General features: G+C 39.0%; 1 long non-coding RNA gene across 1 annotated transcript; it reads right to left on the bottom strand.

The window, feature by feature from the left end:
- Positions 1 to 25,989: 25,989 nt before the first annotated feature.
- Positions 25,990 to 33,277, bottom strand: LOC143723524 (uncharacterized). Its single transcript, XR_013197139.1, has 3 exons — positions 32,904 to 33,277; positions 32,207 to 32,337; positions 25,990 to 27,900 (listed from the first exon to the last, which is right to left on the bottom strand). It is a non-coding gene; the product is annotated as an uncharacterized LOC143723524 (long non-coding RNA).
- Positions 33,278 to 70,306: the final 37,029 nt, after the last annotated feature.

The following is a 70,306-nucleotide window of genomic DNA, read 5'->3' as shown; positions in this document are numbered from 1 at the left end:
TATACTTAAATAAATTAATAGCTGCCTTTGATTTGATAATCACACCATGCTATACAGCAATTTTGGTTCTATTTCGATTGAATGAGCAGCCACATTTATTTATTGTCATTTTACATTTTACTTAATTATTAGTTTTTCATTAACTCATGAACCCCCTGCAGTTCCCCAGTACTATAAAATTAAGTATGAGAATAGAGTCATCTGTATTTCACAACATTAGTATAGTCTTTGTTTTAGGGTCAGGGTTCCTTTCTCTGCTCAAGTGCTCAAACATTGTGTTTACCGATGAAAGAATGAGACGACTCCACTCACGATGCAAGGCTGTCAGGCACTGCAATTGGATGAAAGAGAAAGATTAAAGAACACTGGGCCCGGCAGCATGGATAATGAATTCATAATGGATTACCGAGACTACAGAGGCAATGACTAGGGAAGGAGGTGGGAAAGACCGGGAAAAGCCGAGAGATGGAATTTAACAAGTGTGGCGATTTCTCTCCAGGGTAGCCGTGCGGAGGCCAGTGGGTAATGTCGCTACGAGCCCAGAATCTTACTCAAACCTGCAATAATTAAATGTTTAATATAGAAAAAAGTAAATTAATAACACAATTAGTTACTTTTGTCCGGACTAACGCATTACTTGAAAAATGTAATTGAAAGCCAGTAATTCACAGCACAAAATACATTTTGCTGTATTTAGCTTGCTTATACCAAATGACAGATGATTTTACATCAAAATACTGTTTATTTGATTGGATGACTTTGACATCAGCAACAAAACACATGGGAAGCATTTTCTCAACCCTTTTAAAAGAGTATTTGTTTTGCCATCATAACAATTCACAATTATATAATTAGCTGCATTTTATTATTAACATTTAGAATTGCTTTATCCTGCTGTCTATGATCCTAAACAAGCCAGAAACTCAGAAACTCAGCCTGATGAAGACAAATTTAGATGAATAGACAACAATACTGTGACACTATTGAAAAATGTTTAGTGGTCCAAAAAATCTGACACTATTGAATCTAGTGAAAATGCTTCCATTTCAAATTACATTATCAGACAATGTGAGTATATAGTTAAACTATTAACTTGAGCTGATGACCATGTTCTCCAGCATGACTTGAGATGTTTCAATTAGCATCTTGTGCTTCAATTCAAAGTGCAAAGTCACATGATCGCTGCCACTAATTTACTACGGGGTGGTGATGGCGCAGTGGATAAGACACATGCCTTTGGTGTGAGAGATCCGTGTCCGAATCCACTGTGAGACACCAGTGTGTCCCTGAGCAAGACACTTAACTCCTAGTTGCTCCAGAGGCGTGCGACCTCTGACATATATAGCAATTGTAAGTCGCTTTGGATAAAAGCGTCAGCTTAATGAATAAATGTAAATGTACTTAGTGACCTAGAAATTGCACCTTAATTTTGTGTTTATTTTATTAACGTTTTACTCATTTAATAGTTTTTTTCAAAATCTTGGACTGTATACACTTGGACTGTAAACTGTATACAATTTTGCAACTGCATTGCAACACACTGTGTTTCATACAAGGAGCTGTAGACAGAAATGGCATTTAAGAAGGGACAGAGGGTACATGAAGTTGAACAGAGTGGAAGTGTATTTTTTAAATTAAATGTTAAAATTCCTAAGTTCTTGTAGGGGCATAGTAAGCCTCTTCATATAAACGTTAGTGTCTTCATACACAATCAGCTGTTTTCAGCTGGATTCTAGCATTATCTATTTAAGAATGGTTAGTAAACATTTCATTCAACCTGTACTTGCATAACTTCATAATTTAACCATAGCATGAGTATGACGTGTTTTACATTTGATTTAGGGAGAAAAATATCAATTATGCATTCGTAAAGGATGACTTCCTCTCGTTTTCATGTGCCTTTGTTGCTCCCTGCTTCTCAATGTCGTCTCAATCAATCAAGAGCTTTCTCATGTCAGAATCCTAATTTTCCAGGTTCTGCTTTTCAACAGGCGGACAATGGAGCTTTGCCTTACCAATCCACCTTGAACGCAGGTGAAACCTCCGTGGGATCGAGTGACACTTTCTGCCGTCTTTCGTGTCTCTCACTGTCCAAGCTGTCTGCTGAGACACATGATACGTCTTTTGGAGATTCTGAGTGGTTTAGTGAATTGGTTTAGTCCTGCACGCAGAGATCACATGAAGCATTGAATTTCACGAGGAGACAGAGATTGACCAGATTGTGACAACATCAGCAGCTCCTTTAGTCAGCACAGTTGATGTACAATAACCATTCGATAGCCTGAATTACTATTGATAAACAGATCTGCGGCGTGGGTTAGTATTTTTGGTGGCCTGTTTTATAATCTTTGTGGCTACCCAGCAAGCAATGGCCGCCGTTTCACCATTTAGGTTAACTATAGACCCGATACAGTTCGGCTATGGGAAAACCAACTTCTAGCCAAAATAACCTTGAATTTGGTTACGTCGGTTTTGCCAAAATAACTTGTGAGATGTATGATATTTCCTCATGTAAGCAAAGTCAACAGTGATTACAAGATGTTTGGTTTCATGTCTTTGACACGTTCTATGCGTTGATGAACAGTCTATTCCTGGGCTATGGTTAGACGTATTAAATTTTCATAGGGTGGCTTGGGTATACACTTGCATCAATGTTAATGTATTATATACAACAGTTCGTTCTGGTTCTTGATTCTGATTGACTGTGAGCCTTTTCCCGCCATGCGATATTCTACCGGGATCGGCCCTGGTGTCTAAGTCGCAACATCTCCTGACTCCTGTAGCTACTGGGGTGCCTCAGGGCTCAGTGCGTGGACCACTTCTCTTCTTCATCTACATGTCATCACTAGGATCCGTCATTCAGAAACATGGTTTTTCCTATCACTGCTATGCTGATGACACACAACTCTATCTGTCATTCCAACCAGATCTAGAACTGCCCGATCCTGCAGATTTGTCATATAACATTAGGAGGATCACCCTTCCAATAGGAGTATGCTACACAACTCCTTGTCTAAGCTCTTGTTCTACCCAGACTGGACTATTGCAATGCTCTCTTGACAGGCCTTCCAGCATGCACTGTCAAACCTCTACAACTGATATAGAATGCGGCAGTGGGAGTGGTATTTAACAAGTCGAAGCGAGCACACGTCACACCTCTCCTCATAAACTTGCACTGGTTTCCAATCGCTGCTTTCATCAAATTGATGTTTTGATGCAAATTGTAGGCACTGATGTTTGCCTACAGGACAACACTGGCTCTGCACCCCTATACCTAAACTCGATACTTCAGACCTATGTGCCTTCCAGAAGCTTGCGTTCTGCAAGTGAATGGTGTCTTGTGGTGCCATCTCAAAGAGTCACAAAATCACTTACCTTTATGGACCTTTACATGGACTGTTCCCTGCTGGTGGAATGCCCTGAAATTGTGAAAAACCTTCTGGCAGGGCTGGCACAGTGGGCACAACTGGCACAAACTTGTCTCCCCTTCAACTTCACTTACACTACAAACTGTCACAAAGCAGGTAAACAACAAGACTCAAAGTGGCAATATGCAACTCCATAAACACTCCTTTTCTGCCTTCAACAAAGCTGCCGAAACGTCTGACTTACATGCAGGGAACCATTCAAAAACATCTCATTGTGGCAAGTGCGACTGAGATCTGTCAGCGATGATGCCAATGTAAAGAGAGAGAGAGAGAGAGAGAGAGAGAGAGAGAGAGAGAGAGAGAGAGAGAGAGGGAGAGAGAGAGAGAGAGAGAGAGAGAGAGAGAGAGCAGTATTGTGAAGAACCCCTGGTGAAGAAAACAAATAATGGGGCTTTTGAGACATTGCCCGTTGGGCAAAAAATAAATAAATTGTCAAATATTTTTGTATATATATAAAAAATAATTAAAGTCAAACAATTTAGCCTAGCCTGAAGCTGTGAAAAGAATGTGGTTGCTCACCCTCATGTTCTCGTACTAATTAACTGCTTTCTCAATGTGTTTCACAGAACATGGTGCTGCAGGCTGGGTGTTTCCAAGGATAGAAGAATACCGTTAAACAATGAATAATGCTGTTTTACAAGCAGTGAGGCAGAAAATACTGAGACCTGCGTTTTGTCAGCTTAATTAGTCAGAATAAGTGAGAATTCAACACTTCTTCGTGCAGACATCCTGACATATGCAAATCTCTGTAGTGTGTAAAGTTTGTATAGTCTTAAAGGAGCAGGTCACCTGAAAATAAAAATTCTGTCATCATACACACCCTCAAGTTGATCCAAAGCTCTGCTTTTTTCTTTCACAAAGAGAAATGTTGGGCAACTAAAATGGATAGTGATTTATACTGTCAAGCTCTGAAAAGGACAAAAAAGCATAATAAAACTGTCATAAAAACAGACCATAATTATTCTGAAGCCATATTTGTGTGAGAAAAAAAGACAAATTTCTACCTGTGCTTTTCAAATTTGCCATAGTAAGAGGTTATGTGGCATGCAAGAACCAATTCCATTTGGTATCAATGATGTCATACTTGTTGCCATTTTTAAATACAAAATTGCACAAAATGCCAATTTAACAAGCATGAATGAGTTTTGAAAGTTCTGACAAGGGGTTTCTAGCAAATACCAGCGTAAATTCCAGTCATATTACTTCTGAAAACTGTGCAATATAGTGCATACATCAATTGGACTACTGTACTTGTTTGATCGAATTTTTATTGGACGGAAAAGAGCAGCCCTTTTTTTTTAAGGAAGAAAGAAAATAATAAAATGATGTCATGAAAAAGTGTTTCATTTTACACGATCTATTCCTTTCAAGATGTTTTTTTTGATAAAAAAAAATGCCGGTCTATATTCATGTACTAACTTCATAGACACTTTAAATGGCACCAGGACCAAATAGGGATTTTAGGGAGAAAACAGGCAATTAATCATTTGGGGATTTTTTTAACTTGTATTTGACAAGACATAAAATAGTCTTGAAATAACCTAAGAAAAATGTTTGAGTAAATTACAACCATCCAGCATGATGCCATTATTGGCTGTAAACAAAACACAGACTTAGACTCAGCATTCTGTAAAAAAAACATCTGACCGTAATCATGTCATTTGGGAGAATTTAATTAATTCCTGCAGTTGAGACCAACCCCTGTGTCTTTTCTTAATTAGATTTCTACATGAAGTGCTTGTGAAGGTAATGTCCTCCGTTGTGTAATTCCTCCAATTTCTCCTTTATCATATAACAATAACTACATGAATGATAAATAATCAATTTCACATTTGACATTCATCATTTTCGTAACATGTGGAGTCTGTTCTCAGCGCAGAATTGATTTCTAATAAATACCATACCATGCACTGCAAAAAGTGCCAATACAGAGAGTGGGATGATTCAGACAAAGACATTCCCTAGTGTACAACCCCAAAACCTTCTTTCGTTTCTTAAGAGCTTTCAGATGGTCCCATAAAACCATAAGGATAGTAAATGTTCATGCACTATCAATACACTCTTGGGCACCCAAAATGGCTAAACACTAAGCTTGTCTTAGCCACAAATTATTGGTCAGGAAATTAGCAACATTTAAGCAAATGCACAACTTGATTGCGCCGTCAGAATAACATCAAAGACAGAATGAAGGTTTTGGCAGAATATTTTGGCTCAGAGTGGTTCAGCAGAGTTGTGTGGAGTGATGAATCACAATGCAACTGCACGGTGATGCTCCAGAGCATTGTCTTCGAAAATCTGCTGAGACATATAATCATAAATGCATCTCTACCACAGTTAAGCATGTCATTGTGTGGGGAGCCTTTTTAGCTGCTTGTTTTGGTGAGCTACTTCACTGTGAAAAGTCATTTAATGCTTTGGAGTGCAGGAGAATATTGCAGAATGAAAAATGTATATCTAATGATCAGATTTTATTTTATAACAAGACAATGCTTCAGTCCAAATTGCAAAGACATGTAAGAAATGGCTTGAGAACAAGTTCATCAGGCTCATGTTTTGTCCTGGACTGGTTAGAGACCAGATTTGAACCCTATAGTGAATATTTGGTCTGGGAGACATTTGTCAATTACTCATTAACTGCTTGAAGCCATTAAAAGGTTAGTTCACCCAAAAATGAAAATTCTGTCATGAATTACTCACCCTCATGTCATTCCAAACCTGTAAGACTTTTGTTCATCTTTGGAACACAAATTAAGATTTTTTTGATGAAATCTGAAAGCTTTCTGTCCCTTTCTGTCGACGATGTGAACTGACCCCAATACCTTTAAAGAAGAGATTTATCTCACGACATGAATGTATCATTAGGCCAGAATCACACTTCATGCAAGTACACCAAACCAAACATCAATGCTTAGATATTGAAGTTACGATTGCAAAGACTTCATCATAACACAGAAGCAAGCACCATTATTCCTTTCAGGAAAGTTAATTTAGAGCCACATGTCATCATATGAAGATCTGTTGTGAAATCCTACTGTCAATACGTTCATCCATGTCTTGACAGATTGAGGAAGTTGATATCCATCCGACATTGTTTAATCAGAACACCAAGAGCTTGAGGGTACAGCCATAAACAACCCAACCGGCGAGTGAATGTCGTAAATGAGCTGTTATTTGGGGTTTTTTTTATAAGGAAAACAGAACATTGGGTGTGCCTGTTCATGCCAGGTGCCGTGCAAGTCATGCTACAATGCCTTTATTTGGATAAGAGCTGCTGCAGCGTGTCTCTGAGGTTCATATCAGGATTCATAGCTACCACTGGAAAACAACAACATTTCATGGTTGTTGCTATGGAAGTGACTTCAAAGTAATGTTTAGTCTTTTTAGCAAGTGAGCATGTATATGTACGTATATACATACAGTATATCAGCTCATGGTTATTTTGCTATTTAAGTGCACGATTACAGGAATTATGAATACCCTCTCTAGCTCTGTTCTGTTGCCTTTTAAGGTCTGTAATGTCTAATAGCTTATGCAACACATCAGACCTGTAGAACCAGAGCAAAAGCGTAGCAAACTTTTTCCCCCCTCAGCTTCCTTTCAAAACCCACCGACGGGACCGATTTCCTCCGGAGAGAAAAGCTAAGACCGAGGATTTTTCAATAATGGCTCCTTAAACACAACAGAGACGCCAACAGAAGCAAATGATATCATTATTCCCCATGAGCGAATCGTGCACACACACACATTTGCCAGTTTGTTTGTTTAGTCTACTCCAACTCATCTATATTGGCCGCGTCCTACTTAACCTGGGGAAATGCAATCCCTCATCAGGCTTGCAGTCAATCTAGCTGCAGAAAGCTGACCTCGGCAGTCAAACCGAGTGTTTATCAATGACTCCCACAGGTTCTGTGCCCAAAGGCAAAGAAGAAGCCGCCTCCGTCACCTGTCAATCAACTGCTTTATGAGGATAATGTGGCCCAGAACGCTGCTGGAAAAGTAAGAATGACACTCCAGCGCAGATTGTTGATCGACACAGAGTGTTCCTGCGCTCATTATTTCCAATCGTTAAAACATGGAAATTCATGCCTGTGAATTTTACGACCCAAACCGCACCTCTTCTGCACAAACAAATACGTTTTCAGGTGTAGAATTGATGCACAGAGACCAGATGCACCATGCTTAAAATTAAAAACTCAAAATTGCTAAAGAGTTCTGTATCTGAACTTTTTCACTTAGATATCTTTGAAATTTTAAGAGCGAATGAAGACTTATCAGAAGATGTTTCTCCTGAAAAAACACCACTGTACTTTTTACGAGGATATCTCAAACTGTGCTAAAATTCATCCAGATACTAAAGATCTTGATATGAACTCCAGTATTTCTCATTCATTTTATAACACTTACTGCAAGTCAACAATTGTCTCATTTGTGTCTATTTTTATTCCTCCTGAGGAATTTCAGGAGACACATCTGAGACAAAGCAATAACATTTTGCTCTTGGAAGGCAATCTGTATGACAGACTAACCTCAGGAATGAGAAAAATCACGGTAATATTCTAGTGAAGAAACTTCACTTTTCTTTTAAAGGCAACTAATTACAGAGGACGTTTTGCATCAATGGCCATACATCACTTTTCCACATTTTTTTTTCTTTTGTTTACTGCAACACAACCTAGTACTAATTAGAGGTCCAGATCCAGACCCATGATTGGTTCCATGTGGACCACAAATCATTTCTCATAGATTCTCATAACTGTGAACATAATGTATTATCTTCAATAGAGAATAGGTAGTATTGAAGTGGCAGCCCTCCACTTTCATATATAAAGACAAAAAGAAAATAAATAAATAAAAGTTCAAGAATTTGGATTCAGTAAGATTTGTTTGCAACACTTTACAATAAGGTTTCATTTGCTTACATTAATAACTCCATTGGTTAACATGAATTAACAATGAAAAATATTTCTAAAGCATTTATTAATCTCAGTTAATGTTAATCTCAACATTTACTAATACATGATCAAAAGTTGTATCTGATAACATTAGTAAATTAACTAACAGTTTGTAAGAAAATGTATTGCTCATTATTAGTGTATATATTCTTTAATGCTTTAACTAACCTCAACTAATGGAACCTTATTGTAAAGTGTTACCGATTTCTAAAAATGTTTTTGAAAGAAGTCTCTTATGGCTCCCCAAGGCTGCATTTATTTGATCAAAAATACAGTAATACTGCATATACAGTAATATTGTGAAATATTATTAAAATTTTATTTTATTTAATATTATTAAAACTGTTTTGTGTTTAAACATTTTTTAAAAATTAATTTATTACTATGATGGCAAAGCAGAATTTTACTCCAGTCCATGTTGAAAACATTTGTGCTGCTTTATATTTTGTGGAAACATTTTCAGTGATTTTTTTGTGTAACAATGTAAAAGTCTCTTGTCACTTTTAATCAATTTAATTTGTCCTTGCTGAATAATAATAATAATAATAATAATAATAATAATAATAATAATAATAATAATAATAATAATAATAATAAACATTGTACTGAGCGCAAACATTTGAACGGTAGGGTTAGTCAATAAGTATACAAATCCTGAAACTGTTATGATGAAATATATGAAGTTCTGGACCTTTGCTGGAAAGGAAATTTAGAAACTAGAACTCTTGGAACTTTAATATAACACCCATATTCTTGAATCCTGAAAAATTCATGGATTTCAGTCAGTACATTTATGGAACAACAATATGGAACCAAATACAAATGTAATCACCTCATGACCTGTCTTTATAAAAAAGTCATGAAGGTCATGAAGAAAGCTTTCAACCACTGTGCTCATTCTCTTCCAAAAGCAAAAACGTGCTGTCTGTACTACAGTGTTTTCTGCTGTATCCTTGGAGACAGACGTAAACCGGTTTGAGAGTGTATTTATGTTGACTGTTGAATGTAAGGGGGTACAAACAGAGGTGTAAAATATCTCAACCGCATACTTTCTCAGTTGTTTCCCAGATACACAGACAATTAGGTGCACTAATTCAGCCTAATCTCTTGTTTAATGGAACAGTTCACCAAAAAATGAAAATTCTATCATTATTTACTCACTCTCTTGTTGTTCTAAATTTATAGGCTGTTATTTTGTCTTGGAACACCAAAGGAGAAATTCTGAAGAAACTTCACGCAGCTCTTCTCTATAAAACAACAGAAAAGGGAAAATACACCATAAAAGTATCATTAAAATAGTCAACATTACTATGCAAGGCTTCTAAAGCAATACGAGGGGTTTATGTAAGGACCACAGGTTTGTTTAGGCTATTTTTCAATGACATTGATGTAGTCACTATTAAAGAGGCAATGTGATGCTATTTAAAAGTTCATTATTTAGTTTATTGGGTGTTCTACAATAGGATAGAATGTTTAAAGGGGTGGTAAAACATGATTTCACTTTTCTAACTTTAGCTAGTGTGTAATGTTGCTGTTTGAGCATAAAAAACATCTGCAAAGTTACAGCGCTCAAAGTTCAAAGCAAAGGGAGATATTTGCTTTAAAAAAAATCAATTTCTAAGGACTACAGCAAACAGCCGGTTTTGGACTACACGACATTCCTCGGGAGTTGCTGACATCAGCATACCCCATTATTTACATAAACCCCTCCTCCGAGAATACTTAATAAGCGGGGCGAGGCCATTTTATATTGCAGTTTTGGAGACGAATTGTCGCAATGCCGTCGAAACGCTGCTGTTATTTTCATCCCGGTTTCAGGTCCACTTTGTTCAGCCTTCCTAGGGACGAGGGAGTTAGGGATCAATGGTTAAAATTTATTTTTAACTCGGTCCCTCATAATTATGTGGTGAATTATGAGCTCTGTGCTGAACATTTTACGGAGGAAAGCTTCCACTATCGTGGCGAGTTCAATGCAGGATTCGCACATCGGCTTGTCCTGAAAGATGGAGCAGTTCGAAATTTAAAAACAGAAGCTTTTGTTTACGGGCCACAACCTGTAAGTATGATTTATTTTTCGCCGATGTGTTTTCCTGTAATAGTTCATATTGTTAATTGTACGTTGTAGCAAGGAAGTAAACAAATGACAACGCTGTTTGGCTCTGCTGGTTTGTTAAATGCTCATTCACACTTAACGTTATCCGACGAACACCTAACGCTAAAAACTTTTTTTTTATCTCAACAGCGAACTTGGAATTAGTGTAAATTATTCTTTGATTAGAGCTTTTATGTTTATCTACATGCTTGTTTATCTACAGGCATGCTAAACATGGTTCTGTGTTTGATTAGGCAGCCGATGTTTAGTGTTCGTTTTGGGTTAATAGTTCTGTCGATAGATATTTGGCTACAATCGTTCTAAAAATACAAAAGTAACGGTGGCATACAGTCAGAAACGATCACTATAGATCCGCAGTCTTTACTAAAAAAAAATCCCTTTGAGGACTGTAGTATAATTTGTTAAAACGATTATATGAAATTCTTGTTTATGAAGCTTATTTTTTTTTTATTCTATAATAATTAGTACAATTAAATAACAGCGTATCTAAAAAGTAATGAGAGAACAAAAAAAAAAAAACCTTTCTGAAACGTCGTTTAACAGCCGTTCTTGAACAGGTTCTGCTCGATCATCTTCACTAACGTTTCCCCGGGTCCGATTGGTTTTATTGATGCCATTGTTTATAATACACCAAAGCACAAAGTACCGGTAAAGGTAGGGGGCGTGACGTTTCCGGAAAACATGCACTAGACGGTTAGCGAATCACAACACACCGGGCCAGCTAACCAATCTGAGCCAATTGCGTAGTTTTCAGGGACTGGCTTCATAGAACCAGGAAACCATCAGACCGTTTTTACAAGGAGGGGAAGAGCAGTGTAGAATAAAGGTAAAATATATGAAAAATAATGCAATTTTTAAAAAACGAAGCATGAACACGTTACAGTGCACCCCACAAACAAAATCAAGCCTTCGGAAAAATGCGTTTTACCACCCCTTTAAATGTAAAAAAAAAAAATGTCCCTACATATTGTACATTATTGCAGTACCTCTATTTCCAATCTGTCTTCCGAAAAGCCCAGAGTGCTTTGATTGGCCAGCTGAGCTGGCCCAGTGCGTTGTGATAGGTCAAACACCTCAAACGTGTGTCGAAAATGTAACGCCCCTTACTATAATCGTGAGCTTTTGCATCGAATGCTTCTCAAGCAATTGTAAAGACAAAGAGTTAATAATGGCTACAGTTTTAGCCCATCAGTTAAAGCCCGTGTAAGATTCTAAAAATGCAGATGATCAAGCAGATCGATCAGAACGCCACAACATGACGACAACACTACAGTTCACTGAAGCCTCGTCTTCTTTCTTTGCGTATGCATACGCAAATGCTTATAGGCATTATGCTAATATTTTAAATTGTGGCAAAGACTTTTGCGGAAGTAATATCTGGACTTCAATCTGTGTTTTAGGCAGGCCTAGAGCAGTGCTCTCTGTTCGAATATATCCCTTTATAGGAGACTATGAGCTTTGTAACTTTGCAGATCTTATGCAAAAACAGATACATTACACACTAAAGGAAAATTAAAACACTAAAAAGCATATCTTTAACTTTCCTTATATGGAAAAAAAAATTGTTGAAAAATCATTAATTCAAAAGTTAATAATGAAAAAAAGGGAGAAAATAATGACATTTTTGGGTGAACTTTCCCTTTAAAAGTCACCATGCCGACCCTAGTGAAAAATAAGTATATCAAAATGTATTTGAAACACATTTATTTTATGCTAAGTATACAACAAACACATTTGCATATGTATGTTCTTAATATAAATACCCTGCAATTTTACTTTTAGCATACTAAATTGATATGCTTAAAGTCTGCTAAATTGGAACAGATACAAAGTTCTGTGGCAAAACCCTAGCTGGCGCAGGCTGATAGGTCCTTAACTAAATCTGCTTGCAATCACATCATTATATTTAGGGCACAACTGATTGGCTCCTGTTGTATCAGTAGCCAATGAGCTCGCTGCTCAATCTTCATATACTTGGTCAGCGTTGCTGTAGCAGTTGCAACACACTTTTAGAAACCCTCACCTTCCCTAGCTCCATCTGTATACAGGTAATTAATTCATGTATGCTATATTGTGCAGCAGCAGCATTATGTCTTACTTGCTTACAGCAGCGTGTCATGTTGGCAGTAGCAAGTCTTGCTCTGCGAAAGCAAGCAGCAATAACAACAGCAGCAGCGTAGCAGATCTATTCCGCTAAGGCCAAACATATCAACATTGTCATACTCATTACCATGCAAAACACTCAGAAAGTTGACATGACAGAACTAATTTTGTACTTAAGTAAACTTTAGGTACACTTTAAAAATCTTGCATTTAAAGACTGATACTATACAGTGATCATACTATTCTTACTAATAGTAATATTAAAACACATCACATTTTAGCCTTAATATTAAGAACTGTGTGTGCATTATGTAATAAAGAAGTAGGCCTACTCCAAGTAAAGTATAATTATAATATTTATACCTGTAAGTCTCAAGATATGCAGTAAATATGTTAATGGATTTGTAGTATGCTTAGAATGAAATAAATGTATTTTAAATACTTTTTGGCACAGGTTGTTTGTTTTCACGAGGGTATGCAAAACTGCAGCACATGATCTTTAGAACTCAATGTTTTACAAGAGGCTTGCAGTCTCAACACAGCAGAGATCTATGTTAGCTACCCAGACAGCATTTCTTTCGTTGCCCTCCCGTTTCCCTGGAGAGACGAGAGCAAAGTCCACTTTATCAGTGTCAACCTCACTGCAGCAAACAGAGGAAGAACACCAGCAATCTCTGCACCAACCACCACAGACACGAACAAGACCGAATACTCTGTTTCTCCTCGCTCAATTTCCAGGCCGTTGCACTGAATGCCAAAGTTTAGATGCCAGAAGGCAAAACAGCATGTTAGTCCTGATTCAGGCGTTGCAGATCACTTGTCTGACGGAGGCTATCATCTGCTGAATTTACATCGGGACAGGGAGGTTCTAGCTGTTTACATATGTCTCAGGTGATTTGATCACCGGCTGAGACACCTTACTGTTTAAACTTGGTATTAACGTGTCTCAAATGCATGTCCTGTGATCAGATTTTGTTGAGTGTAGGGCTCAATTCACGCAAAAATATTGAGGGGAAATGCAGAATAATGAAAAATAATTTGTCACTTCAAGGGAAATTGGAGCAAACTAGAAATGATTAGCTAATCATTTGAGTCAATGACTCAGTCACATGGCGTCTTGAAGAAAATAAACAATTTGTCTGGTAAATGTGTTTCTGTCATAGTTTATGAGATGAAAATGTAGGCTATTCACCACAAATGAGCTTTTGAAAAAAGTCTCACCAAGGCTGTAAAATACAAAAATCAAAGATACAGTAAAATATTGTGAAATATTATTACAATTAAATATTTTTAAATATGTAATTTATTTCTGTGATGACAATGTTGAATCTTCAGGATCATTACTCTAGTCTTCAGTGTCACATGAAATCATTCTAATATGCTTATTTGCTGCTTAAGAAACATTTCTTATTAGCAATGTTGAAAACAGTTGTGCCGCTTAATATTTTTGTGGAAACAGTGATTTTCAAAAAAGATTTTCAGCATTCTTTGATGAAAAAAAGTTAAAATCAACAGCATATATTTAAAATAGAATAGAAATTGCATAGGTCTGTGTGTACCGTACTACCACCAACCTCAACACAAAGTTCCCTCCAAGAGCAGCTCTCTGAAGAGGTGAAGAGGTGACTCTGTAGAAGAGGTAGAGTTCAGAATCATAGAAGCCCGGTATTGATCAATCTTGCAGCTGTAAAGCTCTGGGACATGTGGATCAGCGCTGAACTGGCAGTGAATCTGTAGCTGGGAGGGACGGGGCTTTGATATAGGGTCCAAAGTGAAAGCACTAATCTTCTCACAGCCGGCCATTCCCCTCAAGGTCTGGCACCCTACAGTCAGGGAAGAAGCTCCTTTTCGCAGCACAGAGAAACCCCTTTTGGCCAAAATGCACTCTAGCCGGGAGACTTATATACCTCTCTCAAAACCGGCAAACGGTTCCAAATCATCCGGCCCTGAACCACCTTTTCTTCTGTGGAAAATAGTAGATCTGTCAAAACTGTGGTTATAATATCCATTATGCAATGGAGAAAGTGCGTCTCAAAATTTGGATTTTATATTGACACGTTTACATTGTGTTCACAGTCCACTTTTAGCCACACCTGCCAATCAATCCTGACAGAAGTGCAAAAATAATTGAAGAAACTGATGGAAAAAGTGGACAGCCATTTCTATTTTTGTCCATTTTGCCTAATGACCCGCTCCCTTTGAGTCTGTAATGGGACAGTCTTACAGAGCTGTGTGTGACGATTCCTCTGGTTTCTGTTTAAGAAACTCATACTGGGCAACAGACATAAAAAAAAAAGACGGCTGATATAGGAGCATCTGGATGCATGATCACGTATATGCATAATCCAAAAGAGTTATCCTCAAAACATGCTGACTTTTTTAACTCAGTTCAGTTCTCATAAAAGAAGAATTATAACATATTTAGGGACAACTAGTATTTTAATATTTTAATTCTATTTTTTACTTTTGTCAAGATCAATGGCATGAAATAAAGGGATACACATTGTTTTTACATTTTTTGTATTCTTTTGGTTTGCTTTTCTGCACAATTTTTAAACTCTTTCCACTAACACTTAACATAAAAACATGACAATAAATAAATAAATCGATAAAAAAATTGTAAATCAATAGAGTCAAATATTTCATTAAATATGAGGTTATATAATTCTGTTATTTGTATTATTATGTTTCTTCTTTGAAGTAGGTAGGGAAGAAAATACAGTAGGTTAAAAAAGTCAAACTATTTAATATTTATTAGAATATTAGGCTATAAATTGTCCTTTTTTTCTTCTTTTTTTGTTGCTGAAAATTCTAAACCCTTTCATGTCTGAAAATTCAAGGACATATCTTGAGAAAGAGACAGAATTTTCAATTCTCTAGTTCTTTAGAAAACCAATATCTTCTCTGATCTAAAGAACTCTTAATATACTTTCAATATAACTTTTTAATTCCCAAAGAATCATAGAGCAACATAAGAATGATAAACAGTGGAGTGGATAAAGTTGCTTTGCTGTTGGTTCATTGCTTTGAATTCTTCATAAAGAAGTTTCTGTCATTGCACTTGGAAAACTCCAATAAAAGAATATTCATAATGCATATTCAAGTCAAATCAAACAGAGCAGCATGTCTGTCTGAATGACCTTCAGTCACAGTACAATCAAAGATGCATGCTGCAAAACAAGCTCATAAAAAATATTTCATCCTGTTATTGCGATGCAGAAACCTTCTATAAAAGTCACTCTCAGTCTCACACACACCAACAGAAGCACACACCTTTTGGCTGGTCTGTTTCTTTCTTCTGAAGTGACAAACAGGCATTGTGCAAGATGTGTTTTTCTCTGGCATGTTCAAACACACACACACGCTTCGCCCCAGTGTGAGTCACAGCGGGGCACGCGGGAGGCGCTGGCGGAGCAGTCAAGCGTGTGGTGGCTGCTGCCCCAGATAGTGACGACAAAAGCACCCTGAGTATTGGGCTGCAACGCTGCTCATTTGGAGACAAGCGATTAATTCAGTTCCAGCACAAAGGGAAAAACGTCCTCAATTTGTCTCCAGTGCCTCTGTATGAACACACATCATCGTCCTCTGGCAGTGCCTGCACTGAGGATCTGCAGTGGAGAGGGTTGCTGTCCTACAAGCATTAATCTCTCAGATTTGTCTATATCAGCGGTTGAAATTTCCTTTGAACTACTTAAAGAGATAGTTCACCCAAAAATGAAAGTTCTGTCATCATTTAATCACTCTCGTGTAGATGCAAAAGAAAAAGTGAAGATTCTTTTATCTCTGCAATAACAATGAACGAGTGAGCTTTCAAGCTTCAAAAGGGACTACAAAAGTATCATAAAAGATATGACTTTAGCACAATATTTAAAGTCGTCAGAGCCATACTATAGACCTTATGCGCCAGAGAAACGAGGGCGCAGCCATCTTTAGAATATCTTTGAACTTCCGTTTTTGCGGTCGCTCTGTATATTTCTATGTCATTGCTGTCCAGGAGAAAATAGCTTTTGAAGTGGATTTATTTAATTTAAAGTTAACGAAAGTTATCATGAGGATTGTAATGTTTAAAGCAGATGTCTTAACAAATGTCAGTAGACCGGGAAGATTTTAAAACCAGCCGTTCATTCATAATACCAAAGTTCGTCTACGGAAAGCCTGGCCACTATTGTACCGAATTTTGGTTGTAGTTCCACCAGAGTTTCACTGGCGATCGTCCGAGTGCAAAATGAATGGGAGTCTATGGGGCTAGACGGCTAAATTTGTCTCTTTCACCCGATTGCCGTTGAGAAATCTCAGATTTGAATGGTTTTGCAAGTTCAACATGGGTTATAGGTTGAAAGTTGAATGAACGAGTACTTATGTCCTTTTGATTTCTTACAGGTTGAGTTGTTGTTAACCATAACATGCTAGCATTCTGCTAATGGACACTGATTGGTCAGTGAAGGACTGATTACGACCAGACATACCGCCTGATGGCATCGTCACATCCGAAGCGGGACCAGAATGTTAAGGCGGACTTAACTCTTCTAGCACATGTATTTACCTGTGTCAACTGTGTTGTCGATGCCTCGAGAGAAAAGAAAGTGCAGATCGTGAAAGCACCAAAGTGACTTAAGGATTGCCGTAAAGCAGTTCTCTGGTCGTACGATGTGTATGACGTCATTGACATTTTAAAAGACTTTAAAGTGACTCTAAAAAAATCTAACACCCAGTAATCTGTAATTTCTTTGCATCTCCTTTCGAAAACAAAATTCAAATTACTAGACAAAATATTATATCCTGAGAAAAGTTGATTTTTAGGGGTATATCTCCATAGACCTCCATTCATTCTGCACTCGTCCTGTGAGCGCCCTCACAAGGAACCAGAGTGGAACTGCAACCAGTTCAGAACCCGGAAGTTTACTGAGAGTGAAACTTCTCCCCATATTAGACATTCTCTGATGATACGCAGGATCGCTGTGAAAACACAGACCGGAAGACAAAAGACAACAAGCGCAGTGCTGAAAAGGGGCGGGGCTACATATTAAGGTCTATAGTTTTGTGTAAAGCCGAGCGCACATTACAGGAGTTTCAGGCTGATTTATTCCCGATTTACCCCTCCAGACATTCAGAGAAAAAAAATGGTGCATCGGTCGCTTCTGATGTTCGACCCAGATTATCTGAAAATGTGAGGCGTTTACAGATCAAATCTTAAACCTCACGATCTGCTCACAAACACATTGGGGCCGCCCCGACAATTTCAAACATGTTTGATAATTATGCTGGGGCCACACCAAAAGATATTTAAAATCTTATAAGATTTTCAAAATGTGAGAGACCACAAACATGTGGACAAAAAAGGCTAGATTTAACAGTTTTGCTCTTTTAGTTTGTGGTGTTCCACGATGTGAAGAAAACAACACACCACAAATAAACAGATTTTCAACCAGAGTCCCGACTGTGAACACGGGAAATCTCGCAAAATCTCTCGAGAATTCAGAATAAACATGGCGGACGATAGGCAGGAAGAAGTTGATAGTGTTTGGAATGATTTTGACAAAACATTCCCGGAAAAAAAAAGAAAAGGGCTTGGGTCGTGGAGACGGCGGGAGCATGGACTTTACATTGCTTTCTGATTGGGTATCGTTTCGTTCCACCTGACAATAACAGAGTACATGCGTGTTTGTCCTCGGGGTTCCCCCCCCCCACACATCAGGATTTCTGATCGTAAATATTCAGGATCGGGCCGGCTCCGATGTTCTTCCGAGCAGGTTCGGTCACTCTTAAAGAACAGGTTCGGTATTTTACACTTAAAGCCCTGTTTTAAGATCGTTTCTGATGAAATAGAACGGTTAAGATTGAAATTTGGACAAATGCTGCTGTCCCGAGAATTTTCGGTTTCTGTGTTAGCACCCCCCCCCCCCCACCTCCACAATGGTTTCATATGGGCACTGGAACAATCATTCATAAAACACATTAAACTTTAGTTTACAAAGACGTGAAACTCACCGAGTGGTCTGGGGTGTTCACTGATTTGTTCACACACAAATCGCTGCAAAAGATGCTTTCCAACAGGTTTTATCGTAGTTTTTGTCCTGACTTAAGTCAATGGAGTTGGACAAAAACTACGATAAAACCTGTTGGAAAGCATCTTTTGCAGCGATTTTGGGTGCTAACACAGAAACCGAAAATTCTTGGGACAGCAGCATTTGTCCAAATTTCAATCTTAACCGTTCTATTTCATCAGAAACGATCTTAAAACAGGGCTTTAAGTGTCAAACACCGAACTTTTCCTTTAATACACCTAACACCACAGGAAAATCTGATGAGATCATCTGTAGAACCATCCAGATAACAGGGACTTCACCTAGGATGTGGTGTGGCCCCAGCATTAGGATTTTAAATTGGGATGATTACGACTATGATTAGACTATGTCAGTACTTCCACAATAGCCAATGAGAGACAAGTCTACAAGGAGATGGAAGTGACGGAATCAGACTCGCCCCTTTCACACATACAGTCTTTACTGGTAAATTACCGTTAAGAGATCATGTGTGAACAGGACCTTTTCAACAATACTAGTACATTGGTTCTGGCAATTTACCCGTTTGAGAAGTTGTGATATTACCAGTAAATAACAATGCTGTGTGTGAACAAAAAATGAAGATTACCGGTTTGAGCATGTACGAGGTCAGAGAGCGCTGACGTAAGAAGTCTGCTTTGGGCCAATCATAAAGTTCTTATGGAGATGACGCGATTACTCTCCACAGTTTACAGTAGGCTCAGCTGCTTTTTAAATAATTTTTATATGTAAATATGCACTAGATGGACATCTTTGACCATTGCACCGCATCCCGCAACTTTTTAGCCGAACAGGTAGTGAATCTAAAGCGCTTCTCCTTATGCGAGCGAATGATTCATTACTGTAAATTATCGTAAAAGTACCAGAATGACTCATTCATTCGGAACAAATTAGTCATTTTGGTCATTTTACGGTAATTTACTGGGATTACTGTGTGAAGGTGGATAGATATTCAGTTGAACTTGAGAGTCAAATCAGACATTGAACGAATCAATAATTTTGTGGAAACATGTGGAACAAAGTGGAAATTGCTACTCTCATAAACTCTCAAGAACATGGCAGATGTTATGGCAGATGTTGAGGGTTTCAGCTAATATTAACTAAAAATTCAATATGAACAAGTGTTATTCTATCATTGATCTAGTGTTATAGTTTTTGTTAATGTTTGAATTAGATTTGGTATGTTTTCTGTTTAATTTTAATTTTATTTCAAGAAGTAACTTTGTTATGAGTTTTCTCTTTTTTCTCAGTTTTTATTACATTTTAGTTTAAGTTAATTTAGTTTCAGTTGTTTTAATAGTTAAAGAAAATGGGCAATGATGCCTTAGCTGAAATAAAATTAGTTTTTATTTTATTTTATTTCATTTAAGTTCATGCCTATTTTTTTTTTTTCAAGTAATTTTAGTTTTTAATGATAATAACCCTGGGCCCGGTTCCCCGATAACGCTCACTGTTAGCGCACTAAGAAGACTCGAAAGATATATCTTACCAAAGTTGTTTAGGTTCCTAAGTGTGTTCCCCGAAGTGTCCCTTAGGAAGTTTCTTAGCACGCTGCCTCTTACGTTCAACGTTACAAAGGCGCTGTCCCAAGTGAAGGTGCTGAATTAGTTGGCATCGATTGCTCAGGAATCGATTTTCCACTTCATGCGAAGGTGCATTACGGTGTTAAGAAAGACAACACGTTCTATGCAAATGAAACATTCCTCAAATTATTCCAGTAACATTTATTTTAACATAGTTTAAGTTATCAGTAAAATATAGACTACTGATTAAATGATCAAATTGTCAGTAATATGTTCACACGATATGTTGTGACGGGTAGACGAACCAGGTATCCCTCGCTAATCATCCACCCTCCTTATCCCGTTGTGCCACTTGTGCTGCATCTTGACATGGGTTTAACGACTTCTAAAAATGATGTAATACACTTTTATATTAATGGTAAGGTACTTTACAATCAGAATTGATTGGCAAGCAGCTGCAGTTACTTCTGTTTAATGCGGTATTGATTGGCATTGGTTAATGTTTTCAATAAAAAGCAACCTATCTACAATGAACAGAGTGAGAGAGTTAAATAAAGAATTTGTCGGGGAAGTAACATAAAAAAGGGCACCAAGCTTCTCATCAGAGGAACTTGAAGTTTTGCTGGACGAGGTGAGCTTGCACAAGGTGACACTGTTTTCCAGCTTTCGGAATAACTTGTGCAACAGCAACATAAAAAGAGCTATGGAGCGACATAGCAAGGAAGTTGGCTGCCTCTGGATCAGGCACACCAAGGTCCTGGCAGGACGTCAGGCAAAATGTCAAAAGGGCTTTGAAAAAATTGACATTTTTTTATTCGGCTCCGCGGCCGGCGCCGTCTTTGATTCAATACAAGTACACGTTGGATCGCTTCCATAGTTGGTCGCTTACTGGACACACAAACGCTTACCCATTTATAGATCTTAGCCATTTAGAGCCAAATTAATTGCCAGATTTTAATTATCAAAAGTGATTGCCAATTTAAACGCTTTAATGACATTACGAAATAGGCTAGGCTAATTACCACCATATTAGTTCTGATACCAAATAAAGTCAACTTAATAAATAGGCCTGTATCCATTGCGAACATATTTTATTATTAGTCTTAAAATGTTCATAACATAAAATCATTGTTGAGCCACAACATTGTCAACATACCATAGTTTGACTTGTACTGCTCTGCGCTGATTTCTAAAGACTGCTGCATAGTGGCAGCAACTAGCGTCTTGAGCTCAAACAATGCTAATAGAGAGCTTACCAATGGTCCAGACCAACCTTACGAAAGTGTGACTTACAGAAGATATACTTAGCGTACGAACGTGTCGGGAATCGTGCCATCACGTTAAGAGAGAGGTTAAGGAATAGGTTAAGAACTACTTAGCGGTAAGAACGTTTTGGGGAACCTGGCCCTGATCTGTAAAACAAACAAAGCTATCATATTTTATAGGCACTAGAATAGAGGATGGACAAATATTTTGATATAAACAAATTTTATGATAATTTTATAGTGCTTTTTGGAGTTTTTGAAGCTTGACAACACTAGGCCTCATTTACTTTCAATAAATTTAAAAGAATGACCAGAATATTCTTAAAAATGTACTTTAAGAGCTCCATAGAAGAAAATAAAGTCCTATGGGTTTGGAACGACACTTTGTTTTTTCAGAAACAAGTCTGCTTGCTCGCATCTGTCGAAAAATGTATAGTGTGCACATGTGAACTAAGTTGTACACTAAATGTACAACTGTGGCACTATCTGAATATAAATATGTGGTGGTAAAAAGCCTTGTAATTGGTGAAGCTGTTCATCAACAACTGACTAATGGTCCTCGGGTAATTTGAGCTTGAGGACCCTGCTTTTAAATCAAGGAGTGTAAAATGATAGTTCACTCCATAATGAGTTGTCATTATGTGAAATTGTCATAATAATTTACTCACCATCATGTTTTTCCAAACCTGTATGCTGTCATTTATTTCTGCAGAACACAAAAGGAGAATTTTGAAAGATTAAATAATAAGTAAATAAAGACCGAATTAATTCAAATATTAAATTTATTTATTATTTGAATTATAAATATTACATTTATTTTAATGAAGACATTGCAATTTTAAATTAAATACATGTATTTTTGGGGGGGAATTACACCTTTAAACTCAGCATGTGTTCCATCTTGACGACTTCCACCCTATCAAAAGAGTAAAAGTTTTTCCTAAGAGTGGCCGCACAAACAGTACATTGTGATTAACACTCATAATGCTTATATGATTATGCAAGTAGCTTAAGCTCATAAGTAACAAGACACAGGCATTAGTGGGTAACTCCTTAAGAGCATAAATAAGACATGCATTATACAAAAGCATTACTTTGATTTCTATTGTATAGATGAGTCACAGAATATCTTCAGTGGAGGTATGAGTGACTCATGGTCATTTCTCTCTCACAGCAACACCTCAATTAGGGAGCGTATGTATCATTTGTAAGATTTAATTGACTGAAACAGATTTGGCCTTTCCCTCATTCAATTCAGTTCTGTTCTCTGGAAAAAAAAATCATTTGTGAGATCTGTCGATGGTTATGCTGTGACACATTTTCTGATTGCGTCGGTCGCCAACCTCAATCAGTCTCAATAGAGAGACCAATACACACCACCCACACAGGAAACCACATACGTGTGAACTCCCCTGGACCGACCTTTTAAAGAGACAGACCCCACATCACCTTGAGCCACCATCAAATCTGAGTGAAATCTCACCAGCTTTGTAGGTAACTGTAGGGAGAGAATCTAATTAACGTATATTCAGTAATGAGAAGCCTGACTGTGAGTAAAGTGATGTTTCATCAGTTATCAACTCCCCTGAAAGACTCAAATGAGAATATGCTTGAGAATTATCCTCAATCAAAACTATCACTTAGCCAAGTCAGACAGACAGACAGATTCTGCTGAATGAATAAATGAATGAATGACAGTTAGATTAAGAGGACATGTAATAATTATGCAATAAAAAAACACATGAAATCTGTATTATACTACTTTAGTTGCTGACATGGGATCAGAAAGCAGTAATTTCGAGCAATTTTCTTCTTTAATGGACTGTTTTTATTAACAGTTCTTCCCATTAACTCATTCTACGCAGACTGCTATGTTGTTCGAAAATGTCACCAAAGTTAGATTGTTTGTCAGAACATGTTAATTGTGTTTACAGCCAAAAAAATATACAAGTTAGAGCATTTAAACGGTGTTGTGGCTTCATCCCAGCAGATATACCTTCTCTTATTTTCCCAAAACTCTTCACTAAAAGCTTTAATTTGGCCATGCTATTGGATGTAATTGATGTAATATGGCTTAAATGGTGAGTCATTTTAGAATAATTGAGACATTGTTAAGAGTTAAAATGAGGATCCATTTCTTGTATCTCCGTAATAGTTTGTTTTGGGTCTGTGTGTACTAAGAGCTAAACACAGCAGCTCAAAAACCTTTCAGATTATATTTTGATGCAGCTAAAGCCAACATTCACACTTGTGCTGCACACTGAATCTTTAACAGATCTATCCAGAGGATTCTAAGAGCATTAATGTGGTTTTATCTTAAATATTTGACTTTTTCACTACAGAATGCCATCTCAAATCATGCGGCTTGTTGGTGAGAGGTGTGATTATTTTTCTAGGTGAATGATTTTAGCCTGACACTTACAATTTACAGACTACTTACACTGAAGGAGGGACCTGAACCACAGACCAGAATATGTTCTGAACTTTTTTAACAAATACCCAGAACACCTTAGCTATGGCAAAGCAACCATTTACAGCCTAACATAGCAAGTTTTGCACTGGAAAATTCACCACTAATTTTTCTTTGAAATGCAAAAAAAAAAAAAAAAAATCTAGTTGCATAAATATTATGTATTTATTTCATGTATTGTACATGTGTCTCTTAGAACTTTTCCATTTAAAAGAGTTTTTTTATCTCCATGTAGAGTTTTTTTTATCTACTGGAGAGCTTGGCCTCTATGTTGACCCTCACTGTTAGGATTCTGGTAAGATGAATGTGACTTTGATAGCTTTTATTCTTTATTATCAAAGCAATGACCTTTTTCCTTAATCCGTTCCATGACACAAGATATGAATTTCAATATCAGTCCCATTATGTTTTGCTTCATTAATGCATTTGCCGTGGATAACTGCAAAAACGTTTTTTTTAATGGCTTCACACAGATTTGCAGCTAAACTAACTTCCTTAACTTTCATCTACTAATGCGACAGAATATGAGAGAGAGAGAGAGAGAGAGAGAGAGAGAGAGAGAGAGAGAGAGAGAGAAAATAAACAAACATTAAATTCTTATCAATGTTGAAAACATTTTTTGTAAAAATTTAAAAATCTTTACTGTCACTTTTTTTTAATTAAATCCTTGCTGAATAAAAATATTAGTTTGTAAAAAAAAAAATATATATATATATATATATATATATATATATATCTCACTGACCCCAAATTTTTAAACAGTATATTGTATAGCAGAGAGTTAGAAATAAGCATGTGTTTGGTGCAAAAATTCCACCAAAAGCCACAAATATTCCCTATTTAAAATGTAGTGTAAAAATATCTTGTGCATTTCATTTTTTAATTTACAGTCGTAACTGTCAAGCTGTGATTTAACATAAATGTGTGGCATGCTTTGTTTTTTATATAGTTAGAAAAAAAATTCCTTCGTAAAAGTTCATAAAACTCTTCCACTCACAAAAGTGGAAAATCACTTCCAATTAATAAAAGCTAATTTAACACTGAATTTTGTCAATACAGAAAACTGCACTCGTCGAGAGCTTTCATATGGTCTCTAAATGGAATTGGAATCAGAGTTAGTTAAATTCCATAAAATTCCCATCCACAGTGAAGACCTAAGCACCCATAATCCCCTCTTCATTTTTACCTCTTCTGTTCTGATACGCCTTTCTGAAACCCATGTATACTCTGAGCTTCCACTATGAGAAAAGGGTGTCAGAGCCCTAGGTAAATTTCATTCTTTTACGATGATTTTTGGCCTGCTGCAACAAGAGTTTTAAAGCAGAATCTGTAAAACGGATCAGGGTCAGTTCATCTATCAGCCTGCTGTAATCAGCTGCTGGGATGATATGGGCCTCTGCGGTTTATTTGCGAGGCATGGTACAATTAGTCATGTTGACGATTATGTACGGTGTGTTCTTAGGGACATTAACTTGCAATGGATTAAATTATAGCCCCGCATGGTTTTAATGTAATAGGGAGGAGATCGATACAGGTCTTAATTGCAGCAGGAGTAATGATATGCCTGCTATGTGGCTTTATTTCTATTTAGAGATTCAATAAGCGCCACAGGCCACATGGCGTTACTCATTTTCTTTTTGTTTATCATTATATCACGGGGTATGGATCTGAAATACTTCTTTTGTGCAATTAAATTTTAATGGATATCCTAATTGTGCCATATCACATTATAAAAACCCAATTTAGGTCTAAAATTGCACAACACTGCTAGATTGTTTATAAAATAGTGCTAATTTACAGTGCTGCCACAAATCAATCATGAGCCACAATGAATGAGAAGTATCTCGACATTCTGCAGCAAACTATCTATCCATCTGTCTATAAATGTACAGAATTAAGAACATCATTTATTTGAAAGAGAAATCTTTTGTAACACTGTACAGTTGTAATCAAAATGTTTCAACCCCCATTGCAAATCAGGCTTATTGGCAAAATTGACAGACTTTCAGCTGTTTGCAATGAAAAAATCAAACAAAAATAATTGAAATAGCTCAACACAACAAACGTCTCAAGTGGTTTCACCAAATTTAACTTTTAATGACTTCTGCAGTCTCAAAAATATTCAACCCCCTGAATAGAATTCCTCACAACAGCACAAATCTGCAAAACAGGTGTTGTCTGAAGCACACCTGATGCAGCTAATCAAGGGCTTTATTAGTTGCACAAGGTGTGCTTGAGCTAGAACACACGTACTATCTGAACTGGCTTTAAGTGTCAAGTTTGACTGCATGTAAGAAATATCATAAATATCAAATAAGTCAAAAGAATGGTCCAAAAAATTAAGAGATGATATCATCGCCCTTCACAAACAAGGAACACCTTGTGCAACTGATGCACGATCAGTCTTTTTACAATTTTGCATGTATTCAATTATTGTCTAAAAAAAAAACGGATACAAAAAGATAGCGAAGGCACTAAAAGGTTTCTAGAGACACCGTTAGAAGCAGTTCAAAAGTTCAAAGTTGGTTACAGTGGTTACACTACCTGGACGGGGCAGACAAAGGAAGCTATCAGCAGCTGGAACCAGATTTCTGAGAAGGCATGTTCAGAAAAACCCTTGAGTGACTGCAAAAGATCTGCAGCAAGACTTGGACAGCAATACTGAGGTTTTAGTTTGCACAGTAAGGCGTGTACTAAACGCATGCAGTTTCCATGTCAGAACTGCAAGACATACACCCCTACTGACCCAAAAGCACAAGAAAAATAGTCTTCAATTTGCTCAAAATCATATAAATGAGCCACAGAGGTTTTCAGATTCTGTTCTGTGGAGCGATGAAACAAAACTGTAACTTTTCGGCCTTATGGATCAGCGGTATGTCTAGAGGAAGAATAGTGAATCATATGTCTTCACATTTTTCAATCATCAAAGAATCCTGAGAAAAACAAGAACCATTATTAATAATTGAGGACCAATAATGACTGATAATAACTTAGCAGCAAATCAGCATATTAGAATAATTTCTGTAAGGATCATGTACTGATGCCTGGAGAAAAGATGCTGAAAATTCAGCTTTGTCATCACATGAATAAATAACGTTTTTAAGTATATTCAAATAATATAGTTAAATATATTAAAATTGTAATAGTATTTGACAATATTACTGGGGGTTTTTTCAATTCAATTTACATTTATTTGTATAGCGCTTTTCGGAGTACATATCGTTTCAAAGCATGCTTTACAGAAAATGCATTTTACAATTTAAAGTGACCTGTTATAAGAGGTGACTGTGTCCATGTAATGTATTTTCAGAAATGTACATATACAAATCACGCAGTTAGCTAACAATGTATTAATTTATGGCAGAAACAATGAGCTCATTGAAGTAATTATTACTTTTTCAGTATTTAAAATAAAAAAAAAATCAGCCTTGGTGAGCACAAGAGACTTCTTTTTAAAAAAATCTTAAAAAATTCCAAACTGTTTATAATAAAATATAATGAATAATACAGTATATAGTAAATAAAAAAGGTTTGCAATTTTGTCAGGAAAGATAGTGGGGGTAGTTGGAGTGTGGGGGAGGGGGGGAGTTGGATAAAATTTTATTGTTTGCCAAATTATTTACAGCATTTCTAATCCTGCAAAAAACCCTTAAGTACTCCAGGAATATTTGTGCTTGCAGGGTTAAATTAATTTACAGTTCATCCTCCCCCTGCATCGTTCCTAACCTTGTTGTTTCTCTGTCTAGTGCACTCTCCTCCAAAGGCAAGGTGAATCCAGCCCGCTGCACAGCATGAGGCTCTGACGACACCTGCGTGAGGGGCCTGCTAATGGGCCCCCGCCATCTCTGTCTTACCCAGAGGAAGTCCAGTCCACGGAGCTGAGAAACCGCAGGGCAAGGGATGACTTCTGCGGTGAGAGGGAGGTTATCAATCAACCTTGCCGGCACGCTCTCTGCGCCTGGGCGGGGAACACACCTCAGGGTTCTACCAAGAAAGCCAGAGAAGGAAATAATTGATCTCACATAATATATTAAGTCCAGATCTAGCATTGATTTTCCAAGGTTGAAATAAATGCAAATTAAGAGATGCAATTGTGACGTATTGTTTTGACCTTCCGTATTATGTGGACAGACCTTAGCTGTTCTGAAACCTTGTGAGCTGCCAACATAGACAGGATATTAACGCATCACAAAGGTGGTTTCAAATGGTAGGCAGCAACCTTATATTGTGTCAAATTCTAAGTCAACATCATGTATTCTTCATGAATAAGGCAATGCCAGAATGGATGGCAATAAGCTCATTGAAAACATTTCAGCCTAATAGAAAAAAAAACTATTTTCCCCAATATCTTTTATGCGCATAAGATTACTGGCATGACAAGGTCCTGCATACATTGTAAAGAATGTTTTGTCAGTTAACCTAAACTACTAGTTTGTAATAAATAAATACATATTCATAAAAACGGTTTAACATACCTGAATAAGCCTGAACATATTGAGCTACATCAATGAAATTAAAGTCACGTAGAAATAGCTCTTTCAAGACCACATTGATCAAACAAACTTGATAAAATAGACTTTTTTCAAATATAACTACAGTTAAAAATGTCAGTAAGATTACACATTTTTTAATTAATAAGAAATTAATACTTTTTGTTTCGCACGAATGCATTCAATTGATCAAAAGTGACAGAAAATATGTTTATAATGTCAAATAAAATTCTATTTTGAGATATTTCTTGAGCACACAATCAGGTGGATATTTCAGAAGGATCATGTGACCCTGAAGACTGGAGGATTAATGCTGAAAATTCAGCTTTGGCATCTCATGAATTAATTGCATTTTAAAATATATAAAACAGAAAAATGTTTTTTTTTAATTGTAAAAAAAAATGCCTTGGAGAGCATAATAGATTTATTTAATAAATATTAAAAAATCTTGCTGATTAGTTTGTAGTCTATCTCTTCCAGAAAAACAGATACAACGTTGGACACATTGTTGCAAATAGTTTTAACATCAACACTATTGGAAAAGGGAATTCTTTGATAGGTCCAATCCAAACAAACTTCCTGTTTCAAAAAGAAATACATCAACAGTGACACTGGAAAAACTGCACCCATCAAGCAATTTTTATGTATACAAATGCCTCCATTCAAATTTCACAGTGAATGTTCCAAATCAGTCACTTATGAGGGTTCATTTCAGTTAACATGCTGCCTTAGAATGAAAACCGCAAGGTAGCTTGCTAGATTCTGAAACCGAGCTAAATGGAATGAACTCAAGTCATTTATTGTATTCATTGGGCTGCAGGCTGGAGGTGCACATTTGCATTGGCCGAGGCCCTAAGGGGGAATGGCAGGAAAGAGGAAGGTGAGCTTTGGCATCCTGTGTCTCTGACATACAAGAGCTCCTTTCTGCTGGGTCAGCCTCTGCCTCAGCCTTTAAACAAACAACACACTGCCCCTGCGAATGCTGTCCACCCCTCTATACAGCCATATAATAGAGGGCTCTCCCTGACAGCCAAAGAGAAGAAACAAGAGAGAAATGACCCCTGTTCTCCTGAGATAGCGCTGAATCCCACTGCACTGACAGCTATGTCAGGGATGTTTAAATGCACAGTTGCACAACAAAAGCAAAGGACAAAATGAAGGTCATGGTAAAACCAAGGACAAAATGTTGAGGCACGCTGGGGCACAATGCCATGCCTGGAGCAAATTTGCTGGTCTCTTTGAATATGTAATTAACTACAACTAAAATTAGCATAAATATATATACAAACAGCAATTCAGCAGGAAACTGTTCTAAATAAGCAGATAAAATGGGCTTAGAATAATATATACAGAATCTATACTAGTAATATATACTAGAATAATGTATACTGCCTCCAGCGTACTGTTCTATAGACATTCAAAAGTAATCATGCATTCTGAGTAATAAAAAATACATTTATTGTTAATATTTTGCTGTAGTATAAAACCCTCCCGGGTTTATGTCAGGTTGTTGACCCGCCGGGACCTGATTGGAGATCCAACGATCAGAGAGGTTCCCGAATCACAATCGAAACTTAACAAATCTATTGCATTATTGTCTTTGTTACACTATTATTATACATTTAGGTACTGAGTAATATTAAGTAACTACATGTACTTACTATAGGGTTAGGATAATGGTTTGGTTTGGTTTGGTTCAGAGTGAGTTGCATGTAATTATGCATAATTTATAGTTATTACTATAGTAACTACATGTTACATATGTAGCAATGACACTGTAAAATAAAGTGTTACCAAAATCTCAGATCAACTGATCCTCGAGGCAAACTGGATCCTCATGAGGAGACGAACTCTGTAGTTTGTTTTTAGACTCTAGACGTTTTGAATATTGAAAATGTAAGCGCTAGTTGCTAGGCAACAATAAATCCCATACATCCCAAAATTACCAAAATAACTTGAATTTCAGTTTGTTCCTCACATAATGATGTTGTGTATTTAGTCTTTTATGATGTTTTTGGAGCTTGACAGCTGTGGTGGTATGAAAAGCAAATAAGTAAAGAAAAGCAAAACATCTTCTTTAGTGTTTCATGGACATCATATGGGTTTGGAACATCAATGGAATTTTTGTTTTTGGGTGAACAATTCCATTAAAATTTAAAAGAATACATTATGTAAGCTGTTTATTGAATGCATGACCAGAGATAATATATTTTCCCTTCATTGATTTCTGAGATAAGAATAAAAGGGACTTTCTGGGCTGCACTTAAAACGGCTTCTTGTACATCGATGAGTAATGCCTTGCTTTAACTAAAAACAAGTGTCAAATATACACCATATCGGTAACACTTTATTTTGATGGTCCCTTTTTGAATGTGCTGTTGACTATAAGTAACTTTGCAACTATATGTCAACTAACTCTCATTAGAGTATTAATAAACTGTCTGCTGAATATCTGCAAACTCTTTATTGTGATGGTCCTCCTAGAGACATTCTACTATAAGTAACTTTGCAACATGTCAACTTACTCTTACTCTACCAGTCAACTAATACTCTACAGACACTTTAATGAGAGTTAGTAGACATGAAGGTGCAACGTTACTTATAGTCAACAGAATCAGTTAAAGTTCCAAAATAATTCGCAAGACATCTGTTGAAAGATCCCTCCTTCACAGTAAGATTTTTTGTCTCTTTTTTCATCCGTCAGGCAACAGTCGTAAGTCTGTTGAAAATAATAGAGTATCGTCTCCTGAACAATTGTGCAGTTTCATTCAAGTCTGTAGCACAAATGGAGCCAAATCTGGATACTTAAAGTTGAGGTTTGTTCAAATCCATAAATCTAAGGGAGATAAATATGGTGTGAGGGAACAGCAGGCTGATGCTCACAGTAAAATCCTATCAAGTACTGACAGAACACTTGACCTTGAAGTACACGACCGTCCTTGACCGAAGTTTGTTGGAGGCCTTTCAAGAGGCAGTTTACTTGATTGTGCTTCAGATGTTATATAACAGCGCAATTTAGTTCAGACGTCTGATTTTCGGTCCCCCGTTAGCACTACAGGATGACAGCAGACAGTGCCACTTGATATACTGTCATGCTTCGATAACATTTAATAGCATTAGTGTGTTGATAAGATGATAAATCAACTCCTGGCGCAGTGGGTGGAACTCAATGAAAATCTAATGTGACTCATAAAAGATGAATTTCTGAATTGCACACAACCTGCCCAGGTCCAAAAAAAGTACACATACTACCATGTACCTTACAGTGTAAATAAGATTTTTGTTTTGTTTTGCATAACAGTAATGAGAATGTGGATGATAATGTGCTTATTTGTCATGAAAATAATGTCACAATGCAAGCGTATATGTTTGTGTAGGTGTAAAGTTTAGGATAAAATATGGTCAGAATTTGTTCTTGACATGTCACAAGATTCCCTCATGATAATTAAGGAAATGTATTAACATAAAATAATAATTTCATAATTGAATATAATAAATGTCAATCAAGAAACCATTTACACACATACCGTGTCTGATGTGGGTCACTACATAGAAAAAAAGTCAATCACGACAGAACATACAGTGGGAAATACACGTTCAGTCCTTCTCATTTGTCACTCAAGCATATCTTTGTGGCGTCGTATTAGACATCTTATAAAGTGCATTTGCTCAACCCCTCCAGCTGTTTGCCCATCATACTGATGAGAGGATACACCAGAAGGAACAGACAGCTCTTTGAAAGATACTGAGAGTATAACAGAGCCAAATAAAGACAGACATATGGATCAAAACTCAATTACCTTCAAAGATGGAAGAGGCATGTTTGCAGGTGAGAGCCATCACACATTCCAGTTTTTCACTGCTTTATGTTGAAGTGTCAGAGCCTATGAAAGGCTGAAGTTCTTTGACGACTCCTGATGACGGATCATACCTTTAACCAGACACAGAGAGAATGGTGAGTGTCAGTCATCACTTATTCTTCAGCAGCCTGGGATCATCACAGGGGATTCAAAAAGAAAATGAACACCTTTCAACAAACGACAAACAACAGATTGAGAAACCACAGAGCTTCACATCTCATTGACCTTCTATCAAAATGGTGCAAGCATCTCCAGCTTAGACTAAACACTAAATCTAAAAATGACTCGACCTTACTTTTTTTAATAATACATGCTTCCATCTTATTGTGCATGATTCATCTGTGCAAGTTATTCCAAAAAAAGTAACCTTTTTTCAAAATAACTTCTGCCTCTGTACAACATAAAATTTCAACTGTTATCACAAATCCCTCTTACTTTACTTAGTATTTTACCATCGAACAACTAATGCAATTAATAACAATGTTTTCAAGAAAACATTTAGGCTAGCAGCTTCAAGCTTCAAGCAAATGTTGTCTCTCAAACTTGTGTAATCAAGTTAATGATGTTGTCTGTATTTCTTTTGTGTAAAGAAATTAATTTTACAATGCTAATGTATAGACAATGCACAGGGTCATACCCACAAAGACCAAACACCATCAGAGTAACACCTGGTAGAATGAGTGTCTGAAACGAAACGCCCCTGTCAAACAGCATGATATGTGCGAGAAAAGCCGGATTCCTCATGAGGGTGAAATGCTGTTAGCTTCCTTTCTGAAAACAAGGCTCTGTCTTCACTCTGTGGTTTACTGAAGTCCTTCTCTCAAGGTCTCTGGATTAAATCATATGGGCGTGATATCATTTCGCTGAGCTATCACCCAAAGCAAGTGCATATTAGAGGAACTTGAGTCTTTTGTATTTCAGAAAAGAAGCAAACAGCACTTCACCCCCATGAGGAATCCGGCTTTTCTCGCACATATCATGCTGTTTGACAGCCCTGCTGTGTCTGAGCTCTATATATATGGCATATGCTGGCAGTTTCGTCTTCTGGCTTTCCCCCTTCTCTGTCACCCCTCCCAGGTGCATCACTACAACTATTTCTGCATGCCATCTGCTAATTTGTTTGCTATTTCCTGAGAGACTCTGACAATACGATTCCGTTTTCTTTCCCAGCTGAGTATGTTCCATGTTCCCGTGTTGTTTTTAATCAGGCACAAGCAACGCTGCTAAAGTGAAGGACTGAAAGGGAACGTGACGCCCTGTGGCATTAACCTGCATGCAATTAAAGAAGTGTGTTAGGGCATGCCAACTTAGTCATAGACGGAGATACCTTCTTTCCACCCACTCATCTTATTTCTTTACTGTACACCTCTTCTGCTTGAGGGTGCATATTAGTTAAAGGAATAATTCACCCAAAAATGAAAATGTCATTTTTTAAACACAAAAAATTTTTAATATCCTGAACACATTTGTATAATGAATGTTAATAAAGAGTATAAAATGACAAGAAAGCACCATTAAATCAAAATGGACGATTCCTGATTTTTAATGGTATATTGCAGTATTCTTATAAATGATTTATCTGTGCACATAATTGTCTTTTTAAAATTCATGTCCCCTCATTTTCTTTAATCAAATGAACTCCCCCTCTCTGTTGCAGCGACATCTCTTCTCTGATAACATTTACTAGCGCGAGGACGGGGCAACCTGTCGCTCACATGAGATCGACCAATAGCAAATCACAACCATCCATCCGTCCAATTCCTTATGGACAAAAGTCCCATCCTACATTTTTTCTTGGTCAAGAAGCCATTTCACTCAGATATACATCACAATAGGGAAGAAAATACTACCGCAACTTTTCAGAATTTTCGAAACGACAGAATTTTGATTTTTGGGTTAACTATTGCTTAAACGCCAGAGACAATATTTTCCAGAAATAAAGATCAAAGAGGGACACAGTCAGTCATGATTTGTATGTGTGTGTGTGTGTGTGTGTGTGTGTGTGTGTGTGTGTGTGTGTGTGTGTGTGTGTGTGTGTGTGTTACAGACAGGTAATGATGTAAGAAAATGCAAACAGCACTCAGAAGGCAGCTGTCCCAGAATTTCCACACTGATTTGATGGATTATTGCTGTTGGCTGTCTGAGAACTTGGATTGAATGTGGACGGTTTGCAAGCAAAGTTAGTTTGCTCAGTCCCTGAAAGTTTAGGTATATAAAGTAGAGGAGGATGCAGGGACAGTGTGCCATTTCTACAGCATGAGTCACATCTTGTTAAGTGAGATATGTCTAGGTGTTTAGGGATTCAATTACAGAGGCTCTCTGCTGTTTGGATCAAGAGTAAATTACCTGTGAATAAAAGGGACAGTTCTGAGAAAATTCTGTCATCATTCACTCACCTTCATGTTCATCCATCCAAACCATATGCATTTCCTTTTATGGGGAAATGCATTTCAACTGAGGTGGCAAACAAGATGCAGAATTGCAATCCAGAATTAAAATGGAATAACAATTCAAAGACATTATTATTCAGAGAAATTCATAGCTACTGTAAATATATATACAGTATATATATTTGTTCGTTTGTTTGTTTGTTTTTAAAAAATATATAAATTTTACCTAAAGTTAATGGTAACACATTATTTAAAGGGATAGTTCACCAAAAATGAAAATTCTGCCATCATTTTCTCATCCTCAAGTTGTTCCAAACCTGTATGAATTTCTTTATTTTGCTGATCACAAAACAATACATTTTGAAGAATGTCGGTAACCAAACAGTTGATGGATCCTATTGACTTCCGTATTATGGAAAATATTATAATACTATGGAAGTCAACTCTTTGTTTACCAACATTCTTCAAAATATCTTCTTTTGTGTTCAGCAGAAGAGAGTCATTTTAAAATTTCACAATTTTACAGAATATATACTTTATATATTACAGTGTATTATAGCTGTGGTTACAATTATCCATGAGATCATTCAATGCATTATAAGGTGCATTGCAAGGCATAATTAATGCATTAAAAATAATTGTATAATGCTAAATATATAAAGGCTTTAAGTAAAGTTTTACCTTAATGTGCAGACCTGAGGAATGAATGAATGAATGAATGAATGAATGAATGAATGAATGAATGAATGAATGAATGAATGAATGAATGAATGAATGAATGAATGAATGAATGAATGGACATTGCTATTATTCAAAGAAATTCATAGCTGGAGTAAATGTCCTGTTTAATACATTTAACATAGCCTTCATAATATAACATATATTGTTATATAGTCTCTCAATGGACTGCTTACTGAGGACTCCAGCTTGATGAATTATAGAAGCACAGAGCTATTCTACTCTGACCTTTTAATAAACACTCGCACAGACATGCACAAGCCAATAAAAAATTAAATCGACCATAGTGACTCACACCCAACCCTGCAAGCCCAACCAAAACATGATAAACACAGTAAGTCACGACATCAAACAAACCCGACGGCTAACATATGGGGAAGCTCATGGGAAAGACTTTGTTTGGCAGTTTTGGTGTGCTCACTGGGACCTGAGGCAGAAGACTTCTGTCGGTAACACTTTATTTTGATGGTCCACTCATTCTATTAACTATAGCCTAACTTCGCAACTACTGTCAACTTATTCTAACCCGAACACTACACCTAACTCTAACCTAATAAAAGTCTACTAATACTCTAATGAGAGTTAGTTATGTAGTTAGACATGTAGTTGCAAAGATACTGATAGTTATCAGAATGTCTAAAGTGTACCATCAAAATAAAGTGTAACCATTTTGTTTAAAGGGGACATATAATCCCCCTTTTTACAAGACGTGATATAAGTCTCAGATGTCCCCAGAATGTGTCTGTGTTTCAGCTCAAAATACCCCAGAGATTTGAGTTGAAGCAAAACACTCTGTTTTCATGCATGTATCTTTAAATGCAAATGAGCTTCTGTTCCAGAATAGCGCTGTGCCTGTGCCTTGAAAACTCGGACAATAACTAAAAAAATATCTGTTTGGTTTGGATTATCATCTCTATCATGGTCACGCTCACATTCACATTTAGTTATTTAGCAGACGCTTTTATCCAATGCCACTTACAAACGAGCTGACGTGACATTGCAGTTCTTAGTCATTGTGAAAGTTATTTTTTGCATGTGTTTTAAAGCCATTTCAGTTTAAACTTCTGATAAAGTATTCTGAGCGCACACATGTGAAGCATGTACACAGAAAGCTGGCTGTCAGACGGTGTGTCCCGTAAGTATTAAACTACGTTCTCTTACACTTTTATTGCACTTAAACTGTCAAATACAGACAATGATATGTCAAAAAAACATAAAGTTCACATAAACACAGTTGATTAGGTCTGTGAATGTAAACAGCAGGGAAAGAAATTGCATGTGCATATCAGATCTGTGTATTAAAGTGAATGCAGCGTAATATACAGTAACTACTGCTCTGCTGTTAATATGAATCAGACAACAAAAGAAAAACAGAAAATCACTCACTGCTCTTAAATAATTTTAGTAGCTTTAAAAAGAATAAATTTCTTACTTGAATGCTATTAAATGATCTGGCGAGGAGATATACATGGCGAACTGTGTACGGATCACTCAGGGGAGGAGCTAAGATAATAGAACAGACTCTGTGCCTGTCATAAGCAATGTGATGTCACATTGGAGAACATTTCTGAACGGCTCATTTTGAGAAACTGCATCAGAATTATGTGGAAAATAACAAATGGAGAGGATGGATTTCTATCACAATAGGGTTGTTGTGTACACACACTGCCGACACATAATTATGTTTAAAAAATAATGTAAAAGTGAATTTTGCATAATAGGTCCACTTAAAAGCAGTGTTTGCAGGGCATTACTGTATTAATATTCCCAAATAATCTATTTTTAGTGGTACTTTCTAAACAATAAACCTAAATGTCAGCATGCAAAACGATTTACGATTTTAATCAAATAGACAGACAATCTTCATCTGGCAAACAATACAACTTTTTTTTTTTTTAAATCACATAGAATTACATTAAAGGAAAGACCCAAGTGATATCTAGAGACTAGAATAGTACATATACTTTGAGATTGGCCAGTAAACAAACATTCAGCAACCAAAACCGCAAAACACTAAACACACTCAGAACACCTTAGCAACTATTTAGCAACACCCTGGCAGAAATCTCCCATTTTACATGTATTGTTATTAGACTGTAAAAAATGGAACTAACAGTGATTACATCATTGTCATAATTGTATGCTGAATTGCAACAGGTCTGCTTTCTTTAATTTACCTGCATAGTAAAATACGATCAGTTCTTTCTTTCTGACACATATTTAACCATTTGCAAAACACTGCAGAGACAGCACAAAACCCAGTCATGTGTTGAATCTCAAGCACAGCTAACCGAAAATGATGTGCACTATAAAAGTGAGTGTCATAACATTGACAATGGCATTTCTCATGCAGTCTTTTCTTTACAAACAAACAAACAAACAAACAAACAAATAAATAACACATCTACAAATAATTAATTTAAATAAATGGAATGAAGCACATGACAGTGTGAAGGTTATGTGAAGACTAAATAGATCAGACTAAAATATACACTATAGTTTGGGGTGTGTAAAACTTCATGTTTCTGAAAGATTATGCTCCCCCAGGCTGCATTCACTTGAAATATTATTGCAGTTAAAAAATAACTATTTTTATTATAATATATTTTAAAAATTTATTTATTCCTGTGACGCAAAGCTGAATTATTAGCACCATTACTCCAGTCTTCAGTGTCACATGATCCTTCAGAAATCATTATAATATGCTGTGTTGCTGCTCAAGAAATCTTTTGTAACAATGTAAAAAGCATATACTGTCAATTTTGATTCATTTAATGCACCATTGCTGAATTAAGTATTCATATTCAAAAGTATTAATTTCTATCAACAATACAATGCACAGTATGCACAACTACAGAATGCAGAAATACTGAGCTCAGTATAGAAGTATCATATTCTGAACACAGCTAGTGTATACTTTGTGACATAAGCAAAGTTATCACTCAAACACAGATAGCCCTGACCCTAACTCATGCCACTGGTTAAGCTAACCTCATAATTAACCTACAAATAGCGCATTTACAGATGCTTCTGCATATTAAGATGATAGGTAGTTCAACATCTGAAAAAAATACACACATTTACAGCACATTAATGGTCTGAAGCAGAGAATAATGTGTGAAATTCATTATGAGCACCACCAGAGTAAAATCTCTGGTGGCAATTGCTCTCCATCTGTTCTGTTCAAAGGGACCTGGGGCAGAAGATCTGGCTCCTAAACTCTGAAACGACCCATCAATTTACAGCCAATGAGTAAGAACAATGACCACCGAGCTCATCAGAGATAAATCTTCCACGCGTGAGGCAGCCGGCTTTCCATTTATTACACCAAATTATCGACTCATCTGGAATACAGCATTTTGTTGTCTGCGGGACAAATGATCTCAGACAATCCAGCCTTTGTTATTCAAGATGTTTTAATGAGTTTGGGTTCGGGCCTGCATCATAATTAAAAGTGCAGCCGGTACATCTGTCAGGCTACGCTAGGTTGACTCGCAGGGACCTAACACATGCTAGAAATAGAGCGAAGCTTGTTCTGCGAAAAACACATGATCTACATCTGTGCAAATGCAGTTTGCTTCATTCAAACTTCAAGTCTCACTTGCAAATAGTCAGCGTTTATTTGCACCTCTTTAAAGAGGAACTATTATGCTTTTTTACATTTTTTAATTTCTTTAGAGTGTAATGTTGAGGTTTGAGCATAGAAAGTCCATTCCAAAGGGAGTTTTTGTCTATATCTGTAAGCACTGTTTTATTCTATGAACATAGACATTACAATATTAATAATTTAAATAATTCCAACCCACAGGTGGACAGTAATGAAATACATTTACTTGAGTACTGTACTTAACTTTTGACTTTCACTTCAGTCAAGTCAAGGTAAGTCAACTCACCTTTATTTATACAGCGCTTTTTACAATACAGATTGTAACAAAGCAGCTTCACAGTGATAACATGAAAATAATACAACAAAGTTTGTTTCTAGAAGAAAATTGCATCATCGTTCACCTTATGTAAGGCAGATCAATAATATTGTTGAATATTAAATGTCCCCAACAAAGCAAGCCAAAAGCCAAGGCAACAGTGGCAAGGAACCAAAACTCCATCAGGTGACAGAATGGAGAAAAAAACCTTGTGAGAACCCAGGCTTAGTTGGGGCCAGTTCTCTTCTGGCCAACGAACTAACAGTGTATGATTATGATTCAGGCAGCATTTTTTCACAGGTCAGAAGTCAGATTGGATCAGAACATTCAGAATATTTATCCAGTTCCATCTGGTTAAAAGTCGGAGTCATCATGCCAGTATGGAGACGAGTTTGTTGAGGATCAGTGCCGATGGCTGTCGTGTCGATGAGGCCTTCACAGGACTGATGAGGCTGGCACTTCAGGTATGCGTTGAGGATGGGTCCAGGCACAGGTCCACCATCTGATCTGGATACAGCCCGGATCCGGATGACTTCAATAAACCTCGGAATAAACAGAAAGACTAACATTAGCATAGATGCCATTCTTCTTATGATGTAACGAGTACATCAGGTGTTATAGGAAGTGTCCCCGGTTCCGGCTGACCTTATTTATGCAGCCTTATAATCTTTTTACTGATTTGAATAATAGAAATTTATAATGTTCTATATGTATGCCAGGTAAAAGAGATGTGTTTTTCATCTAGATTAAAACTGACAGAGTATGTCTGCTTCCAGGACAATGTTAAGAATACTTTAGTTTAGGTGCTAAATAGGAAAAGGATCTACCGCTTGCAGTTGATTTTGATATTCTAGGTATTATCAACTGGCCAGAATTTTGAGATCGCAGTAGACGTGAAGGACTATAATGTGTTAAGAGCTCGCTCAACTACTGGGGAGCTAAACCATTTAGTGCTTTGTAAGTAGTCAGCAATATTTTAAAATGTATACGATGTTTAATAGGGAGCCAATGCAGTGTTGACAGAACGGGGCTAATACGGTCATACTTTCTGGTTCTAGTGAGAACGTCTCGGTTACGTATGTAACCCTAGTTCCCTGATAGGGAACGAGACGCTGCGTCAAACGCTGCGGGAACGCCCCTGCGTTGTGCGTCATGAAGCACGTATGGAATCAGCCCAATGGAGAGATGAAACGTCATAGGCGGGTGACGTCATCGACCAGGAAACTATAAAGCACCCCAAAAACACAAGCGCATTAGCTTCTGATAGGCTTGAAGGAAGCGCTAACGGGAGTGCCGGGAGTATGGCGGAGCGACGCAGCGTCTCGTTCCCTATCAGGGAACTAGGGTTACATACGTAACCGAGACGTTCCCTTTCAAGGGAACTTCGAGCTGCGTCAAACGCTGCGGGAACGCGAATACCCACGTCGCCATAGGACCAAATGACCGTCATGTGAGACTAGCGCACAGAGGACGAGAGCACCTGTGCCCCAGGGGTAGAGCTTAAGTCTAGGTCATAGAACTTAATAAAAGTATGCGGTGAAGACCATCCAGCCGCATCACAAACATCACTCAGGGAAACCCCCGACAAAAGAGCTTTAGAAGCAGCCATACTCCTGGTAGAGTGAGCTCGGACAACCAAAGGTGAAGGCTGGCCAGCCGACTCATAAGCAAGTGAGATAGCCTCAACCACCCACTTGCTCATTCTCTGTTTAGACGCCGGACACCCTTTCCTGGGTGGCCCGAAACATACAAAAAGTTGTTCTGATTTCCTCCACAGGGCAGCTCTGTGGACATAAGCGTCTAATGCCCTAACAGGGCAGAGTGAATTAAGTTTCTCCTGGTCCGATGACATAAATGGAGGAGGACAGAAAGCCTGCAGAACCGTAGGTCTAACAATATTAGTAGGAACCTTAGGAACGTAACCTGGTCTAGGATGCAGAAAAGCTTTAACCATGCCAGGTGCAAATTCCAGGCACGAGGGTGAAACCGACAGAGCCTGCAAATCTCCGATTCTTTTTAGTGAAGAGATAGCAAGCAAAAAGATAGTCTTAAAAGTGAGAAACTTCTCGGGAACTTCTTCGATAGGTTCAAAAGGAGCTAGGGAAAGACCTTCTAATACAATGGCCAGATCCCAAGTCGGCACCCTCGTACGAACTGCTGGCCTCAGCCTCAAAGTGCCACGGAGGAAACGAGTTATAAGCGGGTGTCTCCCAAGAGAAACTCCACTGAAAGGGACGTGGTAAGCAGCTAGTGCCGCCACATACACCTTTAGTGTGGAGGGGGATAACCCTGTGGAGAAGCGCTCCTGCAGGAATTCCAGCACTGCACCCACTGGGCAGTTAACTGGGTCCTGCAGGTGTTCTCCACACCAAGAAGTGAAAAGTTTCCACTTCAAGGCATAAAGCTTCCTCGTGGATGGAGCTCTGGAGTTAAGAATGGTCTCAACAACCTCGGTTGAGAGACCGGAGTCTATGAGCTGGGCCCCCTCAGAGGCCAAGCCCACAGTTTCCACAATTCTGGGCGGGGGTGAAGTATCGTGCCCCCCGCCTGGGAGAGTAGATCCCTCCTGACCGGGAGCTCCAAAGGAGAACCGTCCAGGAGAGAAATCAGGTCCGCAAACCATACTCGGGCCGGCCAGAACGGGGCTACTAGTAGTAGACTGACCCCGTCCCGGCGGACCCTCTCCAGAACTCCTGGTAACAGAGCAATCGGGGGAAAGGCGTACAGACGTGACCTCGGCCACGGCTGCACCATAGCATCCAACCCCAGGGGGGCTGGAAGAGTGATGGAGAACCACCGATGACAATGAGTGGTCTCCTTGGAAGCGAATAGGTCCACCTCGGCGCGACCGAAACTCAACCAAAGGAGCTCCACCACCTCGGGGTGGAGTCTCCATTCCCCTGGCCTCGGCCCCTGCCTCGACAGGGAGTCTGCTACCACATTCAAATACCCAGGGAGATACATTGCTCTCAGAGATAGTAGCTTCCCTTGGGACCACAGGAGGATCTGACGGGCCAACTTGTAAAGCCGGCGAGACCGCAGGCCCCCCTGATGATTTATATAAGAGACCACCGACGTGTTGTCTGATTGAACTAACACATGATGGCCTCTCAGGTCTGTTAGGAAGTGTTTCAGAGCCTTAAACACAGCCAACATCTCTAGACAATTTATGTGCCACGAAAGATGATGATCCTGCCACAGACCTTGGGCTGGGCGACCACTCATGACCGCCCCCCACCCTGTGAGGGAAGCATCCGTCGTTAGCGTTATGCGACGACAAAGAGCCCCCAGCACAGGACCTTTGGATAGGAACCAAGTTTCTCTCCACATGACCAGAGCACGAAGGCAGCGCCGCGTGACTTTGAACGTGCGGAGCGGATTTCCCCTCGGGGAGAATCCCTTGGTCCTGAGCCACCACTGTAGCGGTCTCATGTACAACAGGCCGCAAGGTATAACGTTGGACGCTGCTGCCATCAGACCCAACAGTCTCTGAAACTGCTTGACAGTGAGTAGCTGGCCTAGCTTCACTTGTTTCACAGCTGAGAGAATCGAAGCGATGCGGGTCGGAGAGAGTCGCGCCCGCATCGATACCGAATCCCAAACGACACCCAGAAAAGTGGTCTTCTGGGAAGGAGATAATACACTTTTCTTTGCGTTCAGCCTCAACCCCAACTTTCTGATATGAGCGAGGACGACATCTCGATGCCGAACCGCCATCTGCTCGGTCTGAGCTAAAATCAACCAATCGTCGATGTAATTGAGAATACGAATGCCCTGAAGCCTCAGAGGCACTAGTGCTGCATCCATGCATTTCGTGAAAGTGCGGGGAGATAAAGCTAGGCCAAACGGAAGAACCCTGTACTGGTACGCCTCGCCCCCGAAGGCGAACCTCAGGAACTTCCTGTGTTGTGGAAGGATGGACACATGGAAGTATGCGTCCTTCAGATCTATCGTGACAAACCAGTCCTCGGACCTGATTTGAGACACGATCTGCTTGATAGTGAGCATCTTGAATTTTAGCTTCCCTACCGAGCGATTCAATATGCGCAGGTCTAAAATTGGACGCAACCCCCCATCCTTCTTTGGAACGATGAAATATCGGCTGTAATAACCTGACTCCAAACTGGGAGGAGGAACCCGTTCTATAGCCTCTTTTTGAAGGAGCGTTTTCACCTCTTGTTCCAATACCAGAGCCTGCTCGGGGCCCACCACTGTGTGCAGAACCCCTCTGAATTTTGGTGGACGACACCTGAACTGGATAGCATAACCCTTTTCTACTGTCTGCAGGACCCAATGAGATATTTTTGGAAGGCTTTTCCACTCTGCCAGAAATTCTACTAAGGGTACCAGCCTCTCGAGACTGGCCTCTGGTGTAACTTGAGCAGCAGACGCAGCGCCCTGTAACGGCGCACCGGCAGGGAACAACTGGTCTGACCGCTCTGAGACCCTCCTCAGAGGGAGCGAGCGTCCCTCGGGAAAGCGCTCGCTGGGATCGTCTGTGCCCCGGCATAAAGGCGGGGTTGGCAGAACGAGCCCCTGAGGGCACCGAGGAGGAATGGGCACCGTAAAAAGAGGTGAACACCTTTCCGCCTCGGTGGGGACCACCCTCAGCATCCTGAACGGCTTGGCGTCAGGACTTCTTCTTAGCCGAAGCCTTCTTAGCCAATATAACTGTCCTCAGATCAGTTCTACTGGGAGAAGGCTTCGGCTGAGAGTGTCGCGGCTGAGCCCACTGTCCAGCAGGGGGAGCACGAGACGCGACACTCTGCCTCTGCTGCGCTCTATGTGATGAGCTCGAAGACGGCCGGGGCTGCTCCCGCCCAGCAGCCCCAGGGACATGAACTTTAAGGGGAAGAAACTTTTTAAAAGCTGCAGTTTGTTTCTTTTCTTCTTGGAATTTATCGATAACTGAATTCACAGCATCACCAAACAACCCCATGGGAGAAAGAGGAGCATCTAAAAGAAAAGCTTTTTCTCTCTCTTTAATATTAGTCTGATTTAACCACAAATGTCTTTCTGAGGCCACCAGAGCTGCCATAGAACGACCCATTAATTTGGCCGATTCTCTGGTGGCACGCAGGGATAAATCAGCAGCCTGACGCAGTTCGCGAACTACGTCAGTACTGACCTCCTCACTCTCACTCATGTCCCTTAGCAGATCAGCCTGGTATGCCTGCAAGATTGACATAGTATGCAGACATGACGCAGCCTGACCTGCTGCCGAATATGCTTTACCCACCAAAGCCGAAGTGTTTCTTAAAGGCTTGGTGGGTAATGCCGGTGCCTTAAAAGATGATGCTGCTTCGGGGGAGAGATGGCTCGCAAGCGTCTCTTCCACACGAGGCAAAGCACCATAACCATGAGCCTTGGCTCCCATAATATTAGCGTATGTTGAAGTCTGGGGACTAAACACTCTATATGACACCGGTTTTCTCCATGATTTCGACACCTCGGTGTGGAGATCATGGAAAAACGGCAGGCACCGGCGTGGAGGCTGCACACGTGACGGCAAAAATCTCTCATCCAACTTTGATTTAGAAACAGACTCCTGTCTAGTCACTGGCCATTCAATATTAAGTTTTTCAACAGCTCTTGTTAACACCTCCATAAGCTCATCACTCTCAGGAGTGTGGGGTGGCGAATCCTCCACATCTCCCTCAACCCTAACAACATCAAGTTCCTCAGAACTGGATAGCTGCAGCATTGGTGCCTCAGCCCGAGCGGAAGAAACCGCAGCGCGTGCTTCCGAACCCGGGACTGAGGCACTGGATCTCACAGGTGAAGGGAGAGATAAGGCAGAGCCCGTCTCAAACCCCGCTGTGAGATCCATCTGCGATCCCCACGATAAGCGCCGCCGCTCTGCCTCGGCAGAAGCGGGACCCGAACCGCGGGGAGCGCGCACCGAACCGCTCTCCTCAAAGAGCGATCGGCGGGAGCGGAGCGTCCTTAACGGCAAACGCTCGCAATGCTCACAGTCTGCTCCCTCGAGAGCAAACTGGGCATGCTGAACTCCCAAACAAACAACACAAAGATCATGTGTATCCCCGCTCGTTAAATAACGCGAGCAGGGAGGAACACACTTTCTAAACTGCTGTTCGTCCGCCATAATCTCTCAATATATATATATATAGGGATAAATTGTTTGTGTGGTGCAGGGTATGTAAGACAGACAATATCACACAGGGACAGATTCACATGTAGCGCGACTGAAAGCACAGAAGCTAATGCGCTTGTGTTTTTGGGGTGCTTTATAGTTTCCTGGTCGATGACGTCACCCGCCTATGACGTTTCATCTCTCCATTGGGCTGATTCCATACGTGCTTCATGACGCACAACGCAGGGGCGTTCCCGCAGCGTTTGACGCAGCTCGAAGTTCCCTTGAAAGGGAACTCTAGCTGTTGTGTTTTGGACCAAATGGACTTTGTTTATTAAGCGTGCAGGGCAACCACCCAGTAGAGCATTACAATAATCTAGCCTTGAGGTCATGAACACATGAACTAACTCTTCCGCATTTTTCATTGAAAGCATGTGTCGTAATTTAGATATATTTTTAAGATGGAAGAATGCGGTTTTACAGATGCTAGAAACGTGGCTTTCAAATGAAAGATTGGTATCAAAGATCACACCCAGGTTCCTAACTGACGACGAAGACTTGACAGAGTAGCCATCAGTTGTTAGACAGTATTCTGGGTTAATACATGCAGAGGTTTTTTGCCCAATAATTAGAAACTCTGTTTTAAGAATTGAGTAGTATGAAATTACTAGTCATCCAAATTTTTATTTTGGCTATACATTCCATTCATTTTGTGAATTTGTGCGTTTTGTTGGGGCACAAAGAAATATAGAGGTGAGTATCATCAGCATAACAGTGAAAACTAATTGCATGCTTCCTAATGATATCTCCCAAGGGTAGCATGTACAGAGTGAACAGCAACGGTCCTAGTACTGAGCCTTGTGGTACTCCATACTGAACTTTTGATCGATATGACATCTCTTCATTTATTGCTACAAACTGATAACAGTCAGATAAGTATGATTTGAACCATGCTAGTGCAATTCCACTAATGCCAACATCATTTTCGAGTCTATTCAAAAGAATGTTGTGGTCGATGGTATCAAATGCCGCACTAAGATCCAGTAACACTAATAGAGAGATACAACCACGATCGGATGATAAGAGCAAATCATTTGTGACTCTAATGAGAGCTGTCTCAGTACTATGATATGGTCTAAATCCTGACTGGAAATCCTCACAAATACTATTTCTTTCTAAAAAGGAACATAGTTGTGAGGATACTGCCTTTTCTATTAATTTTGACAGAAAAGGTAGATTCGAGATCGGCCTGTAATTGACTAATTCTCTAGGATCAAGTTGCGTTTTTTTAAAAAGAGGTTTAATAATAGCCAGCTTAAAAGTTTCTGGTACATATCCTAGTGACACAGATGAATTAATGATATTAAGAAGAGGATCCATGATCTCTGGAAGCATCTCTTTCAATAGCTTAGTCGGTATAGGGTCTAACATACATGTTGTTGATTTAGATGATTTAAGACTTATTAGACTTATTATGATTTATTAGACCGGAGCAATCGATCCACGAGCATACTTTCACCCAAGTAATGAAGTTGTGTACTTTGTCCACCTCTGTTCTCACCCAAGGCATACGCATAAAAAGGGACGAGGCCTGGGTTAGCTGCGTTAGTAGTGTGTTGAAACTCACGGTTGTGGTAAAGGGGCGTGACATTTTGGAAACGCGCTCAAAGTGGTTGACCAATAACAGCACATTACTTTTTTTGGATGGAGAGACTTCATAATGACAGGAGCTAAACAGGGCTGCGTTTCCTAAAAGCATCGTAAGCCTAAGTAGATCGTAGAACTGTTGCCACCACACAATCAACTTAGTTTATGATGCGTTTGGGAAACGCAGCCCAGAGCCTTACTGACAGACTGGGAAGAGATGTGCTGCAACAATGTTAAATAGGTGAAAAATAATGTGTTTTTTAAAACTGATGCAAGAGAATGTTTCATTCCACTGAGAATCCTGTTTCCTTAGCAGCTGAAAAGGGCCTGCAGATTTGAAATTCTGCACAGTGCTCTTTCAGACAACGTGAAAAGTTTACCAGGAGAGAATTATGAGATCCCAGGGCTCCCAAGAACACGAGAATGCTAACAGTGTACAGGGGCCAAATGTAAATACAGACACTAATTCAGGCCCCAAAATCCCGACGGCACCCACAGTTGACTGCTCCAGTTTTTCCTGCAATGCTTCTGCTGCAGTAAGGAGACAAATGTGTCACACCACAAGGACTATGGAGGAGCTGGATGCAGGAGAGGACGGACACATGAGGCATCCTACTCAACAATGCTAACATTGTGACAAAATATATTCTTTATGAGCATGGCAACAAACAGCATACGAGGTTCGAATTTGCAGTCTAAAATGGATAGTTTAGTTGAAAACCCTCTATGGCACAACCTTCTGTTTTCAGCTGATATTAGGTATAATAAGATGACGACACATCCCTCAGTGATTTAGTCTTTCTGTTGTTTATGTTTTTTCACTGGCACTAGTATGAAATTCAATTAAGCATATCACTGATATAAAGTGTCCAGAGGAAATCACACCTGTCAAAGACCCAGCGAGCTGCTTTGCGGTCTGCTCCCTTCTAAGTCCGCATAACCACTAATGTGGATTATTCGGAAATCAATGGAAGTTGTTCAACAATCTCTGCAGCACCAAAAGTATGTGACCTGGTTGTTGCATCATGTGTGGTCGTAAATGTCCTGTGACTAATCACTCTGGAGCTGCAGAAAAATAACATTGACATTGCTGATAAGTGAATGGAACCAGAAGAACATAAAACAGTCGTAAACTCTTCTAGCGCCTATCCTGCATCAAAGTCCATTTCACATGTTTAAAGGCCCGCTAAAAACATCTACTACAACAAAATGAAATATTAGTGGTTTATTTGTCCTGTTGTGGTGGATACCACCGTTTAATATTGTGTTTAATATCTGATTTGAGTCTAAATGCACCTAACTGAATGAGAGCGCCATAGCTTTGGAGACCATTAGAGCCCTCTAGTTTGTCATTGATTACATTCTTTTGGTGAAGAATAGCAATTCCGTCTAACAAGTTTAAACCACTGCCACTCGGTTGTCAAAACATGGTTTTTGACTGCTGCAGGCTTCAAGAAGTTGAGCTGGGCTTCAAATCAATGCCTTGAATAAACAGAGTGATCAAAGCCTGAAAGAAATATTCAAACCAGATGCTTGTGGAATAGAAATGCAGCCTTATAACAGGTGCAAATGAGACTCATAAAACTTTACATGCAGGCACAGATTGAATTTCTTTTCAATATGCATCTGGGGGTGGAGTAATGGCAGTATGGCTACATATTAACGTCATATAGATCATCTCATTACAGCATTGATAACCTCCTGGGACCCAGCAATTCATTTTTGTCCTCTAGTAGAGGGCATCATTATTAATATTTTTATTTCTACACATGCAACAGTCCTCTGCTTTGCTTAAAATGTCGGACATGACAATTCAGCAAAGAGCACATTGAAAGCATACAACCGTGAGCACCCTCTGAATCATAAAATGACAAATTGGAAACCCTACAGGCTCATAGACTTTACAGATGCATGCAAGCAAAGGCTATAAGACTGCAAATCCACATTAAAGGGATAGTTCAACCAAAAAGCAAAATTCTCTCACCTTTTCCTCACCCTCGTACCATCCCTGATGTATTTGACTTTCTTTCTTCAAATAAACACAAACAAAGATTTTGAAGAAATTAATCCACCCTTGGAAGTCTACAAGGAAGTCTTACACTGCAGATCTTAATGCCCAATTCTAATTTGTTGCCTATATCCGATTTTTTTGACCGGCCATTTACCTAGGCCTAGAAATATTACATTGATTTTTTTCACTGTTTTTCATAAAATATATCACTATAGAGTTTAGAGCATAAGAAAACACGTTTTATGCATGTAATATTGCTATTATTATTATTTTTTGTTCATAAAACATGTTTTCTTTTGCTTTAAACTTTACAATGATGGACAAAGAAAAACGAAATACCAAAAGCTATTTTGCTGGGTGCCAGGAGGTTATACAGTACATGGATAAGGATTTGTAGAATCATTTGTATTTCAAAGAAAGAGACTATTCCATTAAATATGCATCACAAATATTATGAAATGAATCGTGTTTTTACCATAAATGAATAAACCAATAAAAACCATACAGGATCTTGATTCCAATTCCTTTTAAACTACACCGCCACAGAGAGGCAAATGTCTCTTGAGAACAGCACTTTCACAGGCAAACAAGCTGATTCAAGCCTGAGAGAAAGTGCATCCCCATAACCATGTTTATTTATTTATAACTTTTATTTTAGATAATTCCTCGGGCAGAAATATCTGTTGAAAAGAGGGGCACAGAGACAGCTGGGAACAGGAGATGCCAGTGTGAGAGCAGTATGTTTAGGAATGCAGAATTCATTCAAAAGTGCACATTGTTCAGGGCAACATGCTGTATCTCTGACTGTTTATGATCAAACCTCATGTATGTATGCCATATTTCATATACTGTATTTCAAATGACTCACTATCAATACTACTCATAATCAAGAGAATGATTATGAATCTGTGAAAATGTGAATAATTATAAAAATAATTTAAACAAAAAAAATGCATGTTATTTTTTATTTAATGCTGTCCTGCATAAGATATTTTACATAAAAGAAGTTTAGATATAGTCCACAGGAAATAAATAGCTGGATTTATAAAAATTACCACGTTCAAAATTGTATGGTGGGGGTTGGGGGTGAACAGGATGAAGATGTCCAAATCTCTAATTTGTTTAAATATATATTTTTCTTCATTTAGTACTGTACTTCAGAAGCAACAGACATTCCTGTTAAAAGAAAGGACCTGTGCTAAGCACTGTATATATATATATATATATATATATATATATATATATATATATATATATATGAAGAGTTCAGATGCAAAAGCCTCTAAGTGCCATCTGAAATTTTCATCTAGAATGATAATTTTTATCAAGCTTGTATATTTAAGTTCAGTAATTTATATATATATAACAAGGCAGTGGTTCTTTCTTTTAACAAGGGCCCTGATCATTTCAGTCTGACCTTCACAGTCTGGGTGGCACATTTGAGCACAGATTGTTTTGTGATCCTGTCACAATGTAATACAGGCTTTAAAAATAACCTTTTATTGATGGATTGGCTAGTTGCAGGGGTCATAACAGGACGAATCATATTCCCCTTGATCTTTTGAGATAAAAGAGCTTGATGTACCATAAAAACATACTGTAAACTTCAGAACTCAAAACTTCCTCTCCAAAAAGGCCATTTGTTGATGCAGCCTGGATTGTTTTGTTAATCTGTCGCAATGCAGGCTTTGCAAAGAGACTGTTTTTGAAGAAAGGGCATTATGGTAACTAACTATATATTTGACAAAATATCAAAACTGGAGAAAACGCAAAGGGAGTGAATACATCCATTTCAATTCTCAACCTCATTGAAAATACGTGCCTGTGGCAACATTTCTACAAAATGATATTAGCCTACATTGATTCTTGCCCGTTATGTGGTACTTTCAAAGTCAAATGTGCAGTGAGTGACGGTAAAATCAAGTTCAGTTTTATCGAAAAATGTGAATCTGGCAATCTTTTATTATGTTGGTTGTTGGCACTGAAAGGTAAATGCTCTATGTAAATAATGTAATGCCTACACTAAACCCTGACCTATAGTGTTAACAAAAGCAAACATGAGAGATAAAACTGCATTTGCTGAAGCAACAATGCCATTTTAGCTTGCTTCAAGTCTTTGAGTTCTTTTATCGTTACTCGTGTTTCATTTGACTCATGCCCAAACTCTCCACATCACAAGTGCAGTGCTGTATCAGGTGAGCTACTGAGCAAGTTTACATCAGAAAAACCATACATGTGGAGCTGGTTCTGTAATGCAAATGTCAAACTCTATTAGTTTACAAGTAATCCACTGTGGTAAAACTGTTTTGAGGTCAAAACATAGTGTTGTGCAAGTTACTGTGCAAAAATAAGTCTTTATTAATCGATAATTGTTGGTGTTTGGGGTATAGAAGTGTCTGTGGTTGAAGAAACACTTACATAAAAAAACAGACAATCACTTTTAACAACTCCCTCACTGTTGAATTGGCACCCTTTGTTGTATATTCTGAGGCACACTGAAAAACATCTACAATCTGTGCCTCTATCTCGAGTCTCCATGGGAAGATCTTCCTGAAGGAAAGCTTTACATTTAGCTGGGCAGTGATTCTTTCTTTTAACAAGGGCCCTGATCGTTTTTAGTCTGACCTTTACAGTCTGGATGGCACATTTCAGCACAGATTGTTTTGTGATCCTGTCATTGTTGTTGATGTTTTATTTCCTCTATAGTGTCCATTTTACATGGAAACTGCAGTACATTTGTAAATATAAAGGTACATTTTTGGATTTTTGCAAAAAAGTTAGAGGCACAAATATCCAATGCTCTTATGTTATTTGTAAGACCACGTTCACACAGCAGCAGGATAGGGTTGTCAGTCCAATTTGAGTTCTTAATATGGTTACGTTCACACAGAGTTACACCGCATTCTATAACCAAATTTACAGCCGTAAATGTTCAGGACTCACAACTGCATAAGCTGTGCTGTATGAACAGAACCGGACTGAACAACTATATGTCTGTCAGTGCAAGAGAACTGCGCAACGCTGTACAAACGTGTGTCGACTGTGTTTTGTTTGTTTTCGTATGTGGTTTCGCTTTTGTTAACTTACAGCAACAGAGATATGAACGGTGTGTCATCTGAAGGTTTTAGATAGCCTACAGTCACTGTTCTCCAGCGGAGCTGTTCCCGTCAGTTTTGTGTTCTACGTGTGACTCAAATGTTCTGCCATCCACACAGATATAAATCCAGCTGTCAATCCCAAAAACTGACAGTGTGAATGTAGCCTAAGCATCAGAGAAAAGGTGAAAAATTGGTAAAGAAAAACTAATTTATGACTAATTTTGAAGAAAAAAAATGTGTTTGTTTGTTTTAAATGTTTTGTATTTTGTATTGTAATTATTATGTGTTATTGGGACCCCCTCAAAAATTAGATGTTACATCTCAAGGGGCTATCCTTTCAATAAAAAAATCAATTCTATAAGTGGACCTTTGAACTTCTGTGCAAAAACAAAAATGAAAGTGACATGTGAAGGCCAAATATGGTAACCCAAACTTGGGATTTGTCCTCTGCATTTAACCCATCCAAGTTAGTGCACTCTCATTAGGAGTAGCGAGTAATGAACACAAACACTGCAAACTATAGACACACACACACCAGAGCAGTGGGCAGCCATCTACTGTGCCGCCCGGAGAGCGATCGGGGGTTAGGTGCCATGCTCAACCTGACTCTCTAACCATTAGGCCATGACTGCCCTCAAAAAAATCACATTTTATAAGCTCTTCACGAGTTCTCAGCTGGTCAAAATATCATCATATGCAAGCTACGCATATACGACGAGCGCATTTATCCCAGCACACAGCATTGTTTTGGATGTTCCCTTTCAAAATAGGCAATACGTCATAAAAGCCGACCGATCGGGTTTTTAGCATATCCCTATGCCTTTAGTTTCGGTGATAAAAATGCCAATCTGAACGCTAATCGGACCTGGACTTCATTTTTTTTTTGGTCCGGGCCAAACAAACCAAGCGAACTGAACTACAGGTTTGAAAATTTGATCTATCTTACAAGTTTGCATAATGCAAAATGCATAAATGTAAATGTAAGTTTGGCTCAACTATGCTCATAACAGAGCATGAAGTGTGATAATTGATGTCAAATCAATCAAGATTCTGTTCAACACCTTTAAGCCATTCAGTGTTTGCATATTTGCTGCGTTTTGCCATCATAGGGCACAGTCTATCTGCAATATGACCAAGGCCTGGATGAGAATCACTGGCGAGATTTATTAAGTAAAGATCAAACATGAGCAGTTTGGGGAGACTATGTTCATGACAACCATCTGTAGAGTAATACAAAATTAAAAGTGTCAAACTTTGCAGTGTTGAGTATTGTAGCCAATCACAGGGATTTATGTTGACCAATCAGAAGTGTTTAAGTTACTGGTAGAGAGAATCTGATCAGTATCTCTCAAAACGCTGAATAAGTTTATAGTAAGTGCAAGTTGACTAAGTTCTGCATGAACAGAAATCCTCTCATTCCTCTCAAAGCAGACATGATGTAAATAAAGGATTTATTGTGCAGTTTTAACACTCAATAAGTTTTAACATTAAAAATAACATTTAAATCGGATAAGATTCAGACGTTTGAGCTATGAAGTGCTGAAAAAAGAAAGAAAGTGGGACTGTCACATCAAGGGAGTAAAATTGGATGACGTCATCGGGGCCTGCCATACCTTGGCTTTTGTTGAATGCTGGCGTCCAACGTTGTTTGGATGCCACCATTCTTCAAAATATCTTCTTTTGTGTTCATTTGAAGAAAAAAAATGCATACAGTGTTGGAATATCATGAGGATGAGTAAAAAGTTTTAACAGGGTTTGATTAAGATCTGAAATATTCTTAAGTCTCCTGACACAGGTTATGTGTGGCTCATTCACATTGTGCACACGGACTGTGTCAATCATGGCTAGGATTAGGCTGGAACTAAAGGTTTTATTCCTCATATACTGTTCCTTTCTCTAAAGCCACAACCCCCCTTTACCCCTTCATCTTGATCCTTTCATTGATTCTGCTTCTTAGCAGGAGGACACCTCTCACGCAGGATAGCAGAGGAGAAAAGTGGCATAATACTCTGATCAAAGTTCAATAGGATATTCCTGTCCCCAAAGGTAAATATTTTATATCTTTCATTTAGATTAATTTCTTTGTAGCATATCAATCATTCATACTTGGGAAAACCATGTACCAGAATGGCTTCAACATTATAGGAAATTATCGGATAGTAATGTAGTACCTGAAAAATTTGAATATCACATCCTCACTACCTTAGACATTGCACAACAATAGCATATACATCTACTGTATATCTCAGCAGTGTTAAACAGTGTTGGAAAAGTTGCCTTGAAAAATAGAAGGAAAAAATGAAAAACAAACAAATAGTTAACTAATCCCTGACTTTTATATTTTTCTCTGACAAAAAAACAACATCAACAACAACAAGGGGTTTTAAATTGTTAATGAACAATAAGGGATCAAACTTGAACATTCATGTCCATGAATACATCAACAAAACAAAACTATTATTTATCTGAGGTGAAAAAAGGCAAACCCTGCCACACAGGGAATCAAATTCATTTCAGTGCACTGAAGATTCTAATATTAATATTGTTAAAGTCCCCCTGTAGTCAATAATTGTATACCATAAAACTCATCTTTGATCACCAAAATGACATATCTAAAAAAAAAAATCCTGTGAAAAAAAATATTCATGCCTTAAAATATGCAAATTAGCCGAGCCTCCACTCACTCACACCAGCTTTTTACAAATTTAATTCAGCCATATATGTTTGAACCAGAAACTGATTCAGAAGAAGTGGAAGAGAATTATATAGTATTATATTTATTGACTTCCATAGTCAATGGGGCTCCACAACTGTTTGGTTACCAACATTCTTCAAAACATCTTCTTCTGTTTTCAGCAGAAGATAGGAACAACTTGATGGTGAGTAAATTATGACAGACTTTTTGGGTGAACTAACCCTATTCGGCTGAAATAAAATATGCAACTTTTAATATTTAAACAGTTTTAATTATTAATCGATTACAGATAAAATATGGGTATCATACATTAAATGACCCAGGATCACACATCTGAAAACAGTAAACTAATAAATAAAAAGGTGAAAGATGTGACCAAAAGTGACTCATTTAGAGGATCCTGCTGGGACTAGCATCGGCCTGTCCGCATTCGGCTAGAGGAAGTCGAATGGAATCAATACCTCAGCATTTCCATGACTTTGTAAAAAATGAAGTGTCAGGGCTCCAGTGAGCCTATTTTGGGACATTGATGGGATTGCTTTTGTAATTAGCCATACCAGAGTCCTTGACAGCCACGTCTGGGTATCCAGGGTGAATGGAACCTCATCAGCTGAAGGACGATACCCTTTACCCCTCATGCCGCTTCTCTGTTCAAAAACAGAGGAGCTAAGAGCAGTCAACTCTTATTTGTTTTATCAAAAGCCTGTGCTTTACCAAAAGGTCTGTTAGTATTCACCTTGCCCGAGTGAAAAGCTGGTGTTTCCTGATCCTGTTCTCCCTAGGCTCCCGTTCAGAGAGGTGGTGATGGAATAAGAGGGGCAGAGTTTCACTGCAGCATCTCTAGATGTGTCCTGCCTCATATCCATTATGTTGATTGATGGCTTCTGTGGGGGACTCATTTTCACTCACGGTTGTGTGCTAAAAAGATTAAAAACAATAAATTTGTGAATGTTCCCTCCAAGGTTGGGACATATCATTCTTATACATCTAGTCAGGTTGCTGCAGATACAATTAAAGAGAAAGGTTACTCATGCATGTTGTGGAGGTGGATGCTTTTTTCAGGACATTTCAGTGTTGGCTAAATTAGTTTACTGATAAAAAAAAAAAAATGAACAAGCTTCATTACTAAATTCTGCAGTATTGGTGCAATATTCTAGCCTGGCTAACGTCAGACCTCGTCTCATTGAGACGTGGGTCTGGGAATCACATGTTCATTTTCTCGTATTTGAGGCGTGGTTTACGAATGCCCAGAGCCGTTTATTGGCTGCTACGAATGTCTATCAAATGCGCCTGTACGTAGCTCATAGCCAATCGTTTCAATTATACCGGATGACGTGTGTAGAGCGACAGAAATTAGACGAGGAAGAAGACGATGGGTCAGAGATTAATAAACTTGCGTTCTAAACTACTTAGAACAATATCTAAGGCTGCATCAAAAGGTAACTTCGCGTCTGCTGCCATGTTGGATCCATAGGTATAAACAAACTGCTTCGGTGTGTCGCATAGACGTCATCATCGTCTTGCTGCTTCTGTGATTGGTCCCCTCGCTGAGGCGAAAATCTGGTCCATGGAATCCAGGCTGCCTAGCAGCGTGAATAAAACCGCGCAGCGCTCAAGGCAGCATGGAGAAACCCAGGCTAGCGATATCCAGTGCTGCAGGGATGATGTATTTTTTTGGCCAACCAACTAGGATTTTTTTAGTCAACAATACTTGTTTATTTTCCCATTTCCATTTTGGATTATTGCAGAAAAAAAGATCTGTGACCAACTGAAGTTTATGATTCCTACACTTTTTGTTCACCATGATAATCTTTACAAATTAACACACTTTTATGAATTTTGAAACCTAAATACAATCGCCAGAATAAAAATCTAAACGTAGACAAAAAACAAACTACACCACAGTCACATGACTTTAATGTCACCACAACTTTCCCAGTCTTTACTTAAAAAATCGTATCCCTCAAAGTCTGAGTAAGAATAGTGCGATTATTATTAACACAATTAACACTACGTTATCTGGGGACAAAAGCGCCTCAGCGCGTTGTCGACTGCCATAATTTCCAGACAGTTTATGTGTAGAAGCTTTTCCTGTTCTGACCACTGGCCAAAGAACGGTCTGCCCTCGAGCAGCGCTCCCCATCCCGAGGTGGAGGCGTCCGTGGACACCACCTTCGCACTCGAGAAAGTCCCCAGGCTCACACCTGACTGATACCAGTCGGTCGCTTTCAAAGTTTCCAGAGCTGAGACGCATTTCAGATGGACCTTGATGCGAAACAGACCGGAGGCCCATGCCCGAGGTGGAACTCGCGCTTTCAGCCATAACTGCAGTGGGCGCATGCGAAGCAGACCCAGCTGGAGTACCGAAGATGCAGAGGCCATGAGGCCCAACATTTTCTGAAACCTTTTGAGCGGGACTATAGTGCAGCGGCGGAAGGATTTTGCGGCACGCTGAATGTTCAGTCCGAGCTCCGGCGACAGACGCGCTGTCATAGACAGTGAGTCCAGTTCTGTGCCCAGAAAAGAAATTTTCTGACTGGGAGACATCGAACTTTTCGCCCAATTGACTGTGAGACCCAGATTCTCGAGATGCTCGAGTAATATGGTCCTATGTTCTATGAGCTCTGAGTGTGATCGAGCTAGAATCAGCCAATCGTCCAAGTAGTTCAGAGCTTGCATGCCCCGAAGTCTCAGGGGTGCGAGAGCCACGTCCATGCACATCGTAAATGTACGGGGTGCCAGGGACAGGCCGAACGGCAGGACTGTGTATTGATATGCCTGGCCCTCGAAGTCGAATCTCAAGTATCGCCAGTGACGTGACGCTATTCGTATTTGAAAATACCCGTCTTTCAGATGTATTGACAGAAACTAGTCCCCTTGGCAAATCTGCGCGAGGATTTTCCTGGTCGTGAGCATTCTGAACTGGCGTTTCACAAGCACTTTGTTCAGCTGTCTTAGATCTAGAATGGGTCTGAGACCCCCGTCTTTTTTCGGTACCAGAAAATATCTGCTCTATAGACCCCCTTCGCTCTGAGCTTGAGATAAAGGCTCTATGGCCCCTTTGCTCAATAGTTTCGCTATCTTGGCTCGAAGTAGATGAGCTACTTCGCTTTTTACCGTAGTTTCGACCCGTGCCGTGTAACGGCAGGGGCGTCGAACGAACTGAAGCGAATAGCCTCTCTCTATAGTGTTCAGCACCCATTCTGATACCCCACTAGAAATAGGTAAAGTGAGATCTGGGCTCTGGCCGCAACTTAGTGGCGGCCGGAGAGCTCCGGTGTGCTGTAAAGTAAACACTGTGCTTGCAGCATCTGAGGCGGGGGGCGCGCTGATCACTGCGGGCGGTCTGGCTCCGCTCGATTTCTCTATGGCAGTTTGTGAAGAAAAAATGAGCGGGGTGATCCCCGTGGGGTTCAACATGTCTGTGAGAGAATGTGGGCGCGGGACAGTGGGCACATTTACTGCACTCAAAACACCGTCGGCCTGAGCTGACTGAATGTGTGTTGGTTTCGTTTTTACAGAAACCGCGGGACATGCATAGTGTACTGTTTGTGGGCACTGGGTTGTGGGCACATACACTACATGTAATACACAATCGACATGAGTCGCTGGCCTCGCTAGATTTCTCTATGGCAGTTTGTGTAGAGAGAGCGAGCGGGACAAAACTCTGTGGGGTTCAACCTGTCTGTGAGAGAACGTGGGCGCAGGACAGCAGGCGCATTTACTGCACAGAAATCACCGTCAGCCTGAGCTGACTGAATGTGTGTTGGTTTCGTTTTTACAGAAACCGTGGGACATGCATTGTGTAGTGTTTTTGGGCACTGAGTTGTGTGCACATTCACTACATGTAATGCACAATTGACACCATCGGCCATGGCCGGAATACAGAAAATACACTTCATGTGATTTATCTGGGTCGCCGTGAAAACGTGTGCAGGCACAAGTTTTGTCTTTTGTGTGCAGGCAAGCGGGCCGTGGTACCGGCTTGTTTACTGCAGAATACACTGGAACAGTCGCATTTTCTGGAACTGAACGAGCGAAAATATTTCGGTGCATTTTTTATTACACTCATAACACCATCAGCCATGGCCAGGATACCAGAAATTACATTTTTCATGTGATTTATCTGGGTCGCCGTAAAAACGGCTTTTGTGTGCAGGCAAGCGGGCCGTGGTACCGGCTTGTTTAATGCAGAATACACTGGAACAGTTGCATTTTCTGGAACTGAACGAGCGAAAATTTTTCTGTGCATTTTTTATTACACTCATAACACCATCGGCCGTGGCCGGGATACTAGAAACTACATTCTTCATGTGATTTATCTGGGTCGCCGTAAAAACGGCTTTTGTGTGCAGGCAAGCAGGCCGTGGTACCGGCTTGTTTACTGCAGAATACACTGGAACAGTCGCACTTTCTGGAACTGAACGAGCGAACATTTTCGGTGTGAGTCTGGCCGCGGCGAGACTTAAACACCGTTGCTTACCTAGGAGGGCTAGGAAGACTTTGAGGCCTCGGGCTTTATCTCAATCTTCGGCCCGGGCCCACGCAGAGGGGGGCAGCGTCCGGCAGAGCGAGAGCGAGCAAGAGCGTGCGAGAGCGGGGTGCGCGGGCGCCTTCCACTCAAGGCAGAAGCTCGCCGCGGCCTGTGAGAGCAGATGTATCAGCTCGGATTCGATGCTGGCCCGTTTCCCAGACGACTCGCGGCCAGAGGGGGGGAGGTCCACAGAGCTCGCCCAATCCTCACTGTCCGACACCAGGATAGAGCAGCTGTCCTCATCCACAAGAAGCAGCTATCTCGTCGTCACCAATGGTGGAAGTGGCGGCGGATGGCGGCCGCTGTCCGTCAGTGAGCGACTCAAGTGAAGCTTGCGAAGCTGGCGGGCGAACCGGCGAGCTTTCGCAGGCTGGAGAAGGCTCGCGGACCCGTTGAGTACGGCGCTTTATATGGCACGGCACTATAGCAGGTGGAAGTGCAGACTCGGAGAAAGAGCGCGAGAGCTGCATGATCCTCACCCAGGCAGGAAACGCAGATGACATGGTGGTCCCCGTTGCTCAGTGCGGCTCATGAGGCATCTTTAAAAAGACGCTTGCTCTTTTAGATAAGAGAGAGAGAGAGTGTGAGTCGTGGCGGCGAACACATACTCGGCAGAGTAAGAGGATATATACGCCGGAAAGCGTAGCTGGTACGGCGACTGAAGGCGGCGAGATGAAGGCCAGCGGCTTCAGATGCAAAAGTTCGTCCCTCAGAAGGCTTTTTCTCAGACGGCGCGGCTTCTTCACTCTGGATCCAGCGATGATGAAGAGATGTAAAATCAGTTTGTGTCAGCCTGTCGAGCTATATTTATAGCCTTATAGGTCAAGGCCACGCCTATTTCGGCGGGACGTGACGTAGTGGGCGCGAAGCGCCCCCATTGGATATGGCGTCACGCAGGGCATCTCTCGATAGGCTGCTGCTGTTGCCGCAGGTCAGCCAATAGGCACGCAAGCCGTCTTGCCTATGACTGCATGCTGCTGCAACGCGTTTTACATTAATTCAAAATTCAGGATAATTTTTTGGCCTTAATATCTCGTGGAAAAGAGGTTTTCCCCATAGCGTAAGATATTACGCAGTACGAGAGAACCTCTCGTAAGAACCATAAGTACTAACATGCTAACTTGTTTCGGGTTTTTGTGTTCATAATAGTTAGCAACATATAGCCTATATATGTATACAAGATGGTGAGCGCGGCGACATGTCTGGAGTGGTCGAATGTTGCATTTACGTATAAATATCTATGGTTAGCAATAATTGATTTCTAACTAAAAATGAATCAAAAGGTCTTCTTTCATTATTAACTCACTCTTTGCCATAGCTCTCAAATCTCATTTTCATTCCACAGCAGGCATGTTGTGTTCTGATATGTTACATGTACATGCAGAACGACATCTACGGATCTGACTCAGTTAAGGTCATCAACCTCAATCTTCAAATGACAGCAGTTCTGGTATATACTGTTTTGCAAATCTGCCTATAAAATGCAAGAGAAAAAAAGTGTGTTATTCAGAGACGTATAGAAATGTTTCAGAGGGATATTTATTTAAGTAGACTACTGCCAAAGTGGAGCAACTGTTTAAGAAATGTATATTTATCTAAATAAGATACTGAATAACAACATATCTGGTTAAATGAAACAGAAATGTGAAGGTAACTCTTTCACTCCCTTGAGTATACCGAGGTTTGTCATTGCCGTAGTAATGCAAGAATGCATGCAAAACTGTTCAACAGAACCACAATGTTTTGACCAAGCATACTTGATGAATGTTGCATGAACATACATGAATGTTTCTGGTCTAAATTGCTCCAGATGTCAACAAATTGTTCTGAAGAAGCTGAAATATGCCTTTGCAAGGAAATACAAGGAGCTTCATGGCAGATTCTCAAATCCCTGCGTATTTCACTGTGCTTAAATGACAGATCAGACACTGAATCCTCTGCGCTGCATTTTACCTCCTCAATTAGACCAAATGTCCCACACACAGCTCTAAGATACTGACACATCTGTCTTGGCAAAATCCTCAGGTTTCAAATGACTGAGAGATAAAGTGATACTTCCTCTTTGCAATTGTTCAGGCTTCAGCAGGGATCAACACGGCTACAAAAGATATGTCTTAATACTTGAGATTTTACAAGCCTCTCTCAGCATGATCTCCCTGCACAGACATGAGGATTAGATAAAATCTTAAGATGTTTCATTAGGTGTTTTATGGAGGACCACCCTGTGGGGTGTTTTCAATGTGCTGTTCTGTTGATATTGGCAGGGTATGCCGCATGTTACGCATGATAATGCGCATCAGCTTAAGTGTGATTTTGGCCCTGAGGTCAAGCTGAAGTGGAGGAGAGCCATTGTTCTGAAGAAAGTAAAAGTCATCCAAAAAACAAACTAAGAAAAATTGTTTTCCTATTTACACAGCTGGAAATCTGATTATGCTCCAGCATCTAAACTCGTCAGCACTGTGAATTTCAATGCATCAACAATAATCACAGATTCACAGCCACAAAATGCTTCCCGTAGAGTTGGGTTTTTAGCCTCAAAGCAGACTGTAAAAATCTGCAGCAAATGGATTGTTTGTTTCATATGGTAATAAAGAACAGGCATAGTGTAATTTAACTAACATTTTTTAAAAATGCAATAAATAAATAGATTGGAACATATATGCACTGTACTATATGAATAACATTTTGCTTAACCTGATATTGAGTTCTTAAAGGGATAGATTGCCCCAAAATAACATTTTTGTCATAATTTACTCGCCCTCATGTTGTTCCAAACCTATATGAGCTTCTTTCTTCTGTTGAACACAAAAGAAGATATTTTAAAGATTGTTGGTAACCAGACAGTTGACGGCACCCATTGACTTCTATAGTATTTGTTTTTCCTATAGAAGTCAATGGGTGCCGTCAACTGTCTGATTCCCAACATTCTTCAAAATATCTTCTTTTGCACTGCAAACTGAGTATGTGTGAAACAGGCGTAAGGTGCAAAAAGTTTATTATTGCCATAGATATTGGCGATGTTTTGGCAAGCATCACAAAATTAAACAAAATGTACAAAGAGTAATTCACTTGGCTGCCACTAGAGGAGAAATAACATGCTTCACTTTAAGAAAAGAGAAATTACACAACTTGAGAAGAAGAAACTGAAGGAGCTGTTGAAAACTGGAATTCCAGTTTATAAGTTGGAAAGAAAATGCAGGATATGCTACGTGAATTGTTTGTTGATGTGGGTGCACAGCACCAAATGGGATCAAGGTTCCATAAAATCTACCCACATATCCAGGAATGTCTGGAAAATGCAGTACATTAGAGATAATATGACAGATACGTTTACCACCTGATGGTAATTACTGGTCATATATTCACGGTAAACCTCAGAAAATGCCATGGCCTCCGGTTATTTTCCTAAACTAATATAAAATATTGAGCCCAATAAGAATCCTTTTATGCATCTTGGCCTGAGTTTGGGGAAGTCTGGTGTTTATTTGGGTTTTTGGACGCCTGTAGTATTTTGGTTTCTGAAGCATGTCATTACAGTCAGGCAGAACAGGACTATTTCAGTACAAATCATTTATTTAGGCTCAGGATGCCACAGAAGAGTGTGTGCAGCTCACATACTAATTTTGCAAACAGAAAACAACAAAAACACTTTTAACAAAGTATATAAAAAATTACATAAAAGATAATTTGAAGTCAATCTTTTAAATAAAAAAAAAGGTTTATTTTTGACATGCATGATAGTACTGTGATGAATTAAATAACAAGTGTGATTTTTTTTACACAACAGTTTGATAATTTTTGAACAAATCGGTTCAGCAAATGATTTACTGACTCACTCACGGGGACAGTAGGCTCATTTAATATGAGCAAAATCTGTGCATCACCAGCGATAAGCATAAGATGCATGCGTGTTAGAAATGTGTCTGGCTGTGGCATTTTATGCTCTCATTGACAAATGCGGAACAACTAGTTCATGCGTTCATGACATCAAGGCTAGATTATTGTAATGCTCTACTGGGTGGTTGCCCTGCACGCTTAATAAACAAACTACAGCTAGTTCAAAACGCAGCCGCTAAAGTTCTTACCAGAACCAGGAAGTACGACCATATTAGCCCGGTTCTGTCAACACTGCATTGGCTCCCTATTAAACATCGTATAAATTTAAAAATATTGCTGATTACTTACAAAGCACTAAATGGTTTAGCTCCCCTACTTGAGCGAGCTCTTAACGCATTATAGTCCTTCACGTCTATTGCGATCTCAAAACTCCGGCCAGTTGATAATACCTAGAATATATAAATCGACTGCTGGCGGTAGATCCTTTTCCTATTTAGCACCAAAACTTTGGAACAATCTTCCTAACATTGTCCGGGAAGCAGACACAGTCTGTCAGTTCAAAGCTAGACTAAAAACACATCTCTTTGACCTAGCATTCACATAACACTCTACAGCCTTCTATAATTCAATATTAGGCTGCTTAGATTAGGTCAGCCGGAACTGGGAACACTTCCCTCATATCCTGATGTACTCGTTACATCATAAGAAGAATGGCATCTACGCTAATTTTAGTGTCTTTGTTTATCCCGAGGTTTTCCCGCAGCCTGCCGGATCCAGCCTGCCGATGACAAAACAGTGCTGAAGTGCCAACTAGCCTCTCCCTATGGAGGATCCCTATACCACTCTACAGATAAAGCGTTGTGGAATTTTTTGGTTCGCGTACCTACCCAAAGTGATAAGATAAAATAAAAATTCTGCATCAAAATTTATAGACAAGTAGTTTGTTTAGGCATGGTTTGTAAGGAATTACAAACCTGCGCACATATATTCAAACGCACATAACTATAGAATCAATTCTTAATGCGCATGTGAACGCCATCAGCGTCTATCACAGGTTCACGTTTAAAGTCTGTTTAGAGAGAACGGTGTTGTCTTAGCGGCCCCTAATTTAATAACAAATCATCATTTAGACGGAAGTGAATCAATCAAAACTAACTTTAGCTGGAAAAAACATTTTTCAAGAGCCGCTATAAAACCAAACCAATCTCTGTTACCTTAAATTATATGTTTATCTCTGTAAAGCTGCTTTGAGACAATCTACATTGTTAAAAGCGCTGTATAAATGAGGATGACTTGACTTGACTTGTGGTCCGACTTGCTCTGATCTCATACTGATGTAGGGCCTACATCAAAAGAACTCTCACAACGGTGAGGAGGCTATGTGGGATTGCGCAGTCGGGAAATAGTTGGGCTGCTTCTGAAATTACATACTTCCCTACTATATAGTAGGTTAAAAATATGTGACAAAAGTAGTATGTCCGAATTCAAAGTTCACATAAAATAGTACACAAAAGTACCTGGATGACCTACTTCTTCAGACGAGACTCTAAAGTGTGCGAACGATGGACATTTTACTATCTCATGAGACCACATGGTGGTGAAGCGACACAAACGATGGTAGGTCACGTGATAATGACAGCATGATCAATGTATTACGTACAGATTACATTCATACAATATATAAAATTTATTTTTTTAGAAATAATGGCCCTGACCCAAATGGCACACTTCACAGTACTATGCACTTACAGTCTTGAGGACTTACAATGGCTGCAGCGTGCGCGTGTCCATTAAACCACAAGGGTGTCCCATTTGTCATTTTAGGTTTCAGACGGGTGCTCGCGAGAGGCATGCTTTATGGTCGATATGCACACCCTCAATGCACACTTTAGCTGAGCACGCAGTGAAGCTCCGCATCAGACTTCTTCTCGACACTCAAAGTGGCGGTATGTCACGAAAGTGCGAACTCGTAGGAAGAGCGTGAGTGTTTAGGGTACCATTTGGGACAGGGCCAATTACTTTCTACTCTTGCTCTCCACCGACTGCACAGCTTGATGCTTATTGGTTCAAACAACCGTGATGTATTTTTCTCTTCTAAAATGATTTTGAAACTCTGATATCATGTTTTTGTATGTATAAATTATGTCAATATATTCCCAAACTCTCTGACAGTGCAATCCCTCTTTGGGTTATTTGATTATATGATATGTGATGATGTTTATCCAACAATTAAAGTTACGTTTCATGTCCGCCTCATTCCCTGAACTTGAACTTTGATACAGTTACGGATCACTTAAAATCACATTATTTTATTTAATAATGAAATAACAAGTACCGAATGGATTAGTTTTAAGACCTCTTCATGAACTTATTGAAACATTAAAGCGATAGTTGCTTAGCTGTCAATGGAGGGACAGAAAGCTCTCAGATATCATCTAAAAGATCTTCATTTGTGTTCCGAAGATGAACGAAAGTCTTACGAGTTTGTAACGACTTGAGGGTGAGTCATTAATGACAGAATTCTCATTTTTGGGTGAACTAACCATTCAAAGAACTATGGAATAATAATCAGCACATGACTATGTACATGGTATTAAATCCTATACTTGATTTCTGCAATTTTATTATAATAAATGTCTTTGGCATACAGATAGCAGATAACCCTTCCTCCACCCCCCACTAATGAGAGCTGATCTAAATGTCACCCCACTGGTTAGCAATCTGTTCTCTATCTCAAGGCAGCCTGCTGCACCTGAAGGGTCTGGCCTCATACACGGTGTCCTGAGGTGTGTGCCACTGTACTGCTGAATTCAGTGGCACTTCCAAGACGGCTTTCATGCCGTGACAGTGGAAATCACATCAGAAAGGCCATAGCATGGATGTAATGCCAAGTAAAAATTACTGTCAAAAGAAGTATGTCCGAATTCACAGTATTCATACAAGTGTATGCAAAAGTAGCCAGATGGCCCACTTCTTCTGACGAGATTCAAGAGTGCATATGGACACTTTACTATCCCATGAGGCAACGGTAGTGGATTTGTGGATGGCGGTGAAGTGACGTAACTGACGCTGGTAGGTGATGTGATAATGGCTCCATGGCGAATATAGTACATCCAGATTACTTTCATACAACACACATTCATACTATACAGAACATCCTAAATATTTTTTATTATTAATTTTGCCTAGAACATTTGCCTCTAGTTGTGTAGGCCTACTTACCATATCCATGATTACAGTTATGGTGCTGTTTGCTTGTGGTAATTTTGTTTTTATAAAAAAAAGTATTAAAAGAAAACTCCAAACAAAATTGTTATAAATCATGAAAAACAAATGTGATTCCACAAGAGCTTGACACAGCTCATTCTTAAAAATGGTTACTGTACTGTATAGTTAATCTTTAAAATGTTAACCCTAATTTTTATTCTTAATCAATTTTTGTATAAATGCTATACAGGTTGGGGATAATAATAATGATCGTTTTGATGTAAAGTGCAATATCTGACAATGTGTGAATGTTTAAGTTATTTTGATTATTCTTTTTTATTATTCATTAAACATGATATAATAATACATAGTATAAGTTAACATGGTGTGCAGTGTTTATTTAGTTGGACCACTTGGTTAATTACATTCAGAAGTGTTTGCTGATAATCAGTCATCCTCTCAGTGGCTTCAGATGAATGCAACTGATCATAATGAAGCCATCTGCTTTTGAGGTTGTAGTCACCTTATAAATGTTATGTAACAGAATTTCAGTTGATACAGAAATAGTCCACTGTTCCTCCCACAAAACATATGAAAAAGGATGAGACTCATCTCAGGCCTGACACTAGCTGCCACCTGTGAAGCATGGATGCCAGTGATGAATAGTGTTCATTAAAGCCTTCAGCTCATGCGGTTTACTCTGAGGTCATGTTCCAACTAATTACAAAAAACACACTGACCTTCTCTGCACACTTCTCCTTCAACCTCTCCATGGTCCTGCATGTGGCATAACAGCCTGGTTTGAGTGCACATACTGTGGTATTTCCTCCAGGCATGTTTTGCTGCTCATTGCCTTCTCATCGAGCTGTTAAACCTGAGGGCAAAAAGGAAGTGTGAGGTTATGTGGAGGTACGCTATGGTCTTAGACACTTTGCACTGCAGGAGTGCAGAAACACATGGAAGTAGTTTCATGCTGGGAAGATTTTCGGCCTATTTTCCAGGTGGGGAAATCTTTCATTTTGTTGAAGATGTCTGTTTTCCCTGTTGGTGCCAAAGAATGGGGTTGGGGAACATTCAGAATGAGAATAGACTCCTTTTCATTTCAGAAGCTGAATGACAGAAAGAGAAATTTACTGAAATACAATTTACAGAAAGACATTTTGTCGTTTCAACAACACAGGCAAGAATAAACAACTTTGTAAGCCGTTTCATGATTTTGACTTTGGTGTCAATAAAAGCAGTATTTCCAAACCTCTGGTTTTATTTATCCCCATAGCCCTAGCAGTAGTAAGGTTCAAGTCTCAAAAAGGCTTCACCAACAAAAAACAAAAAAAACAGTCGTATTTATTTTACTCATAATACACTAGACTTCCTTAAAAAAACTGGTAGGATATACAATACAAAAATTATAAAATTGTAATTTATTATTTCAACACTTAAAATTTAATATTAATATTTAATCTTTAATATTTTAATCCTAATATTTTTATTCTTAGGTCACAATTTTTATAGGTTTCACAACCACCATCACAGAATAAAGAGTAACATAAAAAAAAATACAAACAGTTTAACCTTAAATGGTTAATATTTAATATTTTAATTCTAACCGTTTATTCCAAGTCACAATGCTTTTTTATTTCTGTATTATTATTTTAAAAAACATATCTCGTAGTTGAGAATCATTGAATACGATATATTAAATATAAATAACAAAAAAATAATTACATTAAAGGGGCTACAGGCCTACCTATGTAAGAATGTATTGATTGCTTTTTATTGATAATGTGTGAACAGTTTGTAACAAAACTTAAAAATGAAACCTTCCCGACTTCCTAGGTTGTCTGTGAAAGCCTGTAGACAGTTTTGTTTTTGTTTTTGTTTTTTTTATGTAGCGAAATTGGGACGTATTTGGAGAGAAAATCAAAAGATTGTGATGTTTACGCATGGTTCCAAGAGGCTCTCTTCCGTTCAAAGACACATTAAATGAATGCTTATACTAGGTCATTCGTATGAATTCATATGATTGAGGTCGTATGAATTCATACGAATTAGCCACCTCGTAAAATTCGTATGAATTGTCGTGAGATCGGGTTGGTATATTGGCGCATTGAATCGCATTCAACATCAGTCTCTTGTACGTGTGCGAGAACGAGCAGTAAGTTGCTGGCTGCAGTTCCGTAACGGCGGTGTCATTTAAAACGGTTTCCCAATTACATAAAGCCCCTTTAAATATAATATAATTATACATAAATGCATATTTTTATAGAAATTAAAATATAAAAACTTCTATATGAAGCATTTCAATCATTGGTTATTAAAATGTAAAAAAAAAATGGATAGCTTAATTCACACAGAAGAAAAATGATTCGCAAAACTACACTTACAGCACCTCCAGAATGTCATTCCTTTTTGCTATTTTGTTTGCTACTTCAACTGGAATTCAATTCATATTCAGACATTCTCAACTGAATTCTGAATGCTACACAACCCTCATAAGCATTGGATGCAATGCAGGAAGGCAGTTTGAGTCAAGTTTTATACTATATTTCCTGGGTCACGGCTGAATGACCCATGAAAAGAGGGGCTGAGAGGGAACACCAGCTGGGTGTACCATCTGTCGTTGCGCAATGCAACGGACGGGCTGGGCAGATGCCACCAGTGAGCTGGATAGAAACCAAGCACAACAAACCGATATGAAACAAAAACAAGCTGGACTCTGGAAGTGGTGGCATGTAGGGGCTCAAACTGGGAAGAATAGTGAAATTACAGCTATTAGATGTGAAAGCAGGAAGGATATTGCAATTACAGAGGTGATGGTAATCTAAAAGACAAAGGATATGAGGAAATCATATGTGGTAAGCAAAGGATGTATAGGGATGAAATTAGCTTTACCATCAGTTTTTACCAGCATGAAATGAGATTTTAGAGCAAATCCTTTTAATGAGTTTAAGTAGACCAGGTGCAGGTCTTATGCAAGCCTCTGGGGTTTTCTAAAATGGTGGGCAAACTATCAAACCATTGAAGTAATGAATACTGACTGGCCGTTTGGTGCCAACTCTCCCCTGTCATGGATAAAACAGTGAAGCAATTAGAACAGCAAGTGCACTCCCTTAATTCTTCTTTTTTAATTACAGCACTCTGTTCATCCTCGGGGACTATGAGGCCTTTTTGGGCATTTAAAAAAAAACTGCATCACAGCTCTCCTGTGCTCCTATATTGTTTTTTTTAGTAAAGAGTGCCTATTATATTGCTTTGGTCTCCTATTCCTCACACTATGGGCTTCAGGCGTGTTCAGTTCATTTAGTTGGTGTGAAAATGTGAACCAATGAGTGAACTTGAAGTGGCAGTGTTGGGGACTAAGCAAATAACTAGAAAAACTATAACTTAAATAATATTTCAGTAGCATGACAGAAGTTAAACTGGAATGACAGAAAGAGGAATTTACAAAGTGGAAATTAGTGTTCTTCTACCCTTCTCCATAAAATATAATTTCTATCTAAGGCCAAAAATCCTTCAAACTTTTTTTCCCTAGAATGTCTCAAATAGTTTGATTCATTTTAGCAAGTCAGTTTGTTTGAACGGCTCATTTCAATGAACTCCAAAACAATTAATCAAATTCATATGAATAACTCACCTAATTTCCCGTAGCTCATTGCACAGGATTTTTGTTGTGAAGTAAATATGGTGAAGCCACCATACATCACAATCACAAGTAGCATGTAAAGTTTTGAAATAGAAATTGAACTAATGGTACAAACTTGTGTTTTCTTCTGATTCTTTACCTAAACACAGTTAGTTTGTAGCCTACTCATGCATTGCTACATTTATAATGCAAAAATAAACTGTGCTTTGGGCTCAAAAGTGAA

Source organism: Siphateles boraxobius, unplaced genomic scaffold, assembly GCF_051911475.1.
Source record: "Siphateles boraxobius isolate OS27281-9 unplaced genomic scaffold, OSU_SipBor_1 7, whole genome shotgun sequence".
Lineage (NCBI taxonomy): Eukaryota > Metazoa > Chordata > Actinopteri > Cypriniformes > Leuciscidae > Siphateles > Siphateles boraxobius.
Note: the sequence above shows the minus strand (reverse complement) of the source record. Positions and strands in the feature narration are given on the sequence as shown.